The sequence below is a fragment of the Leptosomus discolor genome, chromosome 1 (assembly GCF_034619465.1).
Source record: "Leptosomus discolor isolate bLepDis1 chromosome 1, bLepDis1.hap2, whole genome shotgun sequence".
NCBI lineage: Eukaryota > Metazoa > Chordata > Aves > Leptosomiformes > Leptosomidae > Leptosomus > Leptosomus discolor.
The window spans coordinates 214,869,889-214,941,783 of NC_141391.1; the positions used below are offsets into that span (position 1 = coordinate 214,869,889).

Sequence of the window (71,895 nt, forward strand, 5' to 3'; positions counted from 1 at the left end):
GGTGAGATCTGTCCCACCCGTGGTTTCACAGAATCACAGGCTGGTTGAGCTTGGAAGGGACCTCTGGAGGTCATTTTGTCCAACTCTTCTGCCCAAGTAGAGCCACCTGGAGCCAGTTGCCCGGGACCATGTCTAGACGGCTTTTGAATATCTCCAAGGAGACTTCACAACCTCGGGGAAACCTGTTCACAAAGTGCTTGCTTGCACAGAGCCATCAAGAAGTATTGCACTGGAAGGGAGGGAGGGGGTGTCCGCCATTTAAGACTAAGAAAAGTTTTAAATGTCACTGTTTAGGAAGTAGATCCACAGATCTGAACAGTTATCATGTAGCACATCCAACCAGTGATTTTTGGAGCAGTGGTGTGAGTATTTAGCAGGACAAGATGCTTTCTCAGTTTTAACTATGTTGTGACTACATTGATTTAATTGAAATGTGATGAATGCCAGGCTCAAACTTTTAGCCTTAATTTTGCTTCTTTAGTACTTGAGCCAATAGTGTTACTACATTTTAGTGCTGAGGATGAAGACTCACCAGAAGACCTTTGGCTTCCTTTAACAACACTCATGTTCTTAGATGCCCAGCATGTTGACTAGTAATTCTGGCTACCACTCTGAGTTTTTAAAGGTGAGTTTTGAAAGTCCTGGTGAGGGACTGCTTACAGCCCTCCCTGCACTCCATTCTGCTCCCATCCATGGAACAATAAGTTCTTAAAGCCAAGGGTGTGCAAATTGGGGATTTGGAAGAGGATACACAATATTCTCTTGCGCAGCAGTCACCAGAAGTATTAGTGGAGTATGGTAAAGGCAGAGAGAATAGATCTCCATTCACACAAAGAGGCATGATGCAGGTGTTTTGAGTGTTTGCCTTAGTCTTTGGCTCTTGTTAGCTTTCCATACTGATGCTACATTGAGCACACAGAGCATGTAACTACTTGGATTTCCCTTCTGCTACCAGAGACCCTTTGATTTGTTTTTCCTTTTGTCTTCAGACTAAACTTCTTATTTTTTGAAACAAGGGAAATGGCTAAATAATTGCATCAAACAGAGGGGGGAATATATGTACATATATTTCTTCCTGTTAAAGAGGGTTTTTTCTACTTAATTTGATCAGATTTCTCTGCTTCTGTCAGTCCGGGCAGAAATTTTAGCCTTTTTGTGCCATGGACCATTCATAAACCATTCACTGTACTATTGTCCAGTGCCACAAATGCCCCTCCTTGCAGAGCTACCTGTGCTTCAATGTCCAAATGCAAGCAGGTTTCCAGAGCACATTCATCAGGCACTTGGCTAATGTGTTTCTGAAACACCCTTCAGAGAGATACTGCCCTCATTCAGAGGAGAACAGGATCGTCCTAATCTCCTGCATCCAGCCTCAGGAGATGCTTTGCCTTTCCCACTAGCTTCTGTAAAACTGTAAAGTTGCTGATGTTTTCCCAGTTGAGGGCAATGCCACATGCAGAGGTCCTTGGACAGTCTTCAGAGGAGGTCTGGTAGCTGCTGGTGGCCCATGATCTGTGCATTCCTAGGGATACACGGTAGACATGAGTCACAGGATTTTCTCTCTTTCTGTCCTATCCTGTCTTCCTAAGAAACCTGATTGTTTTCTTTTACGTGCAGTATCCGAGAGGATTTATGAGTCTTTGCTGTTTTCCTGAAAACTCATCCTGGTTGTTAGCTAACCTACTCAGGAGCTCAAACAGCAAGGAAAGTCTTCCTATACTGGCTGGTGTATAGATTGGCCTTATGTAGCTTAACAAATTTAGGGTAACCTCTTGGGAAGCCTCCCCTGCTGAAATCTCTATCACAGCATAGCTGCAGCTGGCTGCACGGGCCATCTGTTTGCCAAAGTGTCAGAAAGTGTTGCAGCGTGAGTGCTCAGCACTAGTGAATATTTGGGCCAGACCAGTTGGTGTTTCAGTCTCAGTGCTAACTGTAGCTGTTTGTCTTCATTTTATAAAACAGGAAGAAGGAGAAGATCTCACCATATCCAGGACACAAGCAAACCAACAACCTGCTGCGACCTGGCCACGCACTAACAGAAAGTTGTTTTGAGTTTTATAGTTGCCCTAGACTTTTGCAGAGGGGGCTGATGGAAACTCATCGCTCCACACTGCTGGGTAAGAGAGAAGACACTCAAGCAAAGGGCTACATCTTGGTTTTTCAAGTTTTCCTCTGTCCTCAATGGTCTTGCCTCCTGTGTCCTTGAACAAAGAGACCAAGTTTTAAAGTCAGCCCAGCCAGAAGAACAGTTATCCTCGTTCTTTCAGCTGAGAAATCCTTTCCATGTTGTCCACAACTGTGATGAAAAGAGAAGCACCCCTTGCCAGAGACTGAACTTGTCTGTCAGGAAAAATACCATTTACAGGTAAGAAAATGTCATTCCCAGGAAAGAATCTGGATCCTCTTCTGTGTGAGGCTAGAGAAGCTGTCCTTGGGATAGAGCATTTTATGTATAAAAAGGAGAAGAGACTTGGGCTGCATCCTACACCACAAGTCATTCAACTTTTTGCTGTTGTAGTTGAACAATAGATTGTTGTCAATATATTTGACAGCTAACAACTGGTGATAGGACTCATGTCTTTAACTTTGGTGGTCCAAGACATAGACATCTCTAGCTGAGTTCAAAGTGCCTGTTGCTCCCCATTGACTAGAAGAGGAGCCAGGAATGACAAGCTCAGAAGTTGGCACAGAAGTTAGGTGTTAAATCCCAGTCCTTGGGCCCAGATGGCACAATGATGGTCACCAGCTACAGCAGTCACTAATTTCTGGTTTCACTAAATCTTCTCTCTGGAAGCTCTGAAACAGAGAAGACCAACCCAAAGGCTTTGGTGTATTTCCTGGCATCTTGATTTTGTAGGTTTCTGTTTTCAGCTGCTTAAAATTATCCTGAGATACTTTCTTCTTTTTATTTTTTTTTTTTCCCCACTCCATACGCAGTGTGGTTCATATGAGCTGAATTGTCTCTTTATAGCTTCATCTATGAATATGGGTCAGCACCCAGGCAGCTGAATGCCCGTGATCATTTCCAAGCTCTATATAAATAGTTTGCAGTTATTTCACAGCTTCATGTTCAGCTTGTAGGCTTCCAACAGCCTTGTATTCCCGAAACCCTTTCTATTCTCATAGCATTCAGGTTCTTGAACGCATGACTCAACATAAATTACAGCAGAGGTTACCCCAGCCAAGAAAGTCCCGATTTGGCTTCTGTGTATTGTCATTCTTGTTCCTGACGGCTGGCGTCAAGTCGCTAGTACTCAAAGCTGCTGTTGCGGATCTTTCCAGCCCTGCGATGGGTTCAGCTAGGCGGTTAAGCCGACAGCTGAGTTACGCTACCTTACACACGTTAAGCGGCAGTCGGTCAGTCCGTCATCTTGCTAGACACTGGAGGAAGTCAGAGAGTCTCCAGCTGGATGGATAACTAACGGCCGGCATACCCCTGTCGGACAGAGATAAGAGGCTGGTTAAAACCAAGGGAATTTTTAGACTCTTCCCAAATATCGCCTGTCTTTTGTTTGACACAGGACTTGTCATGTCTCCCTTTCTACGTATTGGTTTATCCAACTATGACAGTGGCCCTTACCTGCCATCCCAGGGGGAGGTGATTAACCCTTACTGTGCTGTGATGGTTAAAGAAGCCGTGGAGTCAGGTAAGTTGGGAGGTGTTAAATATGCATGTGAGCTTTTATAAGACACGTGTGCACCTTACTGTGTCATTTCTGGCATGTCAGAGGCACACTGGTAAATCTTTATAAGCGTTCGTGAAGGGCTTTTTGTGTCTCAGAGCAGTGCAAGTTTGGGCTTGCATGGTCTGCCAGACAATCTGATTTTAAGATGATACCCAACAAATCTATGTCTTCAATTTGATGTTAATTTCTACTGAATTACAAGTCCCAGCATGTGACAGAACAGATGCTCTGAGCTGTATTCAGTTTCACTTTTGTACGAGCAGTTGCTGGTTTGTCAGTGGGACTCCAGACAGATGAAATCTGTGTGTCCTGGAAATATCCTGGGAGGGCTGTCTTTGTTTATCACATTTTTTTTTGAGGAGTTAATGGGTCCAGTAATTTCCACCATTTTAAAACACTCCCTCTCAAGCAGCCCCAGTCTTTGCAGAGGGAGTTAATTTCTCTGTGTAATTGCTGTACTATGTAAAATGTTTGAAAGTGAAACCTCCTGCTTAGCTGTTTTCTGTGTCTGGACATATGTGTTGTTGCACAATTTTCCTGATTGAACAACACTGATGAGTCCTCATTGGGAAAACATTTCTTATACATCTTACGCATGAAAATAGTCCCAGTGAGGGGATGAAAAGTTCTTCAGTGATGCTTTTCAAGAATCATGAAGATCAAGACCTTCAATGTTTGGGAATTCCTTGTATTGGCTGTTATTTATCTTAAATCTCTGATAAATTCCTAACTCGACCACTGTGATTCTTTAAAAAATTAAATCAACCCTTTTAAACCTTGAGAATCCCCATGTCTCTAATCTCCACAGGATGTTAAGGAAACTTCAAAAAAGGAAATTTTAGGATTTAAAAACAATTCAGTATTTCACTGGGTTTGTTTGTTTGTTTGTTCGTTTGATTGATTTTTAAGAGTCGGCATTTATCACACTGAACTTTAGCTTGGCTTAAATGATACTTTAAATGATTCTGGAAGATGTGGTGACTGGTAAATTCAAAAGGAAAGTAAACACTGCATGAAAAGATATCCCTGAGATCTCACTTTTTACTGAAAATGCCCTATTTTAGCTCTGTGCAGGGCTTGGCTGTTTGCTTTAATGAGGCCTTTGAAAGCCATAACTCAAATTAAAGTCTCTGTCAGTTCAAAAGTGAATAAAGTCAATTTGGTCAGAACAGACATATTTATTTGCCTTACACTGAGCTGAAAGCATTTTCTGGCGTCTAACAAACACGAATGTACTAAGCGATATAATTTTTGTGCTCCTGAGCATCAATAATAATAACGGTAATAACAATGATGATAATAACAATAATAATAATAACAACAACAATAATAATAATGACAATAATACCTCTACCAACAAGAAATAAAAAAGCGTGTTTCAGGGAACTTTTCTCCATTAGTGAGGACTGAGTATAGGAAAAATGACGTCCTTCTATTAGAAGATGCCTGTTTGCTGGGGTGTAATTGCATTTGTCTACCCATTGCTCAGAGCATGCTGGGGCAGCCAGGGGCACTTCTCGTCATGTCAGTGATAGCAGTAGGAACGTCCTGAGAGTGGTTCACCTCAGATCCCCCTCTTAGGGTGGGTTGAACCACCCCTGGGAGGTGTTAATTTGCTGCTGGTGGAGGGTGTCTAAATGCATAGATGACTAACCTTACCTTAAGGTGATAAAGCCAAGATGAGGCCATGGTGGGATCCATCTCCCTTATAACTTGAGTCTTCTGCAAGGATATCAATATCTGAGCAACTCAGCTACCCTTGCATCACAGCCCAAAGGAACAAACAGGGATTTCCATGGTGGGATTCGTCTTGCCTTGAGGAAGACATCCATAGTGTGCCTGGTGCATGACACCCTAGAAAAGCCCAGTGCTCTCTGCTGACTCTGAGGACAGTTTAGACAGTCCTCTCAGAGGTACATGTCTGAAGTTCAGTGAGATAAGCCTGACTCTAAATGCCAGAAATGCCCTCAACATGACCGTCCTGAGGAGCTGTCATGTTCAAAGAGGTTCAGAGGAGGCAAAAGGCAATGAAGGTCTCAGGGCAAACATCAGCTGAGTATATTTGAAATAGCTGCATCTCTGCTTCGTGATTTTTTTGGTCATGGCTTGCTTTTCGGTTCCCTGGTTTCACAAAGCACTTGCTGTTCAGTGGTAATAGGATGAAAAAAAAAAAAAATTATATTGGTACCCTGATATGCAAATTTTGGCTAAAGTGGCATATCCAAGGAACAGGAGTGAATCAGCTCCAAAGTTGGTAAGAGATGGAAACAACTCTGACTGCCAGCATTGTGCTCTGGCACATGGCCATTGAGATTTCTTCAGGGCAAGCGATTGCTATATAGAGGTCAGTGCAGAATGCGGGGCAGGACGTGCCTAAACTCATCTGAACCCAGGATGGATCAGGTTCCAAATTCCTGCAAGCTCCATGCTGGAACTGTTTTGGTAGATGACTCTGCTCTGGCTTTTGCAACATCCTATTATGGATTGGATCTGTACCATGTGTAGCATTAACAAAGCATGAGGAGTTTGGGGGTTTTGTTTGTTTGTTTGTTTTTTGCAAATGGAGCAGTGGTAGATGATAAATGCATTTGGTTCCCAAAAATGAGAGTTTGAGTCTGACTTTGGGTTCATGCCAAAGTCTGTCCCTTATCAACCTATCGTGATGGCTAGGTCGTTAGCACAGAGGTCCCCAGGATCCTGGGAGTAATGAACATCATTGTTGATGCAGGGGTGTCACAACACCCTAAAGAATTTAGGAGCTCAGGAAAGCTCTTGGGCAGCTTTTTTGGTTTTTCCACTTGCTTATTTTGTAGAAGAGACCTGGAATTAAAGATATAATCTTTAAACAAACAAACAAACAAACAAACAAACAAAAACCAGAAAAACCCCACACCTCCATGTAGTTAAAAGTGTTATAGCAATTTATTACTGATGACAAAACATTTCAGAAATCATGGGTATAAAAATATCTGCCCTTTAAAAATGGCTTCTGCATTCACAAGCCACCCGGCCCGGTGCCATTTTACCACCTGTCTTTGTGACATTTGCTTCGTGAAAGATCCTGCTCTATGTTTGAACTCAGCAAGACTCCAGGAAAAGTGCTCCCAGCTACAGTGGAAGCTGCTGCCCAGGAAAGACAGATGCTATTTTATTTTTCAGGAGCCCAGGGTTAGATTAATCCCTGGCAGAATTCCACAGATGTCAGCGGGGATGTGCCGGGAGTGACTGTCTGATCCCATATATTGGCCAGTTCATTCACATTCCAGGGTTTGTTTATTTAAGCTGTATGTTTTGGAGCGCAATGCAAACGACAGCACTTGTTTTGCAAGTGCTGTGTTTCACATCTGTGGAGTTTCACTGATGTAGCAAAGAAATAACGGTGCTTACTGAGATTTCTGTTCTCTGTGATGCTGGGAAGTTTATGCCTCGTTTTCATGTCTTGTTTTGTTTGCTTTTGTTGAAAGAGTGCATTGAATAGATATTTGCCAGCTTGATGGGAATGAATTAAGCACACAGACAATGAGCTTAGTATGTGATTGCCTAAATCTGCATATGTGAAAAGTCAACTCCACTTAACTGATAGAGATGGATTCACTTTAGTCTGAGGTGCTCAAAACTTTAGGGAAACTGAATTTGAATCTAAGATTTAGCTGCACAACCAGGCAGGACAAGAGTGAGAAGTGATTTTACGCTGCAGGAATGGTCTCTGCTCAGTTTTTCAATGCAGTCCAGTGCTGATGGTCAAAGCAGACTGCAGCTCGAATCGAGCTTATGTCATCCAACCAAGTACAAAACTACTTTGTGACAGCCAGGTGTTGGGTCATGGAGTGAAATTTCAGCAAGTCGGTATTGGTTGCATGATCCTGCATGCCTCTCCTCAGGAGGCTACTTTCTCAACCTAAATCCATCTAGTGAGTACAGTTTATATAGTGGCTCTGGCAGTTGTTTCTCCAGTGTACGGGCTGGTGAAGGGAGATTTTTGTTATAACCTCACTGCCCTGATATTTATTCTCTCCCTAATAAATGTTCTCTCGTTTCCTGAGATGGATATTACACAACTGAGAGTCACTGTTTCCTTTTTTCCTCCTTCTCTCCTACCTCCATAACTTTGGAGCTTGTTTACCAATTTTAATCCATCCTGAAGGTGCGGTACAAGCCTCAGAAATCCCTGCATTCCTACCTGTGTAAATCAAAGCTGATTTCCCATCTAGGGAAAGATTTTCTCCAGCACATGTCACATTCCAGGCTATTGGCTGCCTATGCTTTTCCAGCAGAATGGGATGAGGGAAAGGCTGGGATTACTGGAAATAGGAGCAGGGTCTTTAGAGAGACAGGAGTTGCAGGTCTGCTGTTCACACGACTGCTGTTTATTCTTTTATTCCTCCAGTTTTGGCATTTGATGGGTTGAAAATTTGCAGACAGTAACTGTGACATAGAATTTACCTTGAGTAAGTGTCAAAGCCTTTTACAGGGCTGTATGAAATAAAATGAGTTGTATGAAATAAAAAAAGCTGGCTGAGAGCCTTTTCAGAGAGAACTAACTAGAGATAACTCTCTGAAAGCTAATGCTAAGCTTCAGAGATACCCTTCACCATTTTAAGATGCATCTTCTGTGAAGGAAGAGGAATTAATGCATGAGGAAGAGATGCAGGAGAAGTTTGCTAGGTTGAAAACTCTACACCACTGTGGATGTGGTTGCATGTCTGCAAGGCAGTTCATGTATTAACATCCCTGAGTTCGCTGAGATGTAGCGACTGGACATGCGCTCCAGCTGAACCTCAATCTCGAAGTGCACCCAGCTTTTGGGAGGGATTGAAGCAAACCTGTTTCATTTTGCATTGCCATGGGACAGGTGATACACGTAGCTGGTTATCTGTGATGAGAGTCACCTGATTTAATGTATCTGTGGTGCCAGAGACTACATTTGAGATCTGCTCAATAAAGTTAATGGAGCCAAGGGTGGAAGTTCTGTTTTCTAAGGTAGATGTCTGTATTTGATCAAAAGAACACACCCTAAATCCCTTGATTTATATTGATTGTATTCACTTCACTGGCTCTGAATGGAGCCAATGCTCAGACAGCTCAGATATGGGCATACATATCGTAGACACCTAAAGTTAAGTGAGATGAATCCCATCCTAGGTTTCACTTCCCACAGTAACCTCATAAGATACTCTAACACAGTCCATTACACACCACGCCGGGAGAGGGACCTTAAAGTGGGTAAATAACAGATCTGTCTGAGGTACGGCAGAGTGATGGCTTTAATGCAGATGAGAAGAAAGTCCAGTCAATCCAAACCACTTCTTGTTGACAGAAAACGGCCAAGTGTATGTGCAGAAGAAGCCCACCATGTACCCACCCTGGAACAGCACTTTCGATGCCCATATCAACAACGGCAGGGTCATGCACATCGTTGTCAAGGACAAAAGTGCCGAAATGGTTTCTGAGACCACAGTGGAACTCAAGGTGCTGGCAGAGAGGTGCAAGAAGAGCAATGGGAAGACAGAGATATGGGTAAGCATCATTAGCGCCTCTTGCAGGTTGTGATGGGGAGCTGCTGTGGGGGTAGGGGAATGCCTAGTGTCCGTGCCAGGCTGCGACTGCGACCAGCAGGGCTCCAGGAAATGGCTGCCATCCAAGGAATAACATTTTGAGTCTATGTGGGTATGACTTGAAGGAAAGATTTCCATGCAAGAGCATGGCACATTCGTATTACCTGCTGTCATTATATTGAAACACATGCCCTCTGTGAGCAAGGATTCTGGTTCAGGTGAGCCAAGCCCACAAATTTGTTGTCGCTTAGGAAACCAGTTGGGGACAAATGGTAATATGAGTGGCTAAACGTGAATTACTTTATGTGCTCTGGGGAAACAGCTTTAAAAATTTAATCTAATATCAAGTAACTGAGTCACAGCTGCCTGACTTCAGAGTTATGTCAGAGGAACTCCTTTAAAATCACTGGGGGTACAGCAAAGTAAATTTGAAGTAACAGTCTTCATAAGGATGCTAAATGTAAGGTTGTGTTCCCTGGTAGTCCAAGCAAGAAAGTTCTTGATAATAGTCTTTAACATGTAGTATTCTGTACCCATGCTATGAATAACAATGAAGTGGAAAGACATTTGGAGAGAAACTGATTACCTGGATATTTTGTTTTGTTTTATTTCTCATGCCAGTTCTCAGGCTGATCTGCTGGGTTAAGCAAAGAGTAGAAAAGACAAAAAGACCTTGGTCACTTAACAGACATAAGAGCAAGATTTGGTGGAGACATTTAACACGTAACTTGGAAGGAATTGAGATACTTAGGGACAGAATTGAAAACCAAAAGGCACTGCTCAGTATCACTCCAACACCAGACTTCAAAGCCATGGGAGGCAGTAGCATGGTCAGGAGAGGGGGCACATAGGCTGGGGTGCTGCTTGCTTGCAGCAAGTGTAACAGGCCTGAGGTCAAGTGGAATTGGGAGACCCTGGTCCTGTTGTGTATCAGCCTGAAAGCAGCTCCTGACATCTCTCCACTCACTGCCCAATCCAAGTCACAACCTAGGGAGAATGGTCCCAGATACCCATCCTGCAAGGGTCATGAGGGGAAAGAATATAATTTTTCTCACTTTTTTTGTCCAAGGTCACTGTTTCAGCTGGAAGGTAGAGAGGTAACCTTGCTCAGGCTGAGCTGGAAGTGGTGGGGAAGACACTTTTGTGGTTCTTAGGCTGAAGAAATCCTTGAATTCTTAGGCAAGTGGATCCAGACTTACAAAGACACCTATGGACAGAAGGGTCAGATAGGTCAGAACTTCCAGGTCCAGTGGCAAGGCCCATAAAATGCCTGAGAAAGCTTGTAGCATCACTCACATTAACTGTAATGGAAGTTAGACTTGCAGGACCAAGCTTCTGCAAGGTTTCAGTATCTTAGAATCATAGAAACACAGAATGGTTTGGGTTGGAAAAGACCTTAAAGATCATCTAGTTCCAACCCCCGTGCCATGAGCAGGGACCCCTTCCACTAGACCAGGTTGCTCCCAGCCCCATCCAACCTGGACTTGGACACTGCCAGGGAGGGGGCAGACACAGCTTCTCTGGGCAACCTGTGCCAGTGTCTCACCAACCTCACAGCGAAGAACTTCCTAATACCTAATCTAAATCTACCTTCTTTCAGTTTAAAGCCATTACCCCTTGTCCTATCACTGCATGCCCTTGTAAGAAGTCCCTCCCCACCTTTCCTGTAGACCCCTTTAGGTACTGGAAGGCTTCTATAAGGTCTCCCTGGAGCCTTCTCTTCTCCAGGCTGAACAACCCCAACTCTCTCAGCCTGTCTTCATAGGTTTCTTTTAAATACCTGACTGAAGTTGGCTGATTTTTTTAGAGGTGCTCCCACTTCCCCTTGCAAGATCCAGTGGGAACAACAAGTTGTCTCCATAGATAATGGTGGTCCTGAGCTGGTGTCTGAAAAACTGCCTACAGCTGCTGTGATTTAGTCATATCTATCTCTTCTATCGTACTGCACCAGGAGTCTGATAAGAGGTGATCTCTCCTTTCTCTATAGCTGCCCCACACTACCTTGTTGCCCCACACTGGTATGAGCAACCCAAAAATTAGCTTTCGTTGGCATTCATCAATTCCAGCTAGGAAAAGGAGATACCTTGAGTCATCTGAAATGATTGTTGTGTCTTTGAGTGACTGTTTAATGATCGCACTGGTCTTTTTTTCTTGTTTTTCACTTATCTCAACCAGCTAGAATTGAAACCTCAAGGGCGAATGCTGATGAATGCAAGATACTTCCTGGAAATAAGTGGCAAGTGATTTTGTTCGTTAATTGATAGATGTGATTTCTGGTTATGTGGGGCAGACATGGTGTCTTCAGTGAAAGTACAGCCTGTGTTATCACTGATTTATTCATAGGAACGATCATAATGGCTTGAAATGAACACTTCAGAAAAGCAATTTTTATTGTATGGTGGGGATGAAGATTGACTGTTCCTCTGTGATTTGCAAGGCAGAATTTTGGCCATTTTACCACTAAAATGATAGATTTTCTCATTACACTAAGTAAGACAGAACAGATACATAAGGAGCCATCTCCCTCTGAAATCATTCTACTTGTGTGTATGCACACAACATGAGCCATGGTGTGCATTATAGTGCAGATGTAATGTTTGGAATGCAATTTATGGTTGACAACACCACAGTATATGTGTTAGTTTGGCTTTTAAGATCAACAGCAACCTAGACAAAACAGGAAAAGAACCTAGAGAGTGATTCATCTCATCAAATGCAGGTTTCTGCTGCAAGGTGAGCCAAGTCATTCACTGGCCTCAGTTGCCTGCTCCAGCTAGACCTCCAGGGACATGGCAGCAGCTTAGTCACCCTGGAGAGGGGACACACTGTCATTTACATGTCTTCCCTGGGAACCAAATCCCACCTGCAGAGTTCGATGTTCATGTGAAATGCATTTTACTTTGTCGAAGAAAGTGGGTTGTGATCCAAATTCTCAGTCTCATTCTCCTGTCTTTGATGCCAAAGTTCTCGCTGCCTTTCACAGATGTGGGGTGAAGCTGTAAGGTGTGGATATCTGGAAGGACCTTCCATTTATAGAAACATAGAAGTACTGAAAGCAGCTAATAGCATGTCCATACTGATATTTTCTTCACCTATTCCTACCTTTAATATAGAATAGACTATTTTTGCTTCCTTGTACGTTGTAAGATACTAGAGAGGTCAAAGCATAAAAAATGCAAGTTGTGTTTGTATTACAAATAGCAAGATCAGCATCAGATCACACAGGGTGGCAGCTTCCACAGAGTACCTATGTAACTTGCTGTGTAACGCATGAGTGAAACAAAACGGAGATTGAGAGTGAGATACTGTGTGCATATCTAGGTTTGTAGACACCGGCACATGTACAAGTGCACATGTGTATATGCATGTGTAGTTAGAATCGGTTTGTTTGCTGTTCTGAAAACTTTAAATGTGAACTGTGAATAATGGCATGGACACAGCAAGCAGTAAAGCATTTGTTGGCATGGAAAAATAACAAGAAAAAAAAATCCTAGAAACATACATACGTGCTCACACACACATATATGTACACATAAAGAATTCAGCTAAATACCCCCCCACACACATATATTTACACACATGTGTGTCTGTGTGCATATATAGATGATTATTAATTTTCATGTAATTTCATCTCTTTTACAGCATGGTTCTTCAGTGCTATACAAAGTTAGAATTTTATGTTTAACTGCAAATTACCTCTCCTTGGGAAATTTCTGGTCTACATTTCAAAAGCAGCGTTATAAGTATTCAAGGGAGCTCAGAGTTCCAAGTTTAGTCATTTTAATGTCCTTGTAGGAATGTTAGATGAAAAAAATACAAACATGCCTTGCATGGCTTTCAGAAAATGGTATTTCTTAAAAATATTTGTTTCTGTGAGTGAATCATTGGCATCAGTCACTTAGTATTTTGGCAGCTGCATTTTGTCAAGGCGCCTGTTCAGGGCAGGGTACCCTAATAAATCTTCTCTTTCCTTTTCCCCCAGATGCAAAGGACCTGGCTGACTGTGAGACTGAAGGGTTTTTCTCCTTGCACCAACGCAGGGGAGCCATCAAACAGGCCAAAATCCATAATGTCAAGTGTCACGAGTTCACAGCCACTTTCTTTCCACAACCCACCTTCTGCTCTGTCTGTCATGAGTTTGTATGGTAAATGAAAATAGATCTATGCGTTTTCCCCTTTTAACCCTAGGGACCAGTTCTTGTGCAGACACGGTGCTTAGGGACATGGTTTAGTGGTGGACTTGGCAGTGCTAGGTTTACAATTGGACTTAATGATCTTAAAGATCTTTTCCAACCTAAAAGATTCTGTGATTCTTTGGTGAATAACTGTGCTCCTGCTGTCAGTAAAGGTAGCAGGACTGGACCCTTGGCGTCTGACTTGTAGAGTTATTGCATCACTTCAAGGATGTGGTTCAGAGTTGTAATTCCAACTGTGAAAATTCCCTTCATTTTTTAGTTTATTTTTTAATAAATATTTTTATCTTTGGCCAAATGCACAGACATGTCTCATCAGCCCAGTTTGCTGTTTGGATATTGTGAAATTCAGAATGTGAATAGGGGCTGTGAAAACCACAGGGAATCACTCCACAGTTAGATTGAATGAAGATATTTAGATTAGAGAAGCTCTATAAAGACTGATAAAAAGCAAAGCTGGTTTACTCTGTTTCTTTCATAAATGCTGCTCTCTTTTCTTCTGTCGAGGCTTTCAGAAAGTTCAGAATTAACCATTTCTCTGTTTGTTTCAGGGGTCTGAATAAACAAGGCTACCAATGCAGACGTAAGAAACTTTTTTGATTTTGTTACTATCATTATTTACTCGATCCTCTCATAAGGAATTTATTTAGTAACACCGTGATACACTTGCTCTTTCAGAATGTAATGCTGCCATTCATAAGAAGTGCATCGATAAAGTAATAGCCAAGTGTACAGGATCAGCAATCAATAGCAGAGAAACAATGGTATGTATTATTATTTGGCTGCTTTTAAAAAACTTGAGTGTCATTCAGATCTCTCCTACATTGCTGTAAGGCAACTGCTGAAGCAAAAGGTGTTCCTGAACTAAAGGCTGTGTGATCTGATCTGTGCCCTTTCTTTTTTACATTCCCAGTGGTTCCATTACCTCCTACTTCTGATTTACACAAATGCAGCCGCTGAATAAGCAGCTGCTGAATCAAAAGTGACCTTTTTCTAATGTATGACGTACCGCTCAGAGGAAAGTCATGGACATGAGGTAGAGATTTACTGGAGGAAATTCTTCACTAAATGATGTTAGGCAGGACGTCACACTGAATTTTCAGAGCAGTACTTTAACATCCCACTCTGTCTTATCTGAGATTTACAGACAGTCAGTGGAAGATCTAGCATCTATTTATTCATTTTATTTTTCTTTTATCCATCTAGAATAAATCTTCTTTTTTGGTGGGCAAAAATGGAACTTAAACTCTTGACAGGACTATTCACTTTTTCTTAATTGTGTCCCACAGCTTCTGTTTGCTTCCAGCCGTACCCTGGCTCCTGTTCTCCTTTTACAGTCTTTAGAAATTAAATTCATCTCAACTGTCTTCTGATATCTCCAGGGTAGATCTATCCAACTTTTCATCACCTTTGACTCCCTATAAACTAAAAGAAGAAAAGGAGACTCTTCCAAAGAGTGATTCATGACAACAAATGTAGACATCCATTTCAGGATCAGATGAATAATTTTTACAAGTACCTCTGTTTTTCCATTGAGCATTAAGGGAGTCTGGGTGCATAAGCTGAGATAAGTCAAGACCAGGGATTAAATTACCCAGTTTCCAGTGAATTGCACAGATTTTATGTACTGAAATATAGCTTTGTTTGTCTGAATGACAGTTATAGATAGTTTCTTCTTGACGGTCATACTCAAGGATAAAGGAGCGGTAGACATCACAACTTCTGTGATACAAGCCCAGGGGCTGTTGGTTTTCCATGCAGAGCTGAGGTGGAAAAAGAGTGAATTGCCAACACTGCTTTTCTCTTGCAGTTCCATAAAGAGCGGTTCAAGATCGACATGCCTCACCGCTTCAAAGTCTACAACTACAAGAGCCCGACTTTCTGTGAGCACTGTGGCACGCTCCTCTGGGGCCTTGCACGGCAAGGACTGAAGTGTGATGGTGAGTCTCTGATGTATGAGTTGCAAGCTGAGCATGGGAGTGGTCTGTTGTCTTTAGAGGTTGCAATCTGATAAGCCAAATCTCATTTAGCACGCTTCTTTGCAAGACCTGTATGAGATGGCATCTGGGGTGGTGAGTGGTCAAGAGGACCATCCTTCACGGAGGATCATTCTTCAAGGAGGGTGACAACTGTCAGTATACAGAAAGATATGTGGTCCATGAGGCTGAAGAGTTGCTTCCCAGAGAGGCAAAGAACATCTCAGGGACTCTGTTGATCTTCCAAAATCACTCCTAGTATCAACTTGCATGCTCTGTTTCCACTATCAGACAGACCCAAGACACTTCACCATCTTCATAATCTTATACCAACAGGGAGATCCTATTCCATGATAACAGTTTTTCTCTGAGCTGATAGACTGTGGAGCTTTGGTAGCCTGTAACTGCAAAGGCTGATGGATGTGGAAATGAAACTTTTTGCCCAGAAGAAGATATAAAAAACCTTCATCTCCATAGAGAACCAAAAAATTACCTAAGTGCCATCTCACGAGACATAAGCCATGCCCAGGCTTTGAGATGTTTACATGGCTCATCTCTTCCCTTGGCCAACAGCAGCACGTGTTCCTGCACAACCTGACATCAAACCCTTTACCACCTAGCTATCCTTTGTTGTCCTGACACCTCTTGTTCTTTCTTCTAGCATGTGGCATGAACGTCCATCACAAGTGCCAGACAAAAGTAGCAAACCTTTGTGGAGTTAACCAGAAACTAATGGCTGAAGCTCTGGCAATGATAGAAAGCACCCAGCAGGTAAATACTTTAAGCCTTGAGTGATCTGAAGAAAGAAGGATCAATTGTTCAATGTTTGTTTCAGTGCAAGAAGTAAGGGCGTTGAGTGGACCACTGTGGGATGAAAGTTCAAAGTAAAGACAAGGAAATGTGTCCTTCACGGAATAGTTAGTTCAGCTCATCTCAGCACTTTGTGGAGGCCAAAAGTTTGCATGGATTCAAGGGACAATCTCCAGTGGTCATAGAAGAGAAATCCATTCAGGAATGAGAGAATGATTAATTCTGTTGAATAGAAAAGCATTGCCTTTGAATTGGGGAAATCTCTGAGCCACATCTCTGGAGATAGGGAGAATATTCTGACCAGATGACTTTGCATGCCTGCACTCTTCTTACCTCGTGCCTGCTTGACCCCCATTGCAGATGGGACATGACCTGGATGGACTTTTGCTCTGATTCAGTAGAGTTGTACTTACATTATGTTCATAACTGAGGTTGTGTAACAGGGTCCAAGGCAGAGTGAGAGGAACTTGGTTTGGGTGCTTTTGCTGTCACTACCTTGCTCCATGCTTGTGACCTAGCAATTTGTCCTGTCACTGTCTGATCTGTTGTAAAGAAACTCACTAGAGCATGGACTCTCATGAAGAGACTTGGGCCTTGGGGAGAGGATCTAGATACTACTGTCATATAAGCAACACCATGTGAACACAGAAAATTGAATTAAAAGAAGGAAAAATAGCTTGTCACAAGCCCAAAATTGTAAAAGAATTTAGATATTCTAGTTCAAAAATCAGGATTATTAGGATGCCTCTCAGCTCTTGAGTAACCTCAGAGAGGGACAAAATCCATTGGTACCTAGTCCTCCATATTTAGGTAACTCAAGTATCCCGAGGCAACATCTTCATCCATACAGCAGGGGTTTCTCCATCTATACTTTCCTGAGGGTCTATCTACCAGTTTTAGCTCTGCCTATTTAGCACCTTTATGTGGTAGGTAGTGCTGCCAGACCTCCAAGGAGGAGTTTTTTCTGCTCTTGCTTCTCTATTTCCTACCTGCTGTCTCTCTACAGCTCCTTGCACTGTACACTTGGAGTCACCACTGAGAGGTGAAGAGGGCCATCACTAGATACTTTCCTCAAAATATTCTTCTAATCTCCAGAAATGTAGGCTTTGATTTATCTTGAGCCATAGATGAAGTCTTAAAGTTTAGTAGCCCTCAGAGGATTTATCTTTCATGATTTTGTCTCATCACCCTTGAATCCAGACAAACTCTTAATTTCTGCAACATCCTGGTCCAAGGAGTTCTACAGAGTGACATCCAGATACTGTCCAGGGATGAGACTGCAGCATGTTCCAGACTCTAGTATTTTTCCAGATTTCTCTTCAAAGAGGACTATTGGGAAAGAAATTGTTAATTTAAATGCCCTTTGTGTGGATAGCCAGGTACTCAGATCCCTGTGCAAAACAGAGGATCTCTATATTGACAGTACAAAGACCTATTAACACCCACACACATCTCGCAGAAGGCTATGAGTTCCTCTAGGTTACCAAACCTCTAAACGTTAGTTACAGACAGTGTCTTCTCATAAGCAAGGACCTCTTCTAGATCTTGACTTCTGTGACAGTCACACTCAAGAAGCCAGAGTGTCCATAAGCTCAGAACATGACATTTGGCTCTAAAGTCGTTTGCTTTTTTCTGTAATCTAGGCTCGCTGTCAGCGTGACACTGAACAGATCTCCAGGGATGGACCTCTTGAAATTGGCTTCCCAGTTCCTGTGAAGGAGGTAACACCACTTCAGGCATTGCCAGCATCTACAACAGGAAAAAAAGGTAGTTTCCCCTAGTTGTGTGGGACAGCAGGCTTTGTTAATGTTTTGGTTTGTACGTGGTTAGGTGGAGGTGACAACGATGGGGCATTTATTAGCCATTGAATCTTTCATGCATCTTTCCAGCCTAGAGCAAGACATATCCTTTCTCATCCCAGGATATCAACAACTCTTCCCAGCCACATCACTTGGGCATGGCAGATACTCTAGATGTCAGCCTAGTTCCTTTCCTTTCTATAAAACTGCACTTCCTCCATGGTATCCCAACCTCTGGTGACATGAGACACCAACCACCACTCATTCAGCTAACCCCTAAACTCTCTTTCTGACCCAGTACTTGAGCACACCTCATACCTCCACTGGCAATAACGTGTTTATTCCCTTCCTGGGACTCATAGACTGTAAAATCTGAGAACTTTAAAGAGAAACCAAACTTTAAACAGGAGATTGGGCGTCCTTCTGATCACCATGGCCAATTCTCTTTCTGATTTCATATTTTTGTGCGGGGGTTGACATCCAGTACCTTTGAAAACCTTTGCCAGATTCCCACTTCATTCACCCAGTAGCTGATCTAGGTGTCATAGCCCTCTGTGCTACAAGAGCAGACGTTTAGGAGGGTGAATGAGAGATCAGGGAACAACAATGATTAAGAGACCTTGCACAAAGCTACTGGGGGCTTAGTGGCCTAAAACAAAATTACAGTCTCCTGTGGACATCTCCTGTTCATCTGCTTTGTGCTTGAGTCACAGAACTCTGGATATGAGGAGCAAAAATGCCACCACCTTTCATTAAATGCATGTGGCCCACGTAAAAGGCCATTTCAGGAACCCTCCAGCTTCATGGTTCATGGTACCCCTCCAAGATCTCTACTGTAACTGCAGCAGACATGTGACGGCACTGACACGATGCTTTTCTGCCTCCCACAAGCTTTAAAATGCATCTACCAGAATGGGGAGGGAAAAAAAGAAGACTACAAGTGAATCAACACTTAAACCTAGCAAGGACTGGGACAGTGGGTCCTCAGCTCCAACCCTAACCAAAAATCAAGCTGAGAGCCCAGGCCCCACCATCATCCACTTTCTCAATGCAAGTTAATACTGCCCTGTGTGGAGTTAATATCTTGGAAACTGGACCTAGAGCAAAATGTCAGAAGGCATCAGCTAAAGCACAGCAGAGCCTCTTTATACTGGTGCTTTGGGTTTGATACTGTACAGCACCAGGCTACTGACCTCAAAGGCTGATTTTGGTACCATCTGCACTAAGGGGACAGTGCCCTTTGGCCCCAGAGGGGAAATAAAGGTTATCCCCATCTGTGCTTATTTTCTTTCTTTTCTGCAAGTAGAACTGGCTATGCTGATGTGAATCAGTAAAGCCTCAAATGGTTTCAGATCTGGTTTACCTGTGGGTCTGTTTGCCTGCTGAGCAGTGTTCTTGCTGTTCAGCAATTTAGGACAATACAGCAAATGTGCGTTTCAGTACATGGGGTAAAGCCAGTAAGGGACAGAATGTCTTGGAAGTGCACGTACATCCAAGTGAATAGAGTATTGAAGAAACTGAGTAGTTTCACTCCAGGATAACTGGAGTACTTGATCAGAGCTTTACAGCCAGAGTAGGGACCCAATAGGAAAATGCTGTCCCATCTTTTCACATGCTAGCTTTGCCAAGGGTCTTGAACAGGCCTTGAAAAAATGAGACCACATCATAACGGCCACGAGCAAGAAGAAATGAAGAACACAGGTGACCAGAAATTAAGGGTTTGGTCATGTTTTGCTGCCATAAAACAGAAAGACAGATGAAGAAATTTGCAAAGTGGGAGTAGTGACACTGAAGAAGATGGAGTTACTCTAGAGTAAAATTTCCTGTGGAGAGAAAGCAATGTGGGAGCAGAGCCAACCCCCTTAGTCAATGTGGCCACTACACTTCCATTTATTTGAAATACCCTTTTAAAACTCTAAACACAGTACCTGTGAGTGTTCTAGGGATTTTCTGCTCATTTTCAGGGATTTATTTGAATGATTTGTTGTGTGTTGCAGAGCCACAGGGCATCTCCTGGGAGACTCCAGTGGAGGGCACGGTGAAGAGGGAGTCTCTAATAGAGTCAGACTTGGGAGAACAGTCCCATGAGCAGGAAGAGCACCAAGTGCAGCTAAAACTAACCATTGAAGATTTTGTCCTGCACAAGATGCTGGGGAAGGGCAGTTTTGGCAAGGTAAGCATCAGGGGAGTAGATGCGACTGCATAGGTCTGCATGTTGCTTACTATGGTACTAAATAGCATGTGGTTTGAAGGCCACTTAGGAAAAAATATCTCCAAGACCTCAAAGAACCTTTGCTCTGGCATGGCTGAGTCTTGAACTCAGTCTTCTCCTTGCCTAAGACAAAGATCTTCCTGGCCTTTCCCTCTGCCCCGTTAGTTTGCTGTCTCATGAGTGCTCATGACAGGAGAGGAAAGTAGTGAAGCAAAGCTGCAGCTTCCCCTTCTGTGCAGGCTGACAGGGCCTGGGAATTCACAGAGAGCTGATGGGAAAGATTTCTGTGCTGTCCCCCTTCATGCAGCTATTCCTGCCAACATAGCTGAGCAAGCTCAGACGGAGGCAGAAGCATTAGCTGAAAATTTGAGGGTGGATCACCTTCCGTCTCCAGAGCAGCAAGTCCCCAGCTGGGAACACTAACTGCTCTTTCCCAGCTCCAATCTGTGCTGGAGCATAAAGCACATTTTGCAACAGCCAAGAATTTGTGCTTTTGAAACAAGAACCACCTGTTTTCGGTGGATTCATTAATCTTGATGAATTGTGGATTGTTCCTCCTCCTTGCAGGTGTCCCCTGGAAGGGGACTCGTGTTACTCAGTGCCAGTGCAGAGCTGCGTGAAGCAATTTCAGAGGAACTCACCATTGTATTTTCACAGCCAATAAGGAGAATGAGTATCATTATGTATCACATTGCTCAGATCCCACGTCTTTCCTAGGTGGAAACTGTGCCTTAAAGAAGGGCTGCTTTTTGCCTGCTCAGTGAGCTGGAGCAATTGCTGCAGCCAGTTCTTAAAATTTTTACTCTTCTGGTAAAATATTTGCTGTGTTGGCTTTCCATACTTGAAAATGCTTGGCATGTCTACAGTTTGCATGGGAAGCAGAGCTGAGACTTCTGAGTTACAGCTAAGCCAGAACACCCCAAAATCCACAGGCCAGACTAACATGGACACAAGAGCATAGATGCCATAGAAGCATTTATGTTGGAAGGGAGGGACCTCTGAAGTCATCTAATCCAACCTGCTGCTCAGAACAGGTCTGATTAGATGAGGCTGCTCAGGGGGTTGTCTAGTCCAGTTTCACCTCCATTGAAGCAGATTCTGTACCTTGCTTCAGCCCTCTGTGTTAACATGGACTCTCCAAGTCTGCAGCCATCTGCCTGTCTCTGCAGTGCACCATGTGGGTGTGGAGAGGGTGGGTTATTTCATGCCCTTCTGCAACAAACCTCACCCACAAGTTTCCTGTGTAGGTATTGCTCCTGGTGCCCTTATTTGCTTGGAGGGAGATTCGCTTCCCCATAATGGGGACAGAGCGTGCAGACCTCAGCGCTCGAGGTGTCCCTCCAGCTTTACGTGGACCAGGGAGGTTGAGGGCCAGACCCATGAGGAAGCCCCCTCTGTGTGAGGTCTAGCAATGCCTACCTGTACCCTGGAAGTCACAGCGTGAGTCACAAATGTACTGTATTCCCCAGTTTCCCCAGGAGAGTAGTGCCCTGCAAAAACGGAGGTAAAAAGAGTGCCTGCAGTATCAGCACTGTTAGCATTTCTGGTCATTCACTGCAGACACAGAGGGAGGCTCTAGGCTCTACTCTCTGTCTAGTGCTACAAAGTGAAATGCAGCAGTAGCCAAAAGAGTAAATAAAACTTTTGTCAGGGCTAAAATATCTGAGCTTACTCAGTAAATAGTGTGTGGCAGAGAACTTCAAAGACCTCTTTGATGAATCTTACATATTTATTCAGTCTATGGGAAACAGTGTCGACAGGCTGTTAACGTAAAGATCAGGACTGGCACTGCCTTCCAGCAGAGACTACTTTGCTCTGTCGTCTTTAAAAAAACCTTTCTTTGCTGCTCCTTCTTTCCTGCCCATAAAAACAGATAGAGGTCCTAACTTCTCTGGGATGTGTTTTGCTATTCTCAGAGAAGTCTTGCAGAAGCACAGGGGACCCAGCCGGTTTGCTCAGGCCTGCTGCTTACTGGGAGGAAGGGAGAAAGTCACATCTGATGCAGATCAGTCTAACTACTGGTGGACATCTGTTTACACCTGCTGAGGATATGGTGCAGGGCATTTGCATTTCACATCTTGACTAAGCAATATTCTATGTTTTGTTATTTGAAGTCAGAAAACAGGAAATGTATCTTATGAGCATTTGCATAAAGATGGTTTCTGTTGTCAGAAGTGTTTGGCTCTCTGACATGTCCTGTCCATACGAGCATGTAACCCCTGCTCTTGCAATTGGCAAGAGCTTCTCATCCTTCCCCAGGGTTCAGCTTCACAAAACTATTCTGGGTGTGGGGAACAAACTCAAAGTCTACATGGTCCTAATGGCAGAATTGGCCTTAAACATCAGCTGTTCTAAGGTCTACCCTAGTGAATTCTCCAGACCTCAGCTCCCGTCCTCACATGGCTGTTTGCCAGCTCTGAGAGAAAAACATTGCTCTTTCTGAGCAGCTGTTTCCACCCTAGGTATTCCTTGCTGAGCTGAAGAGCACAGACCAGTATTTCGCCGTGAAAGCCCTGAAGAAGGATGTGGTGCTGATGGATGATGATGTTGAATGTACAATGGTGGAGAAGAGAGTCCTCTCCTTAGCTTGGGAGCACCCATTCCTGACTCATGTCTTCTGTACGTTCCAGACCAAGGTGAGACAAGGATCTGTCACCTTCCTCCACGGGCTGAGGATGCCTTGCTGAGATATGGGTACTTGGTGAAGTACTTAAGTCTGCTAGATGTTAGGGAATAGCTTGGACATGAGGTGGTGCTAAGGGAAGGGATCTTCAGGTTAACCACTTGAGAAGTGGTACCTTTATGCTGCAGTGATTATCCTGGATCAGAGCTGTCTCAAGAAACTCTGGTTATGAAGAATAAACATGCTGTCATTCACTTTAGGAGTCTTCTTTCCCCCCAGTTACTGTTCAGTTGCATCAGATTCTTCCTAATTCGGCAGGACCACTGGTGGTGAAGGCTGCAGTTCAGAGGGGCAGCACAAGGCACCTTCACCTGAAATCCTGCTTAGGACTCCAAACCAAAATTGAAGTGTCATTTAAGTAACGTATGAATCTTCAAGGCCCTACATGGCAACAAACCACCAACTGATTAGCTTTCCAGATCCTTTTCTACAGCCACAACCAATCATCTTAACACTAAAGCACACACAAGGCATAGAAAAAAAAATGCTGGAAGGAAATTTGAGAGATTGTCTTGTCTATCCAGCATACCCAAACCACTCCTGAGACATATTTGCTGTCCCAAAGCTCAAATTCAAAGGAACAGTACTCTCTCAAGGCTGCTTGTTCAGGGTTTTGTTAGGATGCTCTCAGTCCCTGTTCAGTCCCAGGATTTAGTGTCACAAAATACTGCTCAGTGTGAGGTTAGGACCTGCTCAGCAAGAGGCTCACTGCTTCTGCAGGGTCAGGAGAAACAAATATAACCTCTGCGGTATATCCCAGTCGTCTGCAGGATGCGGCACCTGTTTAAAGACAGATTAAATTTATAACAGGGAACAGTCTGGGAACTGCCATAGGCGATGTGACACTAAGCCCTGGCATTCATGTTTAACCCCTTAGGGACTGACAGTGAGCATGTCCTGGGAACTGTATCCTTGCCTGGAGAAAAAAGGAATTAATTCCCTTTGGAGGGGGTTAGATTTCAGAGGAAAATATAAATGACCCAACTCCAAAAGCAAGGAAAAGCAAGACTTAATTAAAAAGACGAAATATTCACAACAGTCACAGCTCTACGAGGGAGCTTGTACTCCAGGGAGAGCTGCTTGTGCTGCCTGCAACTCCAAGTGCCCAAGGGAATGTTGACTGACGCCAGTAGCTGACTTGCACACAGCAGCAGAACCGTCTTGTCTGTGGTCCAGCCCTGGTCTGACTCTGGTCTGGAAGCTGGAGGTCAGGTTTGGGATGGATACAGCAATGGCAGCCTTCAGCTCTGGCTTCAGGCAGCGCATGCATACAAGTGTCTGCATCCCTCATGAGACTGCAACAAAAAGATGGCAAACCAAAAGGAGTCATGTCAGGAGCCAGACTGGATTTACTGACCGTTTAGCAGGGGACCGTGCTTCCAGCTGTGGCTGAGGCAAGGAACACCTGCAGGATGGAAAAGCAATGAATGACTGAAAAAAACATGGGTGCCAGGCTCAAAAACCCAAGTGATCTTTTCCTACACTGTCCTATGGGCAGCGACACAGTACTGCCCTCTTGATGTATAGAAAGACTCTCCATCCATCTCATCCCAAGTCACCTTTGCCACTTTAAAGTTATTTGATCTCTCCATTTTGCTCTCAAGTTCACAGATAGAGAATCTGGAATGTGGCTGCCCAGGCCAAAGCCGCTCTGGGCTGTGATTGATTTCTGGCTTATGTTTTTCTCCTCTGACCTTTGCAAGCCAAGCAGCGATCACTCAATGCATGAAAGTCATTCACAGCAGAAGAGCTGTGATAAGCCATGGACAGTCTTTCACGGCTCAAAGGACAGCAATGGTTCAGTTGTAATATCTTTTGGAGCAATCGTTTTAGAAGCCAGGGTACTGCTGTGTAGTCCCTCTCTAGACTTTAATATTGAAAATTTGAATTTTCAATTGAAAAAATGAATCATTTTTTTTTAAGCTTTTACTGGATAGGTAAGTAGTTTCAAACAGAAATGCATGTGTCAATGCCGTTCTGAATCTCTAACGCTTTGACTCTCAAGGTTTCTGAGCTGCTTCAGGTCCTGAGTCCCTCTGCCAAGGACAGTGAAAACAGGAATATTCCTACACTGGAACCTCAGTAGTCCCCATGTCTCCAGAGGGGAAAAAAAAGTCATATAATCTGTTGACAGTTCTTTGAGCTCTAATATGAGTTTCTTCCTGGCCTCAACCCAGGTAATCAGTGAATGCTGAAATAAATAAAGCTTGACAGCCCTTCAGACAGGTTTTTGTAGACACCAGGCACCTAATACTCCTTTTTATTCCTGTGGAGGTTGAATGATCAGTGCTTTTGAAACTCAGAATACTTGTCATGTTTTGCTACATGAGAATGAATTCAAACGCATGAGGGTTTTTCCCAATCTGTTTTTGAACTTGACTGCTTTATTTTACTGCAGTAATCTTTGCATCCAGATATTCAGCTGACATAATTATATGGTGTGAATTTTAATAAACAGGCTCAGAGAGCTGCTCTGTTGTATTAGGTTTAAAGGGACACTGTTGTGTAAAAGAGGAGGAAAAACATGTTTATAATTCTGTGAAATCCCAAAATTAGTAATGCCAAAACAGTGACTAGCATCCCAGTGCTTTTGTTTTATTCTCCTTTTTGTGTTTCACTGATCTTCTGTGATAAAAATAGGCTTTCTCTTTTTGAAAGTCGCTTTTGTTTCTAACTGTTTCTTTACTTCATTGATCAAGTTTTTATTCACATCCTTTACCTAAATGCAAATCAAGTCTTGAGGCATTTCGGCTTGTAGCACACAAATAGGAACACAGAAGACTATCTCAGCCCAAAAGAGAAATCATCTTTATTCCAATTTAAAAGCAAGTGTAACAGAAACATTTATTTTCTGCTTTGCCAATGTATTATGTCTTTTCAAAGTCCTGGTGGTGAGCCGTTTTCACATGTTGTTTTAATGTGCTTAATACTGACTTTAAAATCTCTTACATTGGCAGGAAGGAGAAAAGGATTGTTAATAAGAAGTGTGATCCTAATTTAAAAATTCTTAGGCTCTGAACGGTTTTCCATGAGTATTTTCAGGAGATTTATCATTAAAATATTTCCTTGGAGGAAATTGCACTTTCTGCAAAGTTTTCCAAAGGCACTTTCCGTTTTCTTCTGTCTTTGTCTTGCTGTTAGAGGGACAGGGCTGAATTATTTGACCTGAATCAGAACATGTAGCTTAGCACATGTGCATTTCACACCCGTTTGATGCTCAGCTCCACTGCCTGGCTGTGCCACAGACCCTCTGAGCAGCCCTGGATCAGGCTTACCTGCCCTCCCCAGGCCATGCAGGATCCCCTGTGACCACAGCACGGCTGCAGGGTGTGGATGCATTGCACGGAAGTCATCCTGCAGGGCAGTGAGGTTGCAAGCCTTGACTTCCAACACTGCTGAACCACTGAAGCACAGCAACCTATTGGACAGACTAAACAAGACACGGGGTGCTCATCACAAAATGAGGTGTCCTGTGAGGTCAGACTGGGTGTCTTTCTAGCCAGCATCCTAGTTTTGACAGTGACCGGGGAGGAAGGCTGAAAGAGTAGAGGGTAATGCAGAGATTTTTTGCCTTGAACAAGCCATCCTTTTCCCTTCTACAAACCATCCCTTGCCTTGGTGTTCAGCCATTGGGGAGACATGGTCTTGACGCTACAAGGTTTCTAGGTCTCCATCCTCCTAGTGTTTTGGGGGGGATACATCAGCTTGGCAACTTCTGATTCAAGGCTGGTTGGCCATATTTGAACCAGCTGATGGGAAAATTGGGGAAGAATTGGGAAGCTTAGGGAGGATTTGAGGATTTTGCCTCTTGCAACCAGCAAGCAGAAAAACTGGCAAGGTCTCATTCAATCCTGGCCAAAATTTCAACAGGGTTCAGTAGAAATAGCAGAGCCTCAGTAGAGCTTTGGGATTTGAACAAGTTCTGCCAGAGAAGGTGTGAGCAGCTGTAATTACAACATCAAAAATATGAAGTCTTTACAAGACACTTCTAGGTAGTGTCAGTCCATGTGGTATGAACAGGTGGAGTGTGTTGCCAAGGAAAAGAGGGGGCCAGCTCACCAGCATGGCTTTTTTAAGTGATAGATGATTGACATCATTGCTTTCCTGTTGTCCAGATCTGAGGAAAATCAGCCCAAAATGCATTCAGCTTTGCCTGTGATTTCTAAAAGTCTGCAGTGTAGCTGATATTCGTCCTGAATAAAAGTTGACTTCTTAAAATAAAAACTTTACTTTTTTTCCCCTACTTTTCAGCTGATGAAGTATTTATGTTTCACAAATATGACTACTTTTTGTTTAGTTTTTGGTCTGGTGATTTTTTTTAATCTCAAAATCTTCACAGAATTATTTTTCTAGCCTTGAGATTAATTAGTCTTTTTCGAAGACACCACCCAATACTGATAGGGTGTCTTGGTTTGAAAAGACAGGTGTCTGTGGAGGAAGGCAGGAGCCTCCCTTGAAATGGAAAGTGCAACCCCCTTCCCTCCAAATTATTATAATTTTGAAATTAACGGGCCTTCAGGCAAAGATATGGGGAATAGGAATAGCAGTTCTTTACTAATATATATATATATATAACACAAGGCAGGGAAAAAAACAAACAACCCACTGGTTTACACTGACAGAGTCAGGAATACAACCTGACACCCTGTTAGGGTGGCAGCAGCAGTCCGATAAGATGCTGGCTGCAGTCCTCCTGAAGCGATGGGTGTAGTTCTGTTGAAGTAGCTATCAGGTAAAAGAGTCTGGTCTTCCTCCGAAGGTCCAGTGGTAGGTAGGTAGCTCTTGTCCTCTGGAACTCCAGTGGGGGGAAAAGCTTCTCTCGGAATCCAGTGGAAGAAAGGCTGCTAGGGTGTTCAAAATCTCCGTTTTTATTTGGCATGGACTGCTTGGCTCTTTCCCCCGCACCCCCCCCCCCCCCCCCCCCCCCCCCCCCCGGGCGGAGCATCTCACAATGGGATGGGGAGTCGTGAGGCAGTTCCTTGATGGGCCATGAACAGGAGATAGCCCAGGAGCGAGTTATCGATAGGTCAGGCGATAAGGCGTTGTTGTGCCCAGTAACAGGAGATAGTCCAGAGGGGGGAGGCAGGGAGCACCGCCCCACCTGGTCTCAACAGCTCCTGAAGATGGTCATAGAATATTTTTTTTTTCTTTTGGCACATTTTACACTGTAACCCAGGACATAGGGAAAGCCACTTTCTCTTATAAGACAGGGCTGATAGTAACTCATTTTACCACTATGAGTGCTGTACTCTGCCTGCTCTGAGCTGTGAGAAGGGTCGTAGGATCTCAGAACTCATTTGAAAGCCAGTCATCTCTCCACCTTTACGTATACACATGTATTTTTATATATGTATATAAATATATTCACATGCGTTGTACCGAGTAGACAGGCACACAGAGCTAAGCATCCCAAATGAGCAGTTTAACATGCAGTCAAAATTGCTGAGAGTTCAAAGATTATAATAAAAAGTAAATTGTGAGATCAGGGACTGGACTGAATTATTTGACAGCTGTAAGAAATGCTGCCATCTCCAGAAGATAGATTGATACTACACAAGAGGAAAAAACACTCTTTAGGCCAGAGAAGAAAATTAAACCTGAGGTTGCTTTAATCTGTAACAAGTTGGCTTTGCTCACCCCCAGCTGGTGCAAATAATACCTCCTATGGTCACCTACTAGCAAGAAGTGACCCTGTGTTAACTGTTCCTCATGGGAGCAGACACAGCGAGGAGCATGTGCACTGCTTGCTTTCCCACTGGGGGGGATGCTGTGATAGGATTGCAACACTCACTGAGTGGTGTGGTGGAGAAGGCTGGCTCTCATCTATCCCATGAAATAAAATAGATACGAAGCATGGATGAGCACCCAGACTGGGCTGGGCTGAGCTGTGTGAAAATGTGAGACAAGAATCAGCTGCAGGAATCTTACAGTGTCAAACCTTTCTCTTGGCAAGGGACAACCTAATTCAGTGGGCCTGCAGTAGGGTTAAGTCACGTAATCTGCATTGAGGAGGCTTCTCCTTGTGGAGGCATTTGTTAGGGTAACTGCTCTAAATAAGGGTAAAGCCACACTGTCCTGCAGCATTAGTTATTCTGATATTCATCCTCCTGGAAGCCCTGGGAAGAAGAATTTTTGCTCTTCAGTAAATGGTGTTAAATTGTGTATTTGTATGTATGCAAGTGCTTTCAAATGCAAAGAAAACAAAATCTGAAAATCTCTGCAGAAAAGTGCTCTGGAGGGCTTCCAGCTGGTTTGAGGATTTTAAGAGCCTGTTATAGGATGTACCTTCAAAAGATCAATTTAAATGCTGCCTGCTTTATACTCATTGTTTATAAAGTTGAAAGCATCTCTGATAGTGACTATTCATTCTCACAGCAGTCGAATGCAGAACAGAAGCAGGTTGGTTTAACTCCATCCCTGCCATGTTCCAGGGAGGCAGAGAGAGAAGGTGGCTCTGCAGAGAGGAGCTCAGCTCAGTACAGGCACTGAGGGACCGATGGGGCAAGAAATTGAGTTCTTGCAGTAATCAAGTCTTTCAGCACCTGGCAGGATTGACTCAACTAGGGAACCACGTTATTTTGTGCTCAGGATGGACACCTGTATGTGTCTAACTGCATGTTGTACAACACCGTGTTGTACGGTTCTGTCTGCTGCAGGAGCAGCACGTCGTCCTCCCGCAGAGGTGTTTGTCGTGTTCCCTCTGCTTCAATGGAGAAGGCCCCTGGAAGATGATCTAGAGGCAGGGAATGGCTGATACATGGATAGCCTCAAGACAACTAGTGACACTACCCTGGGGCAGTGCCCATCGCTGAGTGCAGGGAATGCCTTTACAGTCCTCCTTGAGCTCTGTGCTTGTAAAAGGTGGCCCCAAATACTCCCGTGAGACCAGACTTATTCTGTTCTGTTGTGTCAGTCTGGAACCATGACCAGAAGTTTGACTTGAGTGTTTGCTACCCAAGGATGCTCTCACAGGGGGTCAGCAGGTCATCTGTCTTCAAGGCAGACAGGTAGGGCGAAGGCAAGGGGCTCTTCCCAAGCCTCCCTCACAGCCATGTACATGACATTTCTGTTTGTTTTCTTAACATCCCTGAGCTAGAACTGTTGCAGGGGATCAGGGCATGACAAAGTCATGCCATCGCAGCTGCCACGTCTTGAGAAATACCCACTTAACCCACTCTCGCCTGCCTCAGGTGCTGACAGACTTCAGAGCCTGGCAGCAGCAGACAGGAGCCATCAGATATCTTTCCCAGGACAAGAGGAAGTGTAGGTTGGAGCCTGTCTGCAAACACATCCTCTGTGCTGTTCTAACCCTTTAACCTCCAGCACACTGTTGAATTTTCGGTGGTTTCAAGCATAGGTTTTGCCACTTCCCATTTTTAACGTGTTCTATGGCTCTGTAGATCTCAGGCTTAGGAAGCTGTCTCCAATAATTTGTTGCAGCTTGCACTGCTTGATTATATCTTGCTACTCATAATGACGAACTTAGGGCTCATCTCAAGTCATTTTTCTCCATGGGCCATTCCAGACAGCTGACCTTTGCAAGGAGGGGAACTTCCAAGTCTCGTAGCAGAAAAATCGGAGTGATGCCATCTTTCTTTTCAATAGTGTTTGTGTGCCACCCGGTAGCACCTGGTAGACCGTGAATGTCGGTATTAATCATGCCTAAGTCAAATTTGTAGTTTTCGGCTTCATAGATTAGGACAGTTGAGCAACAGAGTTCATATAATTGTCTTTGGATGCCAGTTAATCTGAGAGGTTGTCCACCTTTTCTTCCTTCAGATGGCAGAAGGATGTTGCCCAAGTCCCCAGTTTCAAGTTAGAGTCCCCAGTTCAATTAAATAGATGCGTCAGGTGGTTGCTTAAATCCATGAGCAAGCATAGCATGATTGGTTGTTCCACTGAATAACATGGACCTCAAGTTACGCTTAAAGATGTGCGATAAGGTGTAGGCAAAATCAGTGAACTTCACAGGGAAACAGGGGGTTTTTCTCCTTCCCACTCCACTGAAGCTGGATCTGGCCCATTTGAAGATCCCTTAGGTTTCTTCTGTCCCAGTGTGATACATGCAGCTGCTGGTCTGTTGTTGGCCAAACCTTACCACCTCCCTGTGCACCTTCACACAGAGCATCTGCTCAAGTGTTTTCCTGAATGAGTTCCTGAGCTCATATTGCTTCCAAGATTTATGCATCTCTATACTAAATTGCCCATTTCCATTTAGCCTTCTTACTTGCTTAAACTGACTTGCGTGCACAGACCTTTACAGATGCAAGACCTTCAAACTGAAAACCTGCACCCATTTGGTTTATTGGCAAAATTTGTATTCTTTCCCTGGGAGGCCAGTTCTGGCCCTGTGCTTGCTGGATGACAGGTGGGGTTTCCAGCCAGACGTCCATTTAAATAAGAGTACTGTAATTAAAAGGATCTGGATAAAGAAATTACACAAATTAGAGCAGACAGCTGTTATTTGAAAGGAGCAAACACTGTTGTTTTTTTTAACTAGCCAGATCTTGGCTTGCTTCCAGAAATGCTTACATTAGATCTTATGGATAAAAATCTTCCTTTGACTGCTAAAAATATAAGTGAAAAGAATTCTGTTTCCCCTTGAAATAAAATGTGATGGGCAACACGTAACAGAGGGAAGATATTCATAAACTTTAATATAGCCTGGAGATGACTGACTTCAGATGTGTACAGAACAGAGAGAGACTTTTGAGGGGAAAAAAATACCGCATCCATTTTATTTTATGCATGCATTTATGCCCAAAAGCTGAGATTCCTGAAACAGAATTTTAAACTGGGAGCATAATGTATTGCACAGATAGTCTTCTTCCAGAAAGAGGCACCCCTCCTGCTTTGTAGGTGCAATTCAGTGTGGAAGGGATTGGTTTGAATCAGCCTCCAGCTTCTGTGCGGCCTGGTGGTGAAGTTACGGCTCGTGAAGCAGCAAGGGGATTAAGGTGGTGTACATCAAGGACTGGAAAGGAAAACTTGATGATCTGTTCTGCTCTTTATTCAATACAGAAATTCCCCCCAATCTTCCTGTGTACCAGGAGGAGAGTTTTCCACTGCCCTGGTAGAACGGCTGATGGTTGCATGCATTTGTGGACAAGGACTGGATTCTTTTCCAGGCTTCTTTGACGTGCAAGCATTCAACGAGTATCCAGAAATATGATTAATTCATGAATCTTCCCACTTGCCTTGTTTAACGGAGCAGCTTTCAGGCTCAAAATCAAGCATGTGCTTGAAACAGGTTGCAGCATCTGGCCAGTGTCTCTGATAACCTGAAAAAGTCAGACCCATGTACATCCACAAAAGATGTGCAGGGATGCAGGTAACAACAGCAGCTTGAGATCACTCTACTGGATGGATATTGCACTGGGCTGGGAACCAGAGGATACCTGGGATTTCCTTCTGCCTCCTCCACTAGTCCCCCAGGAAGCTTGTCCATCTGTTATATAGGCGCTGTAGAGTTGCTCATCCCCTTCTAGTGAGCCTTGAGATCTGCTGGTAAAAATCAAAGGCACCAGCTGGTTATTAAGTGGATTTGCAATGTTTGCTGATGCAATTTACAAAATCAGAGCAGAAAGAGTGAGTACAGGCTTAGAGAACAAAGAGCAGAAATGAGGAATCTGAAAAAGAAGCTGCTTTCTTTCCAAAGCCCTTGTTGTAATCTTTTCCTTCCTCTTTCTGGGTGCTTTCTGGACTTTTTTTTTTTTTTTCACTTTTATCTCACCCTTCCCCACCCATTATTGTCATCTTGTCTCATTCTCCAGGAGAACCTCTTTTTTGTGATGGAATACCTCAATGGAGGAGACCTCATGTTCCATATCCAGAGCTGTCATAAGTTCGACCTTCCCAGAGCAACGTAAGATGTTATCACTACCTCTTGGCTTGCAGGTCGCACAAATGGTAGAAGCAAAGGCAGCAGCTGCAGACACCAGGGACTGTGATTTTATTCCCAGCTCTGCTACTGTCCTGTACAGGAAACCTTGGGCAAATCATTTGACCTCTCTGCATCTTACCCAGCTGCAAAGTGGGGATAATGCTTGTGCTGGAAGCAGAATGACTGCCTATCCCAGCTCTCTCCAAACTGAACAAAACAGACACGCAGGTCGTGACCCCGACTCAATGATGGACTTGGAGCAAGTCACTTCCTCTCCCTGTCCTCTTTCCCCTCCCACAGAAGGCTTTTTAGAGCCCATCCACGCAGCTGATTTCAGTCAGACGTGACCTTGCTTTGCACTCTTGGTCAACCAAGGAAGCTATTTCTGTATGGAAATGTTACAGACACTGCTACACCCTCGTCAGCATTGCGTCTGCCTGAAGGCTTGACCTCTAGCTTGCAAACCAGGGACCTCCTTCTAGCCCATGACCTGGCTCCCTTAATTTGCATTAACATCAGCATAGTCCCACAAACTTTTGTTCAGAGCTGAGGTCTGAGCTCGATAAAAGCTGTCCCTTAGGCTGCCCTGCTTGCTGGGTTAATCCCCTTCCCAGGACTGCAGTCCCTCAAACAGAGAGGGCATCCAGAGGGACCGTTCAATCCAGCTGAGACTTTCTCTCTGGAAGTGCCTCCACTGTCTATGAACAGCCCCAAGTGTGCCTACAATCTTATTTACATGGCCCATGGGCAAGGGTCATTTTAAAGCAACCTACGGGTGTCTGCTGTGAATTACGCACATTGCTCTTTATTGCACTCACTGAGTTCTTGCTCAGCCCATAATCGGAGGCCCCAATAATGACACTGTGGACCCAACCCCCACCCCAGTTTTACCATCATCAAAGAAATCCCGCAGATGCATTTTCAGCCATCTGTGGAACAAAATATCTTGTTCTTTACCAGATAGGGTGGCCTGTAACCAAGCTGCTGGACCTGCTTAATCTGAGGTTCCTGGTCCAGTGATCAGAGGTGAAGCTGTTGTTTGTTAGAAGTAATGGGATTTTCTCTTTTCCACTTTAAGGTTCAAGGGGGGGAAAAAAAGAGATAAAAACCTATCAAAAGTGCAAAAGTTAAATTTAAACAAAGAATTAATACACCAACAAAGAATTAAAAATTTATTTAGCTTTGATTAAAGTAAACAGAAGAATTAAAATAAATGAAAGGTGATTTTAATCCTTCTGCAAGCAAAAGCTATTTTGAAAGTCAATATTGAAACCACTATAGGAATTAATTTTTATTTAATAATTTAAAAAAAAAAAAAGCCTCACCTAAATCAGTGTTTAATTAGATGATTTTTTTCAAAGAATTTGAATGCTCAGAATTAAGGGCCAATGCACTGAAGACTGAGGGAGCAGAGCTGAGCTATACAACACTGGAAGGGCATACAATCCTGCAGTTACATTCCCTTCTGGGAGAGTACTTTTATTGTGCAATGGTGCTTCAACCTCATGCTCCCTCTTTGCAGCAGGATGTGGTGGTGTCCTTTAGGCAGAAATGTGTTGAGAACAAACATCTCAAACTCAAAAAGGCTCCAGGGAAAGGCCACTGAGCTGCTAGCTAGTTCACATCTCGGGTAAAATTTCAACAGCGAGTCATAAATCTGAGCAGCGAAGAGGTCTGTTTGACAAGCCAAGGAGACTGTGGTCCCCAAACCCAGATGCCCACCTGCCTGTCCCCATGCCAGGACTGCTCCTCTGTTTGTGCAGCAGCTACTGAACATGGCAAATTATAGCTGCTGTTTTGAGGTCTGAGGCATTAACTAATTTGCAGTTTGCAGTCTAGTGTGTCACTGTAACTCATTGATTCATTTTAAATACGTAAATAAGGGAGGGGCACAGACACCACCTGGTCTGCCTTCCTTGCGACAGGGACAGTAGCTTGAGGCAAGGCAGGGTAGGCAGTAGGAGCTGGGTGGTGATTTTTTGCTCCACAGAGCAAAGATCTGGAGACATCCTTGGGCACTGAAGGACATGTTCTCAGAGTCAGTTACATGTAAAAAAAAATGATGCTAGCCATGCAGTATGGCTTCCAAATCCCTGAAGATTGGTAGACTCCAAATCCCTACCATTTCACCAAATGGTTTCAGTGGGAGTTGGGCTGCTAGCTGCGGGGCATGCTTTTGGGAATCTCACATCATCCAGTGCTGTTAAGATGATGAAGGGACTGGAGCATCTCTCCTACGGGGAAAGGTTGAGAGACCTGGGGCTCCTTAGCCTGGAGAAAAGAAGATTGAGAGGGGACCTTATCAACACTTATAAATAAAGGGCAGGTGTGAAGGGGACGGGGCCAGGCTCTTCTCAGTGGTGCTCAGTGACAGGACAAGGGGCAACGGGCACAAACTGGAGCACAAGAAGTTCTGCCTGAACATGAGGAAAAACTTCTTTACATTGAGGGTGACAGAGCACTGGAACAGGCTGCCCAGGGAGGCTGTGGAGTCTCCTTCCCTGGAGATATTCAAAACCCGCCTGGACGCAGTCCTGTGTGACCTGCTCTAGGTGACCCTGTTTTAGCAGGGGGTTGGACTAGGTGATCTCCAGAGGTCCCTTCCAACCCCTGCCATTCTGTGATTCTGTGATTCTGTGATCCATCGGTTACCTGTAAAACCCCAGTTACCCTAGGCTTTCTGGAGACATTCCGAGCCTTCTGGGATCTTATTGAAATTTTGGCTCCTGTGGAGACAAAGTTTCCATTTTTTGGGTCTAACTGAAAGCGCCTGTTGGGAAGCATCCATTCTAACTTGTGCCTTCTGTCACTCAGGTTTTATGCTGCTGAAATCATATGCGGGCTCCAGTTCCTCCATTCCAAGGGCATAATATACAGGTAATTTTATTCTGTAGTATCTAATATACTGAACATTATCTGCTTTCCCTGCAAGCACTAATGGTAACTGAGATACTGTTGCTTGGATGTACTTAGTGGTATTGCATTTTTATGCAGATTTCCTTTTTACAGAGTCTGGATGTTTTATTTTGAAGAGATAGTATAGAAAAGGCAGTTTTGAGCCCTTTTTGAGAATCCAGTCCTATTTCAATTAACGTTAAAAGAAGCCCTTTGATGAATTTACAGAGTCATTCATATAGCACCCACCATAGGCACCCAGTTTAAGCTTTCCATGTATGAAGGTATATAAGGTCAAGCTAGCTGTGAGAAATTTGGTGTATCTGCTGAGTTGGTTACCCTGGGACAGTGATGATGAGCTTAGCTCAAGTAACAACAGCAAGGAGACAGTGATATACATTAATTTTGGGGTTATTAACAGGTCTGCTGCGCACAGTTCCATGGGGAGATGGGATTGATCTCACCTACCACCATGAATCTGAGCTAGCCACCCAAGCTCTTCTGTAAGTAAGCAGAGAGGAGAGGGCTTGTTTAGGTTCATCAAACCTGTGTAGTGTATGAGAAGTGCTCATTTCTACCAGCAGGCTCTACGGGGAGCCGATGGAGACTAGGTGGGACACTGCAGGCAGCTGCACTTAGAAGCATCCTCTCCCAAAGTTACTGATATGAATTTAGTCCACAATGCACCAATCTGTCAGGTCCCAAGGAGGACATGTCCTCTACTATGAAATTGCCCATTCCAGCTTCTGCTTGACTTCCTTAGGAGCATCAAAATTATGCATGGATGCTTTGATCTAATGCACAAGTGACTTCTACAAAAGCACAGAGACAATATGTGAGCAAGAAGGACTGCAGAAATCAGGCCACAGTCTGCTTTCCCATGGCCAAAAGGAGGAACTGAATTTCTGGGGAGCTCTAGTCCAGCTCATCTTCACATCAAAATTTAGTTACTACATTGCAGCCTTCAATAAAAGCAGGAAGCAAATAGCTGTTCACAAATAAATGAGAATGCTCACTGAAGCAATGATGTTTGCTGAACAAAATGAGCTTATTTCAATGTTTGTCATGTAGTGTGAACATTAGAACAAATGCTAAAAGTGAATGGCTTGTTTACAATCCACTCTCCCATTAAAACACAGGCTTTGTTTCATATAAACTCTCCTTATTATTTATTATTAGTACTCATGTGGGAGCCATTTATAGTCTTTATTGACCAATGATGGTGATTGCGTAAACATGAGATCAATATCAATGGCATTAAGCTAAGATGATCTCAGGGGTCTCAGCAAGTTTCTGGCTCTAATTATCGTTCTGGATGACTGAAGGGAAACATTTGCTGAAGTGCCCAAATCTCTTAGCTGTGTCTGTAATTTTTACTCAGACTTCTCAGAAAAGTTGATTAAAAATATCTGCAGGACATTGTGAGTTTGTGGCAGGACTGTTAATGCTGACATTTTGTTTATGATTCACATTTTTTATTTGGAATTGCTGCACCAGTGTTGTGTCAGAGTTTGGGACTCGTTTCCTCATGAAAGGAGAAAGATGTTTAAAGTCTGGAGCCTTAGGAAACATGGGAAAATTGGGATAGCTAGACATTAGGTAGCATGGTGATAGGAAGAAATAGCTCATTCCCAGGAGTCGGTGCAGCATTGCTTTGGGTGTCAAGCTTTGAGAGAAAAGATTTAACCAGTCCTACTCTTTTTTTCTTTTTTCGTTGAAGACAATGACAACGAGGTCAGTTGAGAACACACAGCCATCAGTATCTCTGTCAGAGCTAACTAAGCGCTTAGGAAAGTGAGTAGAAATCATTTTTGAAACTACATCACTTGCAATGTAGTAAGAATAATGAATCCAGCTGTTCAGTCTCATGCACCCATGTTTGGAAATGTTGGCTTAAATTTTAATGAATGAGCTGAGGCGTTTTTGGCAGAAACTCCAATCCCTGGAGCCAACGAGTTTGAGACTCATCAAAATAATGAAAGCAAACTGTAGGTGATGGGGTTTTTGTCTTGCTTCGATCTACCAGACGAATAAAAGCAGTGCTGGCAGCCAGAGATTGATCTCAATGGTGTAACTAAAATAAGTCATTCCAGCTGGAAATTGTGACAACATGAGTGTCTGCCGCTTGGAAGGCAAATGTCTCGGTTGTCTCTGTATTTCTTTTTGATTAATGACTTCCACTTTTTCTTGGGCCATATTCCGGCAGCAACGAGCAATTGCCCCATAGCAACAATTTAGTGTGTGCTCCCCTGCCCTGGCTGGGATCTGGGCAAAGCAAGACAAGGAGCTTTGCACAGAGGGAGGCTGAACAGCCATCTTTCCTGCAATTGTAGGTGATCATCTCAGGAGCATCACGCATTAGAAATTACCTTCTTTGAGGGAGTCAGAGCCATTTCTGAAGAAAACACATTGTAAAACAGTTGTCACTGGGAGGGTAGCTATATAGCAGCCTCATAGTTAGGACTCGCCTGAGATGTGGAAAATGTGTGTAGGCTGTGAATCAGCAGAGGCTGGAAAAGACCAATTGTATCCTCAGCTGTGGGCACAAGCAAATGTTGTGTCTGGCTGTTTTGGGAGACTTGGGAAGGAGCAGTGATTGATAGCACAGGGTAAGCACTACAGGAACGTGGGTGCTCTGAGACCAGGTAACCCAAATTTTACCTACATCCCAGGTAAACTGCAGCATCACTGATCCAAACATCTCCCTGAGTCATTATTTCAATGAAAAGCAAAAATTTAGGTAAGATATAAAAAGTTTAACATAGAAGCCACGTCAGCCTTTCTTTTTTTCTGCCTTTTTCTTTCTTTCTTTACATGTTTTTCTCTCCTTTCAGAAGTTCTTCCAATGTTAGAACCTCTTTGTTCTCTGTCAATGGCCATGATTCACCAGCTCACTTGGTTTTATTTCCTTCTCTGTGCATTTCTTTTTTTTTTTTTTTTTTCCTCTCTCTGGGTTCTTTGCTTCCCACAGTAGCTCGGAGCCTGAAACTACTGACAACAGCTTGGCAACTGTGTGCGAAGCAGCCCAGCAGTGAAAAGGTGGTGGGTGTTCTGCTGAAGTCTGGGATTATTCTGTGCCTCTGCAAGCCGTGCGGGGCTTGTGGGTCCTTACCTCTTCCAACACTGGAAGGGAGGTCTGGCAGCAGCTTCAGAGAGAATACTGAGACTCCCAGGGAAGGAGAAAGTGAGCATTAGCTGCTCCCTTCTTGCTCACCTTCTCCAGGCTGTATTAGGGCAGAAGCACCACCTGGTAGAAAGCCCTTTTTAGCTTCACTATCCTGCATCCTCAAAGGAGGCAGCTTTTAGAAGATGTCTTGGGTAAAGCCTTCCCCAGCCAATGAATCAGTGCTGAGACAGGAGGAATGAGGAAAAGGGATGTTGAAGTCCAAGCGAGCAGCTCCTCATTTGACCCTCAGCCTTCCTTTGTAATTGCAACATGTAGGCACTACATAGAGGCAGGTAGCAAGTAGTAAGTGTAACTTGCTAAAATGACTTGTGTGGCTCTGTAACAACTTAAAGGAGGGGTTTCCTTCTCTTCCTCCACAGAGACTTGAAACTAGACAACGTCCTTTTGGACAACGAGGGGCACATCAAAATTGCTGACTTTGGGATGTGCAAGGAGAACATGTTTGGAGATGCAAAGACAAGTACTTTCTGTGGGACTCCTGACTACATCGCTCCTGAGGTAGGTGTGGGGTCCAGGGGGCTCAGCACGCTGCTGTGGGACAGAGAATGTTTTAGAACATGACTGTCAGTGGTGGAGATTGTGAAGAGTAATAACCTGGTTTTGAGCAGTTCCAGGCTAGAAACTGGATTTCAGTTTGACTCAGAATCTGCGTTGCTGTCTGGCATTGCATATTTTTGTGGCTAATTCATTTTTTGTGCAAATGGGTCTGGGAAGCAAGTGGTGCTTGGCTTAACCAAGAAACAGAATGCTTCATGGAAATTCAGTTTGAGCCATGGCAGAAGAAGCTCCAAGAGGTAGGTCTTGCAATTCAGAGACAGAAACAGCATGAGGAATGTCAAGCATGTTCTCTAGCTAGCTAACTGTACGCTTCAACGGCTATACAGGCTCCTTGATAGCTGGTAGGGAGCTATGGGCACTTCTAAGGGATGACATTCATCACAACCTAAGAGAGAAAATAGAGAAAGGTGGGACAAAATACCCACCTGAAGCTGATTCTCCCTCGTTGATTAACCACTGTTTAGATAGAGAGACTGGGTCCACAATAAAGCAGAGATTGGGGTTCACCTTCTCTCTGGGATATGCTCTGATGCTTGAATGCTTTTGCCCCTCTACTCTGCCCTTGTGAGACCCCACCTGGAGTACTGCGTCCAGCTCTGGAGCCCCCAACACAAGAAAGACATGGAGCTGTTGAAGGAAGTCTGGAGGAGGACTACCAAGATGGTCAGAGGGCTGGAACACTTTTCCTACAAGGACAGGCTGAGAGAGTTGGGCTTGTTCAGCCTGGAAAAGAGAAGGCTCTGGGGAGACCTTAGAGCGGCCTTCCAGTACCTGAAGGGGGCCTACAAGAAGGCTGGGGAGGGACTTTTTACAAGGACCTGCAGTGACAGGACATGGGGTAATGGTTGGAAGCTGGGAGAGGACAGGATTAGACTAGAGACAAGGAAGAAGTTCTTCACCCTGAGGGTGGCGAGACACTGGAACAGGTTGCCCAGAGAAGCTGTGAATGCTCCATCCCTGGAAGTGTTCAAGACCAGGTTGGATAGAGCCTTGAGCAACCTGGTCTAGTGGGAGGTGTCCTTGCCATGGCAGGGAGGTTGGAACTAGATAATCTTTGAGGTCCCTTCCAACCCAAACCATTCTACGATTCTATGATTCTATGATAGGTGTGGGATCCATAAACTTGGACTTCTCTCTTACCCAGACAGGTTCTTAGCTGGCTGCAAGCACAGCCTGCACCACGAGCATCCTGCCAGAGCTGAATAAGGCACTATACACCCTGAAAAGTCTCTGCCATCAGAGGCATAACCTTAAAACTGAGCACACACTTGAAGATAAAAAACAACCAGCCGCTCCTTGTAAAAGGGATGGAAATGCTTGGAGACATAGACATGAGAGTGGTCATACATCCTGATTTTTCCTCTCTAAATGCCAGCAGTCAGAGGAGAGGTGTTGCTGTCTTGAGGACAGCTGGATCCCGACCTCTGGACTCTGGACTACCTGCTTCTCTCCTTTGACTGTGCACAGTGCCAGAGCACCTCATGTCACTGCATGAATCCAACCCTGGAGGACAGGCCTCCACAAGTTGCCTCCTGGTGGAGGAGACTGTAAAACTAGAGATGATGGAGTTGTGTCAGGGCCAGGATGTCCATGAGCTAACAAGAGCAAGGCAGAGCTTGTAGCTTGTGTTAAGATCCTGCTCTGCCCTCTTGAGTCAAGAAGGCTGGGGCTTGCACGGAGACAGTCTCCAAGCTCAGTGCAAAAACATACCAACAGTTCCACTTCTCTTTCTGTAGTTGATATCTACTGATACTTGGAAGAGAAAAGCTGAACCTGGCCTTCATGTGCCCATGCAATAAAACTGGGTGAAACTGGGTGGACACAGACACCGGACTCCACATTGCCCATAGCAAGATCCTTTCCCTTTCCCCTCATTTCTTTCCATTTGTTCCCAGGCAGAAACTTGTTCTTTTTTTCCTTTTTTTTTTTTTTTTTCCCTAGTAAATTTAGAAATTTTGGACTAGATTCCTCCAGAAAAGAGAAAGCTCCCTTAACCTGGTGTTTCCGCACAATGATAGATCTTACTATGGAGAGGCGTTGACTAATTAGATGGTAAATTGGGGCCAAAGAAAACATTTTTCAGCTCAGAGAAGAACCTACAAGTCATCCATGCATCATGTCTGACATCACTCTCAAATCCATTTATTTGCCTTTCAAGATCCCATTTCCTGATTTTAGTGTTTTCATGATGGATATTGGTCCTTTCTAAATAGCTTTTAAAGCTTTTGGTTTTTTCCCCTCCAGTATAATTGATTGATCTTTTACTGTGCACCAAGGGCTCGATTCTGGTCTAGGTTACACCACTGCAGACACAAGGGCTGGTCTCTTCAAATCAATTGGATTTGTATTGTCTAAGAGCAGGTTTAAGTGTGCTCTGCAATCGAGCTGCAACTGCCTTTTATTCCATTTCAATATGCTTTTATCTAAAAAAAAACCCCTATTTTCTGATCCTAAAAAAAAGAGCCAAGTGATAATCCATCGTCTGTGATTTTACTTCACAGAAAAGGGAAAGACTAAAATAGCTCAGAGTTTTATTTCTGCACCATCATTTATTTTGGAGATTCAACGAGTGCATATAAAACATTTTACCTCTAAATTGAAAGCCCTAGCTAGAGTTTATGGATCATCTCTCCTGCCAGAGGCGGGAGCACTGGACTTTTTGTCGGTATTTCATTGCAGCTGCTAGCACTGTAATTTGTTACAGGCCCAGCACCTTGGCTACAGCCGTGCAAATAAGGGGGCTTTGGGTCAGCAGAGAAGCAATTTTTTTATTTAAAAAAATACTTGACAAAAAAGAAAAAAAAAAAGTAACCTGAAATGAAATTGCTGAGTTTATTTTCTTTCCAGAGAATTTCAAAGCTAATAAATCTTTACTTTGACTGCCATAAAGCATTTAATTTCAATTTCCAGACATTTTATACTTTAAAAGTTAAAGCCTTATAAAAATAATTTGTCTTTTCAGAAGGAAAGTTTGGGATGATTTTGTTTGTAAAAGTAATCCAGAAGAAATATATTAGCGAGTCTGGCTGATCCCTTTTTTGTCTCCGAGTGAAACACATTGTATATATTGTGTCTTATATTCAAATAGCCTTTTTGTCCTTTTTTACATCTCCTTTTTTGGCACTTTTAGAGACAGATGTGTTAGTCATGAGCGGTCTACATCAGCTTGGATTAGGCTTCTGATATTAAGGTCCTGCTTTGTTAGATGCCACAGGTACATCAGAGTGGGATACTTCTCACTTAATGTGAGAAAATTCATCTAAAATTTTAAGCATTAGATGGCACTTTATATTGTTGTAGAAGGACAAGCATCCGAGAAGACGAGTCACCCCTTCCTATCTTAGGTGTGTAAATCAGTCCAATCACTATTTTCACTCCACTGATTATAGAGACTTCAGATAACTAAATTAATAAAACACATAAGTTTTAGACAAAAAGATGAATCCAGGCCCAAGTAGCAATTTACAAGCAATGAAGACAAGGTATGAAAAAGTCAAGAAACTACTCATCCTCTTCCACTGTACCTCAGAGCCAGCAGTAAAGATCACCTCTCTAAATCAATTTTTCTACTATCAGCAGTTTCATAGGTACTGAACTGGATGGTTGTTTTCACTGGTATCGCTTCTCCAGGTCTTGTCATTGGTACCTACACCATAGCTGTAGTATAGGGGAACACATTGCAACCAAGATGTGGGCTCAAGAGTAAAGATTGTGCCTTAAAATGAACTATTCCTCTCTCCAGCTCTAAAATCCTGATAAGGATCCTAGACATCATAGTCACCACATGTACCTTTAGACATCTGCAATGTGAATATCTGTGTATGAGCAAGTTGTCCAGGCTCCTTGATAACCAAAGGAAACAAATAGGGGGTTGTATTTTACAGCAGGTAGATATTTAGCTAGGTGTCTAAATTGGGACTAATTCTCTTCCATGACTATAAAAGGAGATAATGATAACTGGTTCAGCTCTAGGTATCTCCATAACAGATATCTAAAGGCAGATGAGATTGATGTTGCTTCCCCAGAGGGGAAGTTTGAGAACTTGGTGGCATCTGGCCAGGTTTGCAGGGGAAGAAAATACCACATGGCTTCTTAAGGGAGGTTGTCACTCCAGCTGACCCCCCTCGGAGCCCACACACTGGATGTAGCCTTCACTTTATAGCTGACACAGAAAGGCACAAACCAATGGACTGACTGAGGACAAATTCCCTTTCCTCTACCCATAACTCAGTTGGTCTCAAGAGGACAGATCAGCAACTGCTTTCTGATATTTTTCCTTGAGCAGATTTTGCTGGGATGGATTCACACCATTTCTACTGACTGATAGTCCTCAAATACCCTTACACTGCCGAACTTGTAATTTTAAAATACAGCTTGTGTGAGTTAAATCAGTCCCAAAATGCTAATCACACAGAATCACAGAGTGTTAGGGGTTGGAAGGGACCTGGAAAGATCATCTAGTCCAACCCCTTGCCAGAGCAGGACCACCTAGAGTAGTCACGAGTGCCTAACCATTTGTCTTCTTGGACTTCATAAGCATGATTTGAACCCTTAGGATGACTTGGAGAGAGGGTAAAAGATTTCTTGCCTCACTTTTGATGTCTGAGATCTCTCCAGTAGCCAAGAATTTGTTCAAGTAACTTAAGAGTTACATGCAACCTGTTATCTGTAGTGAGAAGGATTGTTTTGGCACCCAGGTGTGGCCGTGACTTGGAGCTTCTCAAACCACAGCCTCTGCACCACTGACAGATGCTCTGGCTCATGCTGCAGCCAGAGGGAAGCACCTCTGCTATCCCACTCAGTGCAAAGCAGCAGTTGAAAGGTCAGGGTCTGGCCACCCTTTTGAAGTTGAAATACTCATGTCAGACATTTTGCATCTGTCTTTGTCATTCCTCTCTTTGGGCAGATATTGCTGGGGCAGAAGTACAACACCTCCGTTGACTGGTGGTCCTTTGGTGTCCTCCTGTATGAGATGCTTATTGGACAATCTCCTTTCCATGGCCAAGATGAAGAGGAGCTTTTCCAGTCTATCCGTATGGATAACCCATTCTACCCTCGCTGGCTTGACAAGGATGCAAAGGACATTTTGGTGAAGGTAAGAATTACCACACATCAAACAAAAGTCTTTTTGCTAGGATGGTCATCTTTGATTTATGCATCTTCAGCTCTTGTTCAGAGAAACAAATTTAGTGTGATAGAAACAGAATCACTCTCTTGTCTGTGGACTTCAAAGCATACCTGACCGAAGTCATAAGGCCATCTTTGTGTCTTCTTTCTCCTGAGTTGTTGTGATATCTCCTCACATCCAGTAAGTAGGATCACAGGGTATCAGATATCATCAGAGATCAGTTTCTTTGCAGAGAAATCCCTAAGGTGCAAAGCGTGTTAAATCCTGGAAAAGATATTCTGCCAGGATTCAAACAAAGGGTTACAGTGACTTCCTTGATAATTATGGCTTTGAAGCAGTTCTTGTGCCTCAGAGATGTGAGGACATCTAGGGTAAATTGCTTTGGTGTTCAGCTTGATTTTAAGTAGAGAATATTTTGCGTTTTTGCACTGAGCTAAAGAGCAGGGAAAAAAAACAGCCTGAGCTGTGTCCTGAAGTGGCAGAGCTACTCAAGCTAGTAGCACCGTGTCATCTGGGTATCTGGCCCTTTGAATCTACATAGCAATGATAGTGTCCTTTCTGAGTGGAGTACTCTTCTGTTTTCCTCTAATAGGCATCGTTGTCTTTTAGGTTCCCTTCAAAACCACTGATTTTTTCTTTGCCTCCTTCTCAGCCACATCCCATTTACCATAGTAGCCTTTCTGGCTTGGGGTGCAAATTATTCTAGTGTTGCAAGATAAAAATGCAATGAATTCACAACTAGTCTAACGAGTTACCTCCCCTCAGTTGGGCTTTGGACTGACGTTGAACATGATCTAAGGCATTTTAACTCGAGATGGAGCATGGTGAGGGAGCATGTACAGAGGCTTATAATGTCTCAGCTGGTGATTTTGATCATATTTGACCTACAGTCCCTACCTTGACTTTTGCATTTACAAAGTGACAGGACAACATACAGCATTTATCTACCAAAAAAATGGAGAACAGGAGATTATTTTAGCATCTGTGCTGTGCACAGCAGGGCTCAGATGTTTAGGTATCACTATAAAATTACAATAATGAAAGCAATCAAAAGCAGTTGTTCAGGAAGACATACCATAGCAGATAGAGTTTTTGAATGTCAATTTCTGGGACATAAACTGCCATCTTTCTGCATAAAAAAACCCATGTACTTCTATCAGGATTAGAGATAGTAATTATCTTTATCAACAAACTTTCCCGCTTAGGAAAAAAAGTTGTTTCATCCATTATGGGCTATTCTCATTGCCACTGACTCTGGATAATTACATAGTCCACCCTGCTTACTGCCTATGTTATGAGCACAGAATTTAACGTATGGAATCTGCTGGGTAATCAGTTGCCTGTAGGACACGTCAGTTTTGGTGAGGCTTTGCCCACAGTGTTGACCAAACCCCAATGCTTGAGGTTTTTTTTTTCAAACAGGCCCTCAATAATCCATACATCAGATTCTTCTGCTGCCAGTTTTGCCATTAGATATTTCTAGTTGTTCTTTGCTGAGTGGTCTCTATTGTATGATTGCTGTTGGCCAAATAGAGTAGCAAGAAACTTCTACCATATGAAACCCAAATCCATTCTAAGGTGACCTCCAACAGTAAAGTGCTTCTGAAAATTTGCACTTACCTGTGCAGCAGGAGGACATATCGGCTGTATTCAGGTCATGAGCTATCAACTGTTGCCACTCTTCCTCTCCATTGACTTCAGAGGGATCTAGGATCTGGTGCTCTGTGAGCCAACTGGCCTGGAGGCCCCAGACATTTTACTGCGCATGTAAAGACAAATTTTAAACTATTTACACCCACCTTTATAGCAATACTTCAGCACTACATCCTGCTCATGAACTTCAAGAGGAGCTCTGAAGCGTTTAGTGCTCCTTAAACTCTCCCCCCAAAACACTCGTCTGCTTCCAGAGCCAAATGGCTCCTGCAACACCATAAAAACATCTGTGTCAAAATGGACTATGTTTACACTAAACTGAAGGAGGGGCCCAGACCTGTGTGTAGCTGACGGTGAAATGATCTGCCCCCACTTCTAGCTTTTCCTTATCTTCAGCAGAATTAGTCATCCACAGGTCTTGTAGCCTGCAGTGTGCAGCAAACACAAGCTATCTGAATTGGGAGTCTTTTGACAAAGTAGACGGTTGTCAGCATCTGAGCTCGTCAGTACAGAGAAGCGATCACTTCCAGGGTGTCTTTTATCTCACCTTTAAGTGTGTTAAGGAGGTCAGATGATTTGCACCTAAGATGACTTTTTCTCCAGTAATTATAAAGGGTCAAATACTGACACTCCAAGTGTCCAAAGGTATAGGAGATGGATGCAATCCCACATAGCCTAGGCGAGTATTTTCACAAATTATGCTTATATTTCAACTGTAAAAAAAAAAATCTGATAACAAGAAGTTGCCCAGATAAAAGCTTACAAGTGCAATCCAGATATTTTGCCTGTGTAGTTGCATATTTGCATGCTCAGACACATATGTTGTTGCTGCTGTAGCAAATTGTCCTCTCTCTTCTGCAAAGGAAAACTATGGCCAAGGTCTCTCAGTTTTGGCATGTTGGGCTAAGAATCCAAACTGGTTCCCCAATCAGAAATTTAGTAGGGTAAAAGAGTCTTCACGCTCTCACCAACCATGCTTGAGTTTGAAGTCTGAGACCCTGTTGGGTAGGACTGTCCTAATGATTACACTGTTATTGATAGAAAACTAAGGCATTTCTCTTTCTTCGACATTCTAGCTTTTTGTGAGAGAACCCGAGAGGAGACTGGGATCAAGAGGGAACATCCGCCAGCATGCCTTTTTCCGGGAAATAAACTGGGAAGCCTTAGAAGAAAGAAGGATGGAGCCTCCTTTCAAACCAAGAGTGGTAAGGATGCATTTCACTTCGATTTCACCCATCTCATGTCTGTCTTTCTTGAATAATTCATTCCTCAAATTTTTAAACCCTCCATCACATGCTAGCAATAAACCAAAGCCAGGATCCACAATAGTGTTATAAACCTATCTATTTAGGGGCACTGCCCAAAATCTTCAGACATAGGTCTTTAGCATCAGAGACGTCAAATCCTGTTTAGATTCACACAGTCAGAATTTTAAGGGTGGATAAATGTCTGCTTCACACTAGAACTAACAGTTTTAGGCACCAAGTGAAGGCTTTCAAAATGCTCTCAAATTTTCAGAGTTATCTTCTGGAGTTGCTCTGCACGTGTTGTCTCTCTCTAAAAGTAGATGGAGGACCTTGGTCTTGGGCAGTCAGAATGGAAAGTATTGACTCTTACTTAAATGTCTAAACGCAGATTAAATTTTTCGCAGGCTGTCTGGTATGTTGTGTACACCAGACACAAGCAGCTACAGTTTGGATCTATCACATTCTCACTCATTGTACAATCTTTGGAAAGATAATCGTAAACTATGTACATCTATTGGCTAGGCTGCCTTACCTGATCATGACTACTACTTTCTGATGGCTATAAGCCCAGGTCTGGCATGCCCACACCTGAGAAACCATAAATTACTCACCACTTTCTCAGTTACCATAGCAGGGGTCTGGATGCCACTTAAAACACCTTCCCTTAACCACAAAAAATGCAACACATTCTGTAGGGATTATTTTTCGCTGCACTACAGAAGGTAAAGAAGGAAAAGTTGTTCAGGTAACCAGGTGGTGAGCTAAGTCGGGATAGTCCTGACTACTAATAACAGTCCTATTAAACTATTAAAGTCCTATTAAAAACAAGAATATAATTTAATTTGACAAGAGCATCATAATTTCATCTTACAGTCCTTCACAAGTATTATTTAATTGAAGAGTCCAGTCTGCTGTGTTACAAAGCTGTAACATCCCTGCCTGGCAGAATTAATGGATCACAGGCTCGGTGCCTCCTGTATAATATTTATTCCCATTACTACTTCAATAGGATGGTAATAAGCAAGTGATTAACACTGGTTGCTGGTTATTAAGTGCTCAGACAGACGTTCACTGCAGTTTGACGTGTTACTGTGCATTGTTTGGGCTGGAGTAACTAATCATCGTGCAAAAGGCCAAGAGCAAATGCACTGCGGGTTCCCTAGCTGAGCTGAGCTTGCTCCCAACTAGTTGAGCTGAGCCCATAGGAAGCAGCCTGATAGGGCCAGTACGGTTGTAATGAAGATCTGAATATTTGTGGTCTGACATTATTTTTTTTTTCTTTTCCTTGAAGAAATCTCCAAGTGACTGTAGCAACTTCGACAAGGAATTTCTAAATGAAAAACCTAGACTGTCCTGTGCCGACAGAGCACTGATTAACAGCATGGACCAAAACATGTTCAGCAACTTTTCTTTCGTGAACCCTAAAATGGAGAAAATATTTTCCTGAGATCTGCCTTACTGAAGGGATTCTCTGTAATGATTTCAGTAACACTTTGTCAACTGAAGACTATGCATGGTTGTTTTTACCAAGAACCCACCAGAAAAGCACCTCAGTGAAAGTTTGTACCATGCCTGGAGTTTTCCAGCTTATTCCAGTCCGTAGCAGATGCCAGCCACTCTTCACTAGTGATGAAGTTTCTTTGCAGTATCTTTTGGTCTCTTTTTCCTCTTTTCCCAATGTTCTTGAAGTTGAAAGCATATGAAAATAAGGAAGTGACAAAACCTGTTCCCCACTACTTGTGCACACAGTCAATGAGTAAGAAAAAAACAAGTATATTTGAGCTTCTGGTGATGTCAGTGCCCATTTCTGCAATTCTTACCTTGGCCCACCTCGTTCTGAAGGACAAGTGGTTTGCTCAAGGCCTGAGGGCGTCTGGGAAGACTTTGGACTGGGTGCTTCAGTAACCTCCACTTGTATGTGTGCAGAATTGCACATGTGTTCACGGGAGTTTTGAAGAAGCAGTTTTACTCCCTATACACTTTAAAAGTACTGTTCACAGGTGTTAGGATTCAATTTTGCTCCACTGGGACAAAGAGACTTTGCAGGTGCCCATTCCAGCATTCGTACATCTCGTTCAGAGGCCCTGGAGCTAAGGATTCAACCCCAAAGAAGGATCATTGCCATGGCGATTGTCAAGATCAATACAGAAAGAAAACCAGTGATTTACACTTAGTACTTGATCAGGAAGGATGGGAAGCTGCAGTCCAGCAGAAAGCCTCAAGAGCCCCTGTTTTAAAGCTTTAACTGTCCTCACACATGCCAGGCTGAGATCAAAATCTGGACTGAGATTTCTGGAGTTTTGTCCTAAAATCACACAAGAAAGGCAGAAGAGGTTTCCTCAAACCCCTGTTTAAGCATTGTAAAACTAGTCTTCCAGTCACACCATTGGCATATTTTTCTTGACAGGTAGTAATCAGTCCTTGCAAAGGCTGATATACTTTCTGTTGCTCTAAATGATGTCCCAACTCTTTGGCACACATAGTGGACATAGATCAAGAAGCTGCACCCCAGCGGTCACAGGGCAAGATGGCACATCAGGTGAGGGTGGTCGTCTCCTTCACCTCATGACATTTTGCTGTGTGTCCTATCCATTTGCAGTCTGTGGAAATGTAGATGGGTTAAAAAGTGTCTTTTCTGTGATCCTTTCATCATAGGATCCTGTTTTCTGAGGTTGAAGAGATGTAGAACCACTCGGTTACTGCTTGTCACTGAGATACCAGTTAAATACCGAGTCAAAATTAAGTGAAAGCCCACATAGAGGATTCTGTAATAGCTTAGACTTGGGCAGTCACCCAAGTGGGTGTTAGGCTCTAATTGAGGTGTATACATTTGGAGATTCATTGCATCAACCTTCCCACTCCATGGAGAAGAGAAGCTCTAGAAGGTGCCTTTCTGGGTCTCCTGGACCAGGCTGTTAACTTGGACCTCCCAATATGACAAATGCAGCCTTGCGAGCAGTGCTGGGATGTCGCTGGAAGTGACTGCAGGCGTCGAATCCTGCAGGACTGAGAGCCGAGGTGCCTGACGTTGACAAGAAAAGCAGAGAGCCCTGAAAAAGGTTTCAGTCCAGTGACTCTCATGAAATCTTTGTTTGTGCTGTATGAAATGCAGGGGGCATCTGTGCTCACAGTTTGTGCAGCTGGTCATTATGTTTAATTAGAATGGTTAACATGAATTTTTTTAATGCCAGTGCTGTTTGTACAGTTTAATAAAATGTTGTGTACAATTGGAAAGCAGGCACTGAAGTGATTAAATAGGGACAAAGAACAGAGGTGCTTAGAAAAGCCATTAAAATGGCTCTGCACTTTCTGGGGGATGTTCCCCAGGGGTATTTCAACCCATAAATACACAGCATCAGCAAGCATTCAAACAACTGTAACTACTCCACAGATCAGTATCTAAACCAAGGATTTGGTGCTATACAAAGGTATCCAAGTAGAGAGTAAAATGTTCTTTTTCACTACCCGAAGGTGACATGGCTGTAAATGGGGTCTGATATCTCAAAGGGGTTGCAGAGGCAGATGTACTGAGGTCTTTACTATTAGAGGGCAATTCAGGCCATCTTTCTTTGACACCTGAATGAGGCTGGATCAGCCAAGTCCTGGGAGGGCCTGTCTCTGTCCACATGCTATAGATGGAGCCTGGATGGCCTGATGAAGACCAAAGACTGCATTTCTAAGATTTGAAGATTGGCAGTATCCCACTCTAAATGACTGTTAGGGAAGTTTTCTTTGCAACGGCGCAGTGGTTTGTGCTTGACACCAACGTGGGGACAGCCCAAGAGCGTAGATTAAGGGAGAAGGGTGCTGAATCACCGCTTGTGGTTAAGCAACTGAAGAGCAACAGGGTTTGTAACACCTCTCTGACCAGAGGCAGGCTCTCTGCACTCCAGCTGTGGTCCCATGTAGCTCAAGCAACCAAACACAAGAGTGACTTGTAAAGGAGCGTGTTTGAGTAACTGCTAGAGCAGACACGGTGTTAGGCTTACTGTAGGGCTTTTGATGCAAACCACAAGAAGAAGTGCCTGCTTCACTCTGCAAGATGTCTTCATCTTAAAACCCAAAGAAACCCATTGAGGATGGGGGGAGGGAGACAGGGAGAGGTGGGTACGAACCACCACGAACGTGCATGCTGTGAGTCTTACCGGTGTCACAGCCTGAAAACCCTCCCAGCTGTGCCTGTGGTGTGCGAAGGGTGACGTGGTAAGCAGCAAGCGTTTTCCTGTGGTGGCAGCGATTGAGAGATAGGAGCTGATGAGGGCTGAAAGCCAAACCCCCACAGAGAAATGAGTAGGAGCCCAAGTACTCACAAAGATGCTCCTTTGCCTCGGCTAAACGTGGCACCTCCATACCCATCTTGTCTTTTCTTCTGTCTTTTTTTTTTTTTTTTTCCTTCACCTCCTGCATAAAATATTCATCTTATAGCATAGTAGATGGGGCTACTCATTTGCTGAAGGCCCAATCCTGCTCTGGAGCGCCACGGGATCACAGCACTGCTGTAGGGAGCATGGCACCTGCAAACATCAGGGTCTGACCTCCAGCACCACCTGCTTCAGCTCAAGTTTTGGGAGTTCTCACCACCTCCTTCCCCAGTCTTGCTGTTTCACTCAATAGATGCACAAATTTCTACTTGTTGGCATTCACCAAACCAAACCACCAGCTGATAAACAGGTCAGGAGGAGTGGGAGTCGTCAGTGAGTAACAGCCCTGATTTCAGCCTGCCTGCAAAGACCTTCAAGTTGCTTTCCAGGGGAGGTTGGCTGGTCTCACAGCTCCTCAGCACACAGCCCAGGGGTATGGTTGCCTCTCCCACAGGGAAGACAAAGCTTCATCCTGCACCCCACCATGCTCTTTGCTGCCCAGGCAGAAAGAGAAGACAACTTTGCTCAGTGGTTACCAGGCACATCTTGCAGCAGAGCGGTATCACCAAAAGTCCCTGTCTGCCAGTACAGCTCCAAATAGTGGGTACTGCAAGTAGGTAAGCTCCTGCTTTTACTATTGTATTTGTACCTTAGACGCTTAAAACCAAAACGAGAGATCACAACAGGGACCTAAACTGTTCTCTCACTCCAAGAGATGCCAGCTCATCTAGCATATCACCTACAGCAGCTAAGATCATAATATGTGGCCCAAAAGCGTGCTTTGTGGTGTTGTGAAGCCAGCGGAGGTCTCAGTGCAGACCACAGAAAGCTTTTCTACCTTCCTTGCTGACAAGGAAGTTTTATCTTTGCTGTATTACAGCAGCCAAGACAGCGCATGCAGAGCTGGTGAAATACAGGAATTAATGTATTTCTGCCTTTTCTGTAACTGGCACTGGTTGCAAGCCAGTGGTCCTGTACAGTTCAGTGACTACCTGACATGATGGGGTCCATTCTACTTTGATGGAGGCATTACCTTAACGTTTATATATACGAGGATATGAAGTAATTGAAAAATAAAAGGAAAGTGAAACAAAGATAAAACATCAGTGAATTGTGGAAGGTGAAACAAGCACAGAAAAGAAAAGGAGGGAAGAAAAGAGGGATACAGGTTAGTATAATCTTACACCACACTTCCCTTCATTCAATGGTTTCAATTAAAACTCTACTGGTTTTCTTCAAAGCCACCAGAACCATCCTAGAGTTGCTTTTGTAGCTGAGGCACAGGATTTTTTGAGATTTCAGAGGATGGGACAGACTGAAACTAGAACAGATGAATGGCTCTAATCTGGCCTCCCAGGTACCACAGAGCAGCCACTCCTACTCTGACATCTCCCCCAGAAATCCAAGTATTTCTGTCCTGAATCTGGATTCCCCTCTTTCAGTTTTAAAACATTACTCCTTGTCCTATCACTACCCTCCCTAATAAACTTCTTCCCCACCTTTTCTGCAGGCCTCCTTTAAGTACTGGAAGGCCTCTATAAGGTCTCCCCGGAGCCTTCTCTCCTCCGGGCTGAACACCCCCAACTCTCTCAGCCTGTCCTCACAGGGGAGCTGCTCCAGCCCCCTGAGCATCTTCGTGGCCTCCTCTGGACCTGCTCAAGCAGGTCCATGTATTTCTTGTGCTGAGGATTCCAGAGCTGGATGCAGCACTGCAGGTGAGGTCTCACCAGAGCAGAGTAGAGGGGGAGAATCCCCTCCCTCGACCTGCTGGCCACGCAGCTTTTGATGCAGCCCAGGATACAGTTGGCCTTCTGGGCTGTGAGCACCCATTGCTGGCTCGTATTGAGTTTTTCATCCACCAGTACCCCCGAGTCCTTCTTGGCAGGGCTGCTCTCAATCCACTCATCGCCCAGCCCGTATTGATACTGGGGACTGAGCTGGGGTTTTGTTGTAGAAGGCTTTTATGCAGCTTGGTCAGATGTGATTACCCCTTCATAAATCCATGCTGACTACTCCTAATCACTTTCTTGTCCATAACAATTTTGGAAATTGCTTCCCAGAGGATTTTCTCCATCAGCTTCTCAGGGGTGGAGGTGAGGCTCACCAGCCCATAGACCAGACCTCTTAACCTCCTTCTTGCCCTCCTTGAAGTGAGGAGTGACGTTTGCTTTCTTCTGTTCTGCATTCCAGTTGAAGACCAGGCTCATGATTCAGGTCTTAATCACTTCAAAACAAAAAGCTCCTGCATGTCTGTCCATGTGACTGGATATAGCCCAGTTGTAGTCTGCCTGCAGCTTGACTTGGAAAGCCACTGCTGCTAAGGCACAGACATTTCCCACAGTCCGTTGCCATCAAAAAGCTGAAGCTCTTTTAGGAGTATATGGTAAGGTCCTGGGCCAGCCACTCTGGGTTGGGATCTAGCAGGACTCTGCCCGTAAGTGCCTTGCCTGGACAGAGCCTGGGTCCATGCTGATGATGGGTGTGCTTGGGCTCTCCAGCTTCAGTGCAGCTCAACCTGCAACTGCACCCAAGGGTCACTGTGGGTAGTGAGTGATGCACTGGTCTTTAAAGCCATCCAGGACCTCAGTGTAACTGATAAGTAGCACCCCAGAGTATGGTCAATCACTTAGCCTGAGATTTCTCCCCAAAGCAATGATGTTGCCTCCAAAGCTCAAGTGGGTTGAAAGCTTGGCTAAATAAGTGAGGATCATAGGAGATGCTCAGTTAAGACAAACCTACACGAATACTTATGGGCACAGGCTCTTTCTCATTCTCAGATGTTAAATTAAGGAACTTTAATCTCTGTTCCAAGAGGCAACCAGACTCTGTCTGTCTGGGACTCAGCTACCATTCAACCCATGCTGCTCCACTGCCTAAACAAAAACCTGCCATTATACAGCATCTGGAGAGGTGAATCATTATTTTCATAATCACCTAGAGGAAACCATGCTGTTTGAGTGGAGAGAAAATAAAAATTAAGCATCACATTTAATTTATGGTGTGGCCCTTTATTTTAAAGGAACAAACAGAAAATATTCAGACATCAAAGGAAGAATCTCAGCTTTCACTTCTAAATTCTTTTTTATTATTGTTGTTAGCCTCCCAGTAGCAAAGGAAATGAGTTCTCTGGTAATCATTTCCATTTAATTTTCAGCTCCTTTCTGTTGATAGCATTGTGTATAACCTTTTTTCTAACAGTTACTTTAAATTGTGTACTTTGATATTCCATTCAGCTGATGGGGAAAGAAAAATCAGTTCTAAAAAAGCCGTTTTATCCCTGCTGTACATGAGCTCAGCAGGGTAATGTGATATCTCAGACAGTATATTTATTTTAAATCATTAGTATTTTCCACCAGGGTGAAATTCTTCAAGATATAACCTCTCATAACCTTCCTCCTTCCCCCTCAAAATGTCACGAGACCAAAATAGTGGAGAAAAAAAGGGACAAAATAGCAACCCACATTCAAAAGAAACAATAATCCACCCAGCAAATCAACTCGGTTCTGGTCATACTAGGCATAATGAAAAGAATAAAAAAACCCGACAAAATGGGGAAAATGGAGCACGCTGTTATCATAAGGATAATAAATCCCAGATCACAGCGGCATTTTTGAGATAGTGAGGTAGGAGACAGCAGTGACACAAAGTGACCTTTTTTGGAAAAGATAAAGCTAAAACTTAACAACATGTTTTAGTTCTTCGGGAGATCCAGTGACGCTGGAATTCAGATGGAAAGAAGAACATTAGCTGTTTCTTTGTGCTGGGCTGTCTCCACACCAAATCATACTCTTGTGTCTCTTTCTTTGGGTTGACTGAAAAGAAAGAAAGAAATAGAAGGTCTCCACAAGAGACCACAGCAGGTTTGGCTGAAAAAACAGCCATCCTTGCGCCAAAAGCAGGGCTTGAACCTGCTAGAATGAGCCATTGCCTTAAGAATTCAATTAAACGCCTTGTCTGAAGAGCAGCAACACTTTCACACACTTGTATGGACTAACCACTAAATGGAGACAGATATATCAGCTCAAGCCACTATTTTTAGCAGCAGGAACCACCTTGAAGCAGTCCTCATATTCCAAATGGAGTCTTTGATGGTACTCTTGGGATGTGGTTCTTCATCAGCAGAGGAACATATGGGAGAATAAGATCTCCTGCACTCAAACTCTTCCAAAATTTTGTGTCTAAAGATAGCTGAGAAGGTGACTAGGAAAGTTCGAGATAGAGTTTGGGTCTGCAAAGGACCACTGCAAGAGAAAAGATGCATTTGTTCTGGATATAAAGAAGTAATAAAGTCTGATCGCTATGGTGTAGCTCTTCCTTGTCATCAGTGCACAACCAAAGACGGACGCTGAATAGTACTGAAACTGTGGTCAGGCTCTTTAAGATCAGATGTAATTAAGCATTCAGATGGGGGCAGCTTTCTACCGTGCCTTGTCACAGGTATAACTCTTGGTGTCCCTAGTATGATGCCAAATTGACATTGGGCAATCAGACCCAAACATCTGCCTATTCCTTTGATTAGAGATTTTGGCTTAATCTTGTGCTTCTTCAGTTGAGACTGCTGCTACAGAGGGACCTTGGCCAGACACTAAAACAGAATGGTGGAAGAGCAGTCTGGAAAGTGTTTTTATTTCAGTGTGACTCTGCAGGCAAAGCAAACCTTGCTTAATATGGTGAAGATCGCTTTTCTTCAGGGTCTGTAGACCTGAGTTTAATATTAGGTCCTTGGAATCCATTTTCAATGATAGCAGAAATCATATTTCTCTCATCTGACTTTAGCCATTGGGATGTCAGGGTCTAGTCTAGCAAGTCAGGTAGGTTCCCCATGCAATCGGGAGACGCACCTGTAGAGGGAGGTTTATCCCATTGCAAATAGGGATCAACAAACAGGTTGAATGAAACACTCTCCAGATGCCTGTAAGATTAACAGGTGCTAAAAACCTTTCAAACACCAAGACTTTGTCAATATTGTCTGTGTCCATGACACACTTGCAGTCCAGGTAACGTGAAAATGAGTGCCATAGGAATCAGATCTGTGATGTATGTAGTGGAGTACATGGTATAGAAGTTTGTACCTGAACAAGTGCAACTTCAGCTCCCTCTATAGTCACTAAGGACTAATTATTAATCTCAGAGAAACTTATAACACAAGTCAATTCACCTTTAGATACCTGTGTAATTTGTACTCTAAAGTTCATCACCTGTTCACAGGACCAGGAGAGCTGTCAAGACACCTCAAGTTAGGAGAGACGAGTCCCTTCTGAATAAGAAGAAAACAGCCCATCCTGAAGTGACGTCATCCAAAAACTTCAGTGTTGTTATTGCAGATTTACACCACTCTAAATTAGCCAGAATCCTTTCGTCCCCATTATTTCGGGTATCTCCTGAGGCCTTGGCAATGACAGGGCAGCAATGGACTGGGACCTTTTCTTTTTTTATCATCCGTTCGTGCTTCTGCATCCCTCTGCATGTGCAGACGTTCATCATCCTCTCACCTTTCACCATACGAGGGGGTGATTCCATCGAGCCAAAATTATTTCAGAAGCTACTTCTTGCCAGTCATGCAATGGAGGGGCTGGAAATGCCCAAGTGAAGCCCCTTGGTCTGCTCCAGGTCAAAGTCAAAAAAACTCCAGAAGGCTCAATAAATTAATTTGAAAGAAAACCCATTCAAGCAGCTTTAATGGCTATCAAAATATTCTTCTTGTCAGGGATAGAAGTCGCTTTAATCTACTCCCAGGCACAGCATCTTTCTTCAATGCTCTCAGCAATGTCCTCAGCAACTTTAGGACTTGGATCCACAACTCCTGAATGCCTGGCCATCTTTGGACATGGAGATTTAGTTCATATCAGTCTCTCTTGGGCTCTTTTTCTCTCATTCACTCACTGTATTTAAATTACTCCTTCCTTTTTACTCAGTCAGCAGAGAATTGAAATTTGCTGATGTCAGGATCTCTGAACAGATGGGAGAGCAGTATTGATTATGCAGTTGAGAGTAGGACATAAATAGCTTGTTAAAAGTAAATAATAATAGTTTAAATGCTGGTACAAACCTTTATAAAACCTAGTGAAGCAAATCAAATAATCCTTTCAGAAATCTATCCGAGTTTTTAACAAGGTGATGAAATTCAAGAGCCTTTTTCACTTACGTTAGTGCTGATATAAAAGCTGATTGAATTAACAGTTTGGAACTGCTAGAGATGAGCCTGCCTTCAACATCCCAGCCAAATGAGATGTTTGCAGCTGATGTGTGAAAGGGAAAAGAGAATTGATGAGGGAGAGAGAGCAGGAGGACAGGAGCTGCAGAGTGAAAGCCAGTTTTGTTCGGAGTAGAGAGGGAAATTTATTTTTCATCATAAATTCGGAGTCTGGGCCCAAACTCAGTCTGTTGTGTGTGACACTCAAATTGGGGTCTAAGGCAGGGCATGGTATAAAGCCATGGATGAAATGTATCCTTATTGATTTTGGTTCAGGTTTGATATGTATAAAGTCCTTCTGAACTGAGAGCATTGTGAAGTCACACTCAAAATCCATCTGTCCCTCCATCCACTAACCACACGGTACTCCAACATTCTGAATGGTCATGACTCCGGGTGGTTGTATTAGATGGAAAGATAGATTAAAATTTTAAGGTTAGGCAACAAAGAGAATATTTGGAGAAAGAAAAAATATTTTGAGCTTGGACTGCTATTACCACTGGTGTAAATGCAATGCTTTCCTAATTTATATCTATGCCAATCAATCAGAATCAGGACCAAGTCTGCAGCAGAGACTGAGTCAGTCCATAAGCAGTGTTCAAAATTGTAATGATAGCTCAAGCTGGGGAACAGGAGATTTATACAAAAAATCAGTCTTGCCAACTATTTGTTTGAGAAAAGAGATTTTTTCTGGGCAGCAATTCCCTGTTGTTTTCACGTTAACCTATTTTAGCTCCAGCTCAATCAACAACCAAGAGACGGTTCAGCAGCACAGCCATGTTCACAGACACTCGAGCAGGCACACAAGGACATGCACCCATGCAGATGCATCCCAGCACCCACACTGATGGCAGGGCTGGCCCTTTCCCCTGAGATGCTGGAGATGCCTCCTCCAGAAGGGCATTGCTTCCCTCAAGTGTTCATCACTGCTGCTGCAGGGGGAAATATACTGGGATCGTACTGCCTTCATCTCCCCAGAGACAACTGCCAGAACAGAGCAGGAATTCAAAGCATATGGGCCTCCCTTAATTACCAAATTATCTGAGCCATTTGTCCTGAGCCCTGATTTTCACCCATGATGTGAGTTGGGCACCACGAAGTAGCTCCCTGCTTTTCTCCCACCTGATGCGATGAGATAGGAGGAAACTCTCTCCTTTGCTCCTAAGACATTTTGAAAGTATTCAATGACAGGTTTCAGAGAAGCTGAAATACTGTAAACAGATTCTGTTGAGATGTTTTCAGCTGAAATTTCTTACAGATTCAAGGTGCTTTGGAAAAATCTGCATTTACAGGAAAAGTAAGAGATCCCAAAGATGGTTTTTGCAAGCAGATTTACCCTTCCAATGCAGAGGTAAATATCCAGAGCCAGGACTTTCAGCAGAAGCCACAACCTAGGAAACTGAGATATGGACAGGCTGGAATACAGATCAGTGTAGTGCAGCAAAAACTCCTACACACTCTAAAAAACAACAAAAAAAATCAATTAAAATTTTTAAATAACTTTACATGCAATGAATAACTAACTTGTGGAACTCACTGCTGAAGGGCAGTATGGAGTTTAACAGCACACCAAATGTTTTAGTCATTTTTAGTGAAACACTTGTGGAATAGGAAAAAAATACTGAGAAAACTTATAGCTGGGTCAGATCGATAGCCCTCATGGTGCACAAACATCTCTCAAACCACGATGAGAAGTCCTTGCACAAGAAAATGTCTAGGAACAGAGGGATCCTCACATTTTTTTCTACCTTTCAGCTCCAAGCATAAAGTAAAGAAGGAATAGAATGACCAACAGAAAAGGTGATTTTGTGACAGTGACAATACAAGAAGGATTTGAGTAAAATTCCATTTCCAAGATTTGCCTGAGATTTCTAGGGTGATCTTCGCAAAGGGCAACTGTTACCTCTGCACACTTCCTCTCCTACAAAAAAAGAGATGATAAGTCTCCTTTAGAAAGGAGGTGTGGTACCTATAGAGCAACAGCACGTTGGGGATGCTCTGCTAATACGGTGATGAAAAACACAGACATTAGACGAAAAGACCAATAAAGGAAAAGTTGTGTAAGTCGTGTTACTCCTGATTCACATCAAAGAAAGAAGGAAATCCCCACAATGAAGAATTTTCTTTGGAGCAGAAGGATGCTGTGTAACAACACTAAGGCATTGTGTAACACACACACACCAACATTAAAGCGAATTGCTGCTATAAACAAGTTATTTGATAAATTGAGAATGTTTTGTTTGTTTGCCTTCATTATTCGCAAACAGGTGGTAGTCTTACTAATTTGTTCTTTATTCAAAGTACTTGGTGTAAACATATTTTTGTCTCTCTGATAGCAGGACAGTAGTGTTCTCATTACTCCTTCCTGGCTGTTTGCACTGCATGATGGATATTAAATCACACACCAGTGATGATGACTGTGCCACTACAGCATCAGTTGTCTCTTAAAAAAAAAAAAAAAGAGAAAAAAAACACCCTTTCCTTTTTTTTTCTTTTTGTTGGCAAATTATCTGCAAAAAGCTCAGCATTGTTTGAATAATAAAAAAGCTTTTACAGATGGCCAGAAAAGCATTTGCAGTGAGAGTATTCTCATGAATATTTATTCTCACCAATTCTCCTGACAACTTAACTTTCTGCAGACATTCTTACAAGTAAACACTCAAACAGTCTCAAAAAAGCAAAAAAAAAGGTTTTACACATAAACACAAGAACGCTTACAGATTATTTATTTTGCAGCACTAGCTAGAAATCTCACCCAGAAGAAAAGCCCTCTTGTGTTCAACTCTTTAGATGCATGGACAAAAAATTACCTCCTTCCTGAAGAGCTTGGTCTAAGGGCACAAAAAAAATGACGTGATACTGTCCTCATTTTACAGATGAGGAACTGGTACTGACCACACTGGAGAGACTTGCCCTAAATTAGATAGCAAATGGCAGAATCACAGAATTAACCTCTACTCTGTCTGAATTCCCATCCTTGCACAATGTTCAGATCTAGATATATTTTACCAGGCAGTGATTTAGGGACATTTTAGTGTGTGGGGTTTTGTCCTTACGCTTTTTCAGAACTCCAAGCAATGTGCTATGCTGTACAGGGTATCCCACATAACTACTTTGTAGTTAGTGTCAATACACTTCATACCCTGTAGAGGCAGGAATTGGAATTACTCACTTTAATGAGCATGGACTATTTTACCTCAGCCAAATTCCACGTTCATTACATGGGTTTTGAAACAAAGGCAAAGTCTTTTTATGGATTGCCATAGTAAATAGTATTTGAATGGCAAAGCACATCGGGTGCAAGTCACAGAGGCTGGAGGTATGGAGGCTGACGTATTCTGTTGGGATACTTCTACCCACATGGTTCTTTTACATGAGTTGAATCATTGCAGATTATGCCCGGTTGAAAGGAAACAGTATATTCTGTGGTGTTTAAAGATGTCACACTCGTTGCAGAGCTTTTGGAAACCAGTGAGTCAGCAGGAGGAACACAATGCTGGTTCCAGCTATTAGGCAGTTATTTAAAACAAAACAAACAGAAACAAAAAAAGCCACTTGTGAATTCAACAGATGCAGTGAATTCCCTGCTTTGCAAAGGCTAAAGTGTTTGCACAGAGGAAAGGGGCAGTTTTACTAACGTAAAGGTCACTGCAGTTCAATTATCTATTCAAATTATTTATTCAGTATTTTCTTTTAATCTCATTAAACGTGGATGTCTGTATTATGAAGAAAACTATGAAGAAGGACAAAAATCAAAGGCTATCAAAAAGCATGTGCAGGGATGGAAAAGCAACAGGACAGACACCTTATGGGTGCACAAAAGAGCACAGCCAAAGTTTAGCTCAACCAAGGAAACGTACAAGAGGGCTCAAAATGCCATTGGACCTGTTGTGAACCACATCCCTTCTCATGAGTGTCTTGCCTTCCCCATGTATGGCTGGCTTGCTGCAGCTGTGTTTCCAGCAGTGCTTAGACAACGGAAAAGCCTGTGACCCACAAAACCCATCACTGAATCCTCTAGATACCCAGGTCCCCAGGTAAAAACAGGATACCAAAGTCACTCAAGCCAGAATTAGCTTAAAGTCCTCTTCAGCCCATGTGTCTAGTGTTTCCCAGTGGCATTTCCAAGCCATCAGAAGTGCTATCTGGTCAGAATAGTTTCATGGAATTAGGTAGAGTTTAGGTATCAAACTGTAACTCATCACCTTGCTTTTTCAGGATATTGAGATGCTTGCCTTCCTTTAAGTGGAAGCTGGAAACACGAAGACAACTTAGATAATATGGCAAAATGTGATTACCCTAAGCCCTTTGGCACAGATCTAGTCTCTATATCTGTACATCTAGCATAAAACTCAAAAGAGTCTTGGATGGACTCTCTAGACATAATTGGAACTTAAGAAATAATATTTTTCACTTTTCCCCACATGGTAGCTAATATACACGAGGATAGAAACTGCAAAGCTGCATGTCCAGCATCTGGTCACTGGATCTCTGGAGACAGCTAAAAAGTCAAAATACTGGAGAGGAAAAAAGAAAACCCACAGCATCTTCTGTTCAAGAATTGCCTGTGCACAGACTTTTAATTGTCACCAACTCATTTGTCAGTCACAGTTATTTGAGGAGTGCTTTGTGCAGCCATCTCATCATTTATCTGTGTAGCCTAATCTTTTGCAGCAGCTGTCTTCATTTGCACATTTTTAGCCTGGTTGGGTGGTGGTCTCACTGCAAATCTTCCCCTCATCCACTGATCCTGGGTCCATAACACACCTCACTTCTAGGCATCCCTATTTGGCCAGCAACTTGAACTAACAACTCTTCCGGTTAAAGGGAACGCTCCATTTACAGGAATAACTATGTGCTATATCTCCATATCATGAATTTCCAGTATTCAGCTATTAAAAGCTTGGGTTTATTTACAGCCCTGCCTGAGCACAGAGGTTAAACCTAAATCTGAGACTCAGGTACACTCTAAGCTTCCCTCTAGTGTTTGAGAGTGGTTTGAGACTTGGTTAGGTGTACTTTTGTCTTTGGATATTTTTCTCTCCTGAAGTTCTTCTCCTCAAATTGAGAAGAGAATAAAATCGAAAGAAGTATTAAACAAGCTAAAATGGCAGAGATTTGCTCATTGTCAGTCTGAGCTTGTAAACAAGGGAAGATTCCTGCAGCTCTGAAGTCTGGACTTGCAGGTAATTTCTTACAAACTTTTTAGTTCTTGTGCGCCAGAGAAATGTCCTCTTTTCTTGGAACTCCTCTTCCTTGTAACTACAACTACTTATTCATATGACAATGGCACCAACCTTTTTTTTTTATAGTACAGAGATACTTTTTCTCTGAAACAGAAAAACTCAAAACACATTGCAAGTAAACAACCCTTGTGTATAGTTGAATCAGATTTAAAAAGAAGAACAAACAAGTTCAAAACCAAACAATCACATGAAAAAAAAGTTGAGGTGTCCAGATAGAATCCATTGATGAGAAGACAATACCTGTGCTTAAAATGATGTGAGGAGACAGGCCAAGTCCAGGAGATCCTGGTGGTTCAAGGGATGCACTCAGAGAAAAAGAGCACCTCTTGACTCAATTTGTCACCTTTTACTTTGTGCTCTTATCATATCACACCTTCCCAAGGAAACAAATTATGTCCTTTCCCTCAAGGCTGTTGCTCTTTGACTCACAAGGAGAAGGGACTCTTTTTTTTTTTTTTTCCATTTTCAGTTAATTTCAAGAACAATTTTTCTTCTTTATCTGAATAAACCTGCAAGACGAAGCTTTGACAAGTTAATGCTTTTTAGTCTCTCCTTCTAGCACAACCCATAGCAGCTCCCACACAAGGCAGAGAGAACTAGAAAAATCCCAGTTAGACATGTGACTTAAATCCATGTGACTTGCAGGGACTATGACTCCAGTTCAGGACAGCACCCTGATCCCAAGCCTAGCTTCAGTCACTTGGATAATCATGTATCTCCTAAAGTCAAACACTGTGATCTAACTCTATCGACATAACTACTAAACTTCCAGTGTGAAAGCATCGATAAGTGATTAAGGCCACCCAAAACCCAAGTCTGTCAGACTCTGCCATCCCGTACACACAAGAGAAAAATAGCAATTAAGGTTCAGGCACCTGAGCTGCAGTCAGGGTGTAGCCCAGACTTAATGACTCCTCGGATTCAAGGGGATGGTTTTGCAGAAATGTTTATCAGATTTCATGAAATGCAATGTGCCCGTAAAATTACGCCCCAGATACTATATTGAAACCTATTTGAGCAAAGGAAGGTTTTCAGTCTTCGTTTTCCTCCTCCTTTTCTAGCTAAACAAGCCTTACAATCCTTTTCTCTGATTTCTTCTCTCCCTATCTCTTTCTTTGTGCTCCATTCAACTTCTGGGCCTATTTAAAACAAAATTAATAGACAAAAGGAAAAGAGTGCCTACAAGGAAAGTCACCACGGTCAGGACCCTTCCTATGGTCCTGAGGTCCCACGCAACAACCTGGACATCTCCATCAGGTTCAACCCATTCATTCTCAAGAAAGGTCCCGTCAAAACTGACTTTTGAATTGCCCATTGACCCATGCTAAGTTTCGGATGATGGAAGTTGTCTGTAAGAATGCCAGCCAGCAAGGGTTTAAAAAGTTGGAAAAAAAAAAATAAATCATTCTAGTAAGTGAACCATTGCAGTCCAGCACCCAGGAAGGTCTTTTGCTGTTTAATTTCTTAGTATGGACACAGCCACACAGATGTGACGACGGCAGTAAGAGCTCAGCTATTGCAAATTCTGCTTTGCAGCAACCAGCTGGGTAGTTAGCAAATACGGGCTGGCAAGTCAATAAGTGTATTTGTATTGCCAGATTACTTCATATCTCTGCTTTTGGCCAATGAGAGCCTCAAAGGTTCACAGAATACTGAAGAGGTAAGAGGAGAGCTTTTCTGAAAGAAGATGGTCCTTACCAAATTGCTCTAACAGCACTAGCTACACAGAGAACGTGTGACCAATAATCTTCTCAAATGGCTTCTTTCCCTGTTTTTCTGTGTTCTTGGAATCATCAGATTGGGATTTTTCTTCAAACTTGAATCCCAGCTAGTGGTCAGTTATTGCCTAATTCCCTTGAATCATTTTTAGTTCTTCCACAAGCAACACTTTCCGACTGTCACAAACTCAGGCTGACTGTAGGTGTAGGTCACATGAATCGTGATCTGATGCCATTTGTTTGGAAATAGCTCTAACTTCTGACCTTCTGGTAATGCTTTTTAGCAAAGTTTTTACTGAGAAAACGAGGAAGTTAAGGTGATATTTTGTTGCTCCGGGAGACCAAGCCTGCTGATTTATGATTGCTGGCTGGCCATCCTCGGGAGTCTGTGAGCCCAACTGGAGTAGGTCACAGCATTTTTTATTGTGCCCACCTGGGTGACTGTTACACTTACAGCGTACTTCCAGCACACTTTTTTTGTGCTTGCAAATTTGAAACTTGCTTTCCTAATGAGTTGCTTTAATTAGCTATTTGAGTGGAATTTTCTGCCAGCAAACTCATTTGCTAAAATATGCATGGAAGGTAAATGCAAAAGAATATCAATTGTGAGTGTGTCTTGAAATTAGAGTGAATATCTACAGTACCTATTTGGCAGTAATTGCCATGATGTAGTAAATCTGGGGTGTTTTTACACCTGGAACCATGATTCCCGAGTACTGAATGTGTCTGAGTGTTATATACATCCACTTCACTTGTACAGATGTTTAATCCAGTTGAGGCTGAGCATGAAAGAAGGTAATTTCCATCTGACACACATTTGTCAGTTTAAATAAAATGATCTGGCAATCATAGCTGATTTCCTGCTGCTGAGAGGCCATACCAATAATTGCCAACCCTAACATCATTCTCTGCAGAGAAGCCTGAACCTGGGTAAGCAAGGATGGTCGCACCTCAGTCCCATAGTGTGGAAATCACACATCCTCCCAAGTCCCCTCTGAGCTCAGAGGGAGGAAAAGCTGCTAGCCCTGCTCAGGGCAGAACAACAGGGTGCTCACTATCCTCTGAGCTATTAAATGATGATGAGCTCTAATACAGGAGGGCCACAATTGACTTTTTCCCAACCTGGGCCTCCTCTGTGCTGCCTGTGCAAGAGCTGTGTGGCTGGGGAATACTACAATTTGTATTACAACCCTATTGTATAAGACCACACGCTCCCAGACCATGAAACACTGCCTCTTCCTCCTTTTCCCTAGCTGCTACGATCACAGGTGAGCGTGACACCAGGGGTCACAGCATAGGAAAAGGCTGTTATCTCTGTCCTGCAGACTTAAAACGACTAGGAAAGCCTGGCTTCACCAGAAGCCAGTGCAAAGACTCATGATAAGTGAGGGACACTGGGCAGGCTGAAAGCAAAACCTTCAAGGTTTGCTATACTGCCCTAAGAGGGTTCCCAGCCCCTGTCAGCATTAGGCGGTCGGATGCACCCTTGTCTTCCAGCAGGCTGTCCCCTTTCTTCTCAACCTCCTCACTTTACATAGCCTTACCCTCAATGTCTTTCCAAACCCCTTTATGCTTGAGGCCCCTGTGACATCAAATGCCTTCATCGGTGGAAATTGTCTCCTTGCCACAGATTGATAGATTGTCCTCCTGGGTATATCTGTTCAGCCCCAGCCTCCACCCCTGAATTCCCTCATTAAGCCCTAACCCATCCAATAACTCTTGTTGTTAACTATGTCCTGGGAATTTGGTGGCAGCTCTTCAGCAAAGCTGGTTGGAAAAATCTCAGCTGAAGCAAAACCATCAGAGAGATTTATTTTTTTTAAAGAGGTGTCATTGCAACCTGCCCTGTCACTAGGTTAGCAATAACTGAGGGTCATTCCAACCCAGTGCCCAAACCATGTGGCTGGGAATGAAAGGGGAGGCTTTTATAAATCTTTTCCAGCTGCATTGTCTTCCATGCTGGCACGGCCAGGTGGCCAACATGGCTGGTTACGTCACCAAAACCACCTCCCACTCATCAGAGGGGGCAGGTTTTGCCTCACTACTTGCTGGTCAAGCATGGTTTCCCAGCACTATCCTGCCATGTGAGGTGCCTGCAGGCAGGGCGAAACTCTGCTGATTGCAATGAACAAAACTACCTTCAGATGTGGTGGTGAAACCAGATCACACCAGAAAAGGTTGATTAGGAAAATGGATCCATTTATCCCAGGTTACTCATAGGATAAGATTTCTAGACAAAGAATGAAACAGGTTAGAAAGCCTGAAATTATGCAAAGAAATGAAGATGGATATAAGGTCGTTCCCAAAACAGGGCTGCTATGTTTTGCATATTCCCTGTTCCTGTATCAACCTCTCCTCTCCTGTTTTCTGTCTGGATGATAAAACTTCCCATCTTTCCAGTGCACTGGAGTTAAAACCATCCACAATAATAATTTAAGTATGCCAGGGGATGCTCCCATGTACTGGGATCACTTTGCACATCATGGCTTGGCTCTTCATTACTGGCCTGCCAGCCACCAAAGCAAGGCTGTGAGTGAACTGCCAGCTGAGAATGGGCCCTGGACTGGACTAATTGCCAAATGTGGGAATGGTTCGGGGGTAACTCTTAGTAGAAATAGGCCAAATTTGTGCCAGGGAATGTTCTAACATTTCACAAACGTGGACGGTGGCCAACAACGTTCCCAGAACACTTGACCAGTTTTTATCTCCATAGCTATACACGGAGTGTGTATCTATACTGGTGTAGGTATGCCCAGGGGGAGCTGGTCCACAGTAGGAATTCCTAGTTATGCCTCAAAACAGATCACATAACAAATTAAATAATAGTACATGGTCAATCTTATCCCTGTTTCAAAGCCACGGTCTCTAATCTCACAGGTTTCACAAACAGTTGTGACATAAATGTTTTGTAACCAGCAGCAGATCTCTCATTGCTTCAAATCTGGCCAGATGTTACCTGGTTTCTCTTGAAAATGTCTAGAGCAGTTCTAGGTCAAAAACCAGGCACCTAGGTGCTAGCATGGTAGAAATGATGTAGAATGATGTGTACAAAAATTGCTAGGAGCACCTTTTTCATACATACAGGTTCACTGGGCAAGCTTTAATCTGGCGGTGCCCCACTTTTCTGACCAGCTAGTACGTACCTGGCTTTCTTGTGGAGGTACGTCTCCAGTGCAGCAGATACTGGTCTGTAAGGCCAGGGGATGAGGAAACAGAACCCCAGCACTAGGCTGTGCCTGGGAAGGTGCCCTTGAGCAGGGGCCCCTAAACCTTCACAACCTTGTAGTGAGCCCTGCCCTGCGGGTGTAGAGCTGTGCCATAGTCCCATTGCTTCACACCAGCAGACAGTGTGTTACATGGATGTACTAAGAGAGCTTTGCATATCTGCTGCCCTGCAGACATTTTCCAGGCACCCAGAAAATTTTGCACTCTTTGTCTGTGATTAAGGTGAATCCATCTTTCCTACCACGACTTCCTTCAAGTCCTTTTCTCTGACAGCCTGGTGGCCAAAACACTTAGGTGATATTGAGAACTACTTCGACCAGATAGGTGAAATCTCACACCCTGAGGAGGTACCTGCTCTCAGCTCCCTCCTTGTGTTCTCCTGTTTTCCTGCACACATCTCAGTCCCTCCCTTTCTGTGTCACCCCTCCATCATCATACAGAGATGCCTACTATGTGATTTGGTACATCAAAACGGATGTGTCTTGGTGCTGCTCTGCAAATGAGTAAGATTTGATCCTACGTATGGGGAACCGGGAGGCAGGAGACATGCAGAGGTTACAAACTGGGGGGGAAGATATTTAGGAGATCTATTCAACTATGCAAATGTGAAATACTTGGAGTTATTAATTAACCTCATTGTACTATATGAATGGCTTGGAGTAAAAGCTTTTTTGTACAAAGTCTCTTTTAAAACAGGCTGAAACTGTCTTTAATTGTTCCAAGAGCTGTTTCTGGAAAGGAATTGCTGGTTGCGTTTAATAACATGTGATAATCAAGTCCAGCTATAGCCCATCAGACTAGATAATGCAAAGCTGCTGTGCGTTGAAACTTTACAGGATGAGAAGAATTCTCAGATGGCTGATTTTAAAGGGTGGTTCTAGGGACTTGCCGGAGCATATGTGATGGGAATGAGCATGAAACTGAAGCACCCGCTGGGATAAGAGTGGCACACACCTTTAATCAATTCTGATGTGCAAACAGAAGAAAAGTGCTGGCTGGAGATCCTGGGTGCGATGGAGGCTTGGAGCCTGGCCTAGACTTTATGCCTCTGCCTTGTGTTGATTCAGCATTTGCCAACAATTATTATTTTTCTCAGGAGAGCTGCCAAAGAGATTGAGTATCTGCAGCCTGTTCCGTGATGAAAAGTCTCTCTTCCTTCTCCAGAAGTGAACACAAGATGGTGCTGCCATCCACCGATAGCCAGCCTTCCATGTAGCTCTACACCATTTCTACTTAGGGTGTTTAAAACAAGCCCACTTTGGATCCTCTGTTGCCAAGAAGTCTCTGGGACACTGAGAAGGACAAGCTGAAACGTCTCTCTGGAAGCCTGGCTCAAACAAGCAGGGTTAAACCCATGTTACATGAGACCTGCAAGCGAAGATGCCGTGCTACATTTCTCAAGGGCTCATCTTAACTCTCTCTTGCAGGGGAGAAAATTCCCCAGGGGACAATGGCCACCACAGTTATCTCCTGTGATGAGTCTCCAAGGGAGATGATGCCTACCATCCCTTGCCTGGATGAGCTGGGTTAATGCTGTGATGCCCAGAAAATTCTCATTTGTCCAGGCAGAAAGTGCCAGATGGCAAATGCAACACAAGCTGAGCAAAAACTAGCAACAAAAAATGCACTGTCCAGGATTATACTGTAACCAAATTCAGATCTGCTGTGTCTGCAGTGTTCCCAATGCAGTCAGCGTTTGGGAAAGACTTCTCAATCCACTGCAGATGCAATGCTAATTCCCAGGCCAGCTTTTTGCCCCTCCCTAAGGAAAAGCTAATGACTGATGTATATGAGACTTGACCCACTGGACAAAGCTGAATCAACATCAAAAAGAGCACAGGTAAAAGAGATGCGACCTAGCAGGGAGATGGAGCAGAGAGCAACTCACTGCTCCCAGAGCCATGTGATTATGTGAGAGTCACGAGGAAAAAGATGTGCCAGACTAACAATTTTTAATTAAAAATAGTGGAATCCAGTTCCTCATAGATCAAAAACCTTCCTCGTCTGCCTTCTGTGGCTAAACCCCGAGGACATGTGACTGACACATTTATGAACCCCACAACTGTATCCATTGCTCATGCATGGGCTTCTTTGGGCCCAGTGACTTTGCCTTCCCCTCATTAGAGGCTCGTACGAGCCCTTAGAGACTCTTCTTTCCACCCAGCCACTTGCTTGCAAAATCCATGGGAATGTAAGTTCCTGGGAGACATCCCCCTCTCTGCTGACTGTGATTAAATCCAGCCAACTGATTGAATCGTTCCTGGTGGGACACACAGCATTGCATAAGACTCCTTCCAAAGGAAATGAGGCTAAAGGGAGCTTTCTCTCCTTGTTGTGCTTAAAAAGCATAATGCAGATGCTCTTTTCCTGAGGAGGGAGAAAGCTGCTCTGTGTTTTCTGACTCTCAGGCTCTCAGTGACTAGCACTGCGTTAGTCCTTTCCCACTTCTAATTTCTTGGTTTCGCAGTGCGAAGTGGATCATTTACACACATGTGCTTCACATCTTCATGGGGGCTTTGCTGTGGCAGGACTGGAGGCTGTGGCTTGTGGCTTGCAGAGCTGTGGCTTTAACATTTTCTCTGCTGTTTTTTTTCCCCATCAAAACCTGAATGTTTTCCCCCTCACATGGCCATGCCATTGGATCAGTGGAGGTGCCTTGCTGGTAGCATCTGAATTGCAGTCCAAGTAGATGTCAGCGACTCAGGGAAGATGAGCAAGCTGTTATTGATATTTGCACAACAACCTGAATTAAACCAATCTTCTCCTCTCAGCCCTTACAAACTGGTTTGATGCCATCCCTAGAAGTCTCCACCCCAAGTTTCCTCCTACAAGGCACAGATACACATTACTAGAAGTCAATACTCCCTTGGAAGTGCCTATAATTTTAGGCTAGGCTCTGAGGATCACTTGCAATTTGACTGTGTACCAAGTTAATAGCTGAGGCATTGGAGCTGAATAAACCAAGGAGTACAAAATTGCAGTATGGCTCAGATGTGCACCAATTCAGTGGGTGGACTTGAATACTGTGGTCAAATCCTCACCCTTCTTTGGATCTCTACTTACTACCCCTTCCCTGGAGCTACCTTGACTTTTGGTAATAGCCAATCTACTTTGTGCTGGTTTGTCTTCACGGTTGCTAGTTTGGAGAGATCTGCCCCTCCTGAAAAGGCTGCTTGCAGTTACCTGATACTTTTCCATTGTCACCCAAGCATCCTCCTTTCTGTCCCTATTTCTGTGACATCCCATATTTTTAAAATAAATACAGCATGAGTGAGGATGTGGTGAGAAAAGCCCTTCACAGACAGACCCACACAGCTCACTAGTTCTAAGCTCTGGATTTTTTCAAAAATTGTTAAGCAGGTGACCAGCTTTCAGAAAGCAAAAAGTAGATCAAGGAAAGCTGCTGGGGTTACAAATCACACCAAGTCTGAGAACTGGTGACTGAGAGAGCATCTGCTTTTCTGGGTTACCTACTTGGTACCACTTTAGCTTGTCACAGACAGGTGGAGAGGACCATAATATGCTTGGAAGTCTCCCATAGGATGGCATTTTGGGTCAGGTCCCGGCATTACAGGAAAGCTAATGCTGAAGGGTAAAACCCACAGGCAATATAGTGATGCAGATAAGGCACTGTGTGTTTGAGCCCCAAGCTGTGATAGTCATGACTCTTTCTATGCACACTCCATC

At 43.5% G+C, this 71,895-nt stretch overlaps 1 protein-coding gene across 2 annotated transcripts; it reads left to right on the forward strand.

The window, feature by feature from the left end:
* The first annotated feature begins 3,529 nt into the window (after window positions 1-3,529).
* PRKCQ (protein kinase C theta) lies at window positions 3,530-49,121 on the forward strand. 2 transcript variants are annotated; one of them, XM_086474929.1, is made up of 17 exons: window positions 3,530-3,647; window positions 9,004-9,203; window positions 11,417-11,477; window positions 13,224-13,386; window positions 13,986-14,017; window positions 14,113-14,198; window positions 15,245-15,374; window positions 16,072-16,181; window positions 17,864-17,987; window positions 20,017-20,192; window positions 22,694-22,867; window positions 32,688-32,779; window positions 35,612-35,674; window positions 39,239-39,377; window positions 44,344-44,532; window positions 47,295-47,423; window positions 48,757-49,121. In XM_086474929.1, the coding sequence occupies exons 1-17, from the start codon at window positions 3,530-3,532 to the stop codon at window positions 48,910-48,912; spliced, it is 2,142 nt and encodes a 713-aa protein (XP_086331055.1). In that variant the 3' UTR covers window positions 48,913-49,121. The 2 variants fall into 2 exon arrangements, with proteins under 2 accessions (XP_086331055.1, XP_086331063.1); XM_086474937.1 differs by lacking the exon at window positions 44,344-44,532.
* The last annotated feature ends 22,774 nt before the right edge of the window (window positions 49,122-71,895 follow it).

Bases quoted from the DNA above. Each gene is read 5' to 3' on its own strand.
- PRKCQ (XM_086474929.1), top strand. From the start codon at position 3,530: ATGTCTCCCTTTCTACGTATTGGTTTATCCAACTATGACAGTGGCCCT. The intron at 22,868-32,687 runs GTGAGACAAGGA...CTCATTCTCCAG, and splicing joins TCTGTACGTTCCAGACCAAG to GAGAACCTCTTTTTTGTGAT. The intron at 35,675-39,238 runs GTAATTTTATTC...CTTCCTCCACAG, and splicing joins TCCAAGGGCATAATATACAG to AGACTTGAAACTAGACAACG.